Genomic DNA, 72,089 nt, shown 5'->3' with positions numbered 1-72,089 from the left:
ATATCTATAAAATAATTACCCTGAGCCTTTCGTTGGTGGCACATGCCTTCAATACCAGCACTCGGGAGGTAGAAGCAGGTGAATCTCTGTGAGTTCGAGACCAGCCTGGTCTAAAAGAGCTAGTTCCAGGATAGCCTCCAAAGCCACAGAGAAACCTTGTCTCAAAAACAACAACAACAAAAAGAACCAAAAAAAATTACCCTGAATGCTATGTGATGAATAAGAAAAACATAAAACAAAACCAAAACTAACATGTTAGCTTGTTATTGAGGTCTACCCTGTGGTCTTCTAACAAGGATATTCTGCTCTGCCCCAAGCTCATTATCAGAGTTTGTCTTCACAGTATGTCCCAGAAGTATCACTGTGTTTGCTTATCACTGTTGCATTCATCAACCTGGACCTTACTGACCAGACAGATCTCATATTTACAGCGGTCTGCTGCTTCTGCCTCTTGAGTAATGGTCTGGACTACTTACTGCATCTAACAAAACCTTCTTTTAGGTGGCTTTTTTTATTTTATTGTTTCAATGATGGTATCATTTTATTGACACATTTCTGATATTAAAATGCTTCCCTTTCATATTTTTCTATGACCAATGCATTCACATGCATCCATAGATGCATACACAATATATGCATATATATATATATATATATATATATATATATATATAATATATAAAGAACTCCTGACTATCATTATTTATCTTAATTATCAAGAATTTTATTTTCTAAATGATGTTAGACAGAAGTTGCAGAAAAGCTCATGAAGTATGCTCCTTGGCTCCCACATATATCCTACTTTTAACTACTGAAAAGTAAAACTCTAGCCTACATCAGAATTTGTTCTTGAATTTGTATCTGACATATAAAATTTGTCATCTCCTCAAATGCCTTCTATATAAAATTATATAGTAAGGGTTATTAAACATGTTTTTGAAATGACGAATGAAACAAAAATTAATAGCCTGCCTTATGTAGTGCCTTATGTCTTTCACAATGCTAATGAGCACGTGACTGTGTAGAAAGGCTTTGTGAAAAGACTATTTACAGTCTAGTGCCTCATGAACACTTCTTGTAAACATCGATCACAACTTATTCAATCATCCAACAGTGGCCAGAACATCTGCTGACACTCCATACTGAAGTCTGTCATTGGTTTCACATCTGAACTTAGCTCTTCTGTCTTCCTCATTCAATTATATTTTTGACATAATATTGGTTGTGAATGAGAAGATGATGATACTTGTGAGACATCACAGATTCGATCAAGGAATAATTTAAAGACACTTTCTAAAAATTTCCAGCCTTCAGTGCAAAACCTTGATCCATAATTCTTGATAGTTTATAAATATTAACTCTTCAGTCTGTGGTTCATTCAGTTAAATCTTGCCTCTCCTAAAACATATACATCTCTTAAGAACATTCTCATAATTGATTAATGTTCTCTACAGTATTCAGTGAATGCAATATGCTCACTATGAAGTGTGCGTAGTGGGACTGAGAAGTAGGGCTGAGGGAATATTTAGGAATCTATAATGTAGACTATGAAACTAAAACATTTACAATTTGACTAGAACATTTCGAAGATTCTAGTCTAGCTAGTCAGCATAAAAATTTATAATAGAATAGTGAGTTCAAAATGTGTAGTGGATCACATGAATGTCTTTTTAATACTGTGACTTGTGCAGCCTTCTCTAGCATTATATCATGAAGTGTTTTCTGTTCCTAGACATTTTATACTTATAAATCAAAAATTGGCAAGTAGGATTTTATCTATAGCAGCTTCAAATATTTTGAAATAGTAGGGCCTTCTTAATTAACAAAGCCTACCAGAACTGAATTTTTCTGAAAACTGTATTTGTTTCCATATGTAGATCATTAGTATTTTGAACATGTTACAGAGAATTAGGAACTCTCTTTGCTTACAGAAAAGATGAGATATTGTGACTGGTAATACATGGGGAATGAAATGTGAATATTTAGATTCACAAAGGAAGTTTTAAAATTGAGAATTTATATAAAAAAGAAAAAGGATAACACATATTTGACCAGGATATTTCTCTTGAAAATGGAAACTAGAAGTTATTACAGCTTAGGTGTGTTATCCCTATAATAGCTCAGCAGATAGCAACAGTGAATGTGTGATAAGAGCCTCAAAGAAAGGTGAAATAAAAGTCACTAAGCATAACTGGTAAGCAAGGATCTCTATATGAAGGAGAGGTATAAAACAGTGTGCACTTCTGCTCATCCAATTCAGGGGCCAACTCTGTAAAGAACCCGATAACCTTCAAAAGGTTTCTTTTGAATATACACAAAAGATACATTTGATACGTGAACTAGAATGGCTTCTGGAATAAGCTCTCATACAAACTTTAAACAAAGCTCTGGGAAGGGGTGAGATTTAACAGTTTCCATCTTCTACCATTACTCATCCCTCCATGTGTCTATACACATCCACGGGAGGTGGGATGTGTGTGGAGACCAGATGCATCTATTACAGGATCCAGTTTACTCTTGCTGATCCATCACACTTCTGTCCACTTGCAGTCTGTCATGACCTGGGCTGAATTACACGTAGAAGTCCCTTTTACAAAGCTGTGTATGCAGCAAGACCAATAAAAGTGTCTGAGAAGATCACATGCCCTTAATATCTCACTGACACTTTAACTCTCATTCCTGTCTGAGAGGAGAAGCCAGGATGTATCCATATGAAAATTCAGAAGGTAGGAAGTGGTGGAGTTTTTTATTTCCACATAGCTGAAGTTATGTTTTTCTTGAGCTAGACCCCAACCTGCAGAGAGTGAGGCCACATTGGTATCTTCACAGTAGATAACACGGAATTCCAGCCTGAGCCTCAGAGCCCTCCTTGAGATGAAATCAGGAGAAAAACACAGAAGTGAGCATGGATGTCACTTAGCTGTGGTTTCATTATTGCCATTCACAAAATCATTCAACTTTCTATTTACTTGTTTGAAGAATATTTGTAAGGAATTCTTGTAAATTATGGTCATAACTCAAGCTGTTCATTTGAAAACTTAGATGAATTTAAGTACTTTTACACTATGGGTTTATACCTAAAATGTAGTTTTATGGAACTTCAAGGCAGTCTGTGAAATTCTACTACATATAATTATTTATTTCTGTACAAAAACATATGCAGAAAGAAAGAAGAGGTGAGAGAGGGAGTGAGAGAAACAGGCATGAATTTGGAGAGGTTTGAGAAAAATACATGGAGAGAGAAAGGAATTGTCAATGTAAGTGGGTTAAAGTAAAAAAAAAAGTTCACATCCTCCTCTCTCCTTCACCAACTTCTTGGTGTTCAGCTTTCAGCTGTCTGGCTTCCTTCTTGCCCTGATCTATGAATGTGCTTCCTAGATCCCTATTTGAAATATTTGAACCAGGTTAGAAGGGTTGAATAAAGTACAGTGAAAAAGTGCACATTGTGTCAGTTGTGAAAAGGCCTTTCTCAAATGTCTTTTTAAGAAAATACAAACACAACAATGTCAAGGATACCTTTAGACATATTAGAGGTAATTAGTAATAATATACAACAATACCCTTGAGGGTCCATCTTCTCTTCTTGTGTAATCAGAGATAATTTATATTTGTGTGCAGAAACTTCAAATGCATACCAAATATATTCAATATCTGTCAATCCCTGCAGCAGCATGGGGGCTATTATCTTTATGTTGATTTTACCTCCCTACCATCCCCAGCTATGGAATGTCTTGAGCATCATTTCATCCACCTGCTTCACCCCCGAGGGTTGAATTTCTGTTTCCAGGCTTACAGAATGGCTGGACCCTCAGGCTGGACCAATGTTGACTATAGTACTCACCGACTTTTTCTTTTCTTTTCTGTTCCTTTATCTAATTTTACTTTTTCGAGACAAGGTTTCTCTGAATAGTCCTGGCTGTCCTGGAACTTACTCTGTAGACCAGGCTGGCCTTGAACTAGATCTGCCTGCCTCTGCCTCCAGAGTTCTGGGATTAAAGGTGTGTGCTGCCTGGAAACAGGTTCTGACTTTAAGAAGCACCTGGACTCTGCCACTCTCACAGACAGAAGCACACATCTCCACAATTCTTGCTCTTACCCATCCTCCATCTTTCCCATGGCTGTGTTTCTTTCTCTGGAGATTGGTTATACTGCTGCTTTTAGATAAAGACTATGGTCCAATCTTTGGTCCCCTCAGGGCTCACCACCAATTTCTTAATGTGAATCATAAGACACCTACAATCTGACTGCTTTGTAGCTTTCCAGGATCATCTGTTAATGATGAAGTACTTGGGATACTAATTTTATTTTGCTGTTTTCTTATGGTAGAAAATTTATTCATTCTATTTAATATGTTCCTTGGTCTGCCCAAATCTATTATCTTAGTATTTGATTCTTACCCTTTAAGTCGTTTGCAGAAATATCTACTTTTAGGACACATAGAGATTTAAGCTTCAAGTGAACAATTTCACAGGCCAGTGAGATGAGTCAGAGGGTGAAGGCAAGCCTGGAATTAAATCCCTGGAATATATGAAATGCTGGCAAGGCTCTATAAAGTTGTCTTCTATATGTATGTTGTGGCATACCTAACGTGCATGCACAGGCACACTTATATACACAGACTCACAGAGAGAGAGAGAGAGAGAGAGAGAGAGAGAGAGAGAGAGAGAGAAGAATTTAAGAAAGGATTTCATACACTTTAATGCTAAACTTCACAGCTCTGTGCTACATAAAGTTGAAAGGTTAATCTCTCTCAGACATATCATCCATAAAACTGTAAGAATAGTCACTACATTATAGACTTATGAGATCAAAGGTTAAAGGGGAAACAGACAAAATAAAAGCACATTTCCTGGACCTGTTATCTTTATGGTAGCATGCTATCACTATCTTCTCAATACAGTCAGTCCTATTGCCATTGAGCAATAAACCTTGTCTCCTAGCACAGTCTCCACCTAGTCACAGCTCCTAGGTGTCAATATGACTAGCCAGTGTGGCCTAAACAAGAGAGGAAAACTCAGCAGGCAGCACTTAAACTTCTCAGCTTAAGTTCTCACCTTGATATTAGACCAGTTTTTCAAAGTAATCTAACCCTAACCAGACAATGAGTCACAGAGTTCATGCTGCCAGGAAGGCACTTACTAAAGCCTCCCTGCCAACTTCCTGATGTTTCATTTGTATAAAATTGTGCTTTATATGTCCTGGACTCACTGTGACCCTTGCTGCTTAACAAAGTTCCAGCATTTCAACATTGCAGACTATATTTTTTCAAAATATTTTACTTTCATTTTTAATGATTCTCAATATTTTTTGAACCAACAAGAAATTTGAATTAGAAACAGGATTGATTTACATGACAGTCTCAGTTCTCTTCTCCCACCCGTCCTCCCCTACTCCCCCCACCACTAACTAAAAACCTTATCTGTCACATATCCTTTCTGGATGGTGACACCTTCCATAGGGGGCCATCAGAGTGTATTGTATCCTTTGGGATAGGGCCTAGGTCCACCTCTGTGTGTCTTGGCTCAGGGAGTATTCCTCTATATGGAATGGTCTCCCAAAGTCCACACCTATGCTAGGGATAAATACTGTACTTCTACAGAAGGTCCCATAGATTTCCGTGGTTTCCTCACAAAAACTTATGTTCCTGGGGTCTGGATCAGTCCCATGATGGTATTCCAGCTATCAGTCTGGGGAGCAAGAGTTCCCCAATGTTCATGTCAGCTGTTTCTGTGGGTTTCACCAGCCTGATCTGAACCCCTGTGCTCTTCACTCTTCATCTCTAGTTTCTTCATGTGAGCACTTAGAGCTATGAACTTTCCTCTTAGGACTGCTTTCAAAGTGTCCCATAAGTATGGGTATGTTGCGTCTACATTTTCATTGAATGCTAGGAAGTCTTTAATTTCTTTCTTTATTTCTTCCTTGACCCAGGAATGTTGCAATTGTGTGTTGTTCAATTTCCATGAGTTGGTAGGTTTTTTGCACTTTGTTTTGTTTTTGATTTCTAACTTTAAAGCATGGTGGTCTGATAAGACACAGGGGATTATTCCAATTCTTTTGTGCCTGTTGAGGTTTGCTATGTTGCCGAGTATGTGGTCGATTTTTGAGAAGGTTCCATGTGATGCTGAAAAGAAGGTATATTCTTTTGTGTTTGGATAGAAAGTTCTATAGATGTCTGTTAATCCTAATTGGGTCATAACTTGTGTTAGTTCCTTTGTCTCTTTGTTAAGTTTCTGTCTGGTGGTCCTGTCCAGTGGTGAGAGTGGGTTGTTGAAGTCTCCCACTATACCTGTGTGAGGCCTTATTTGTGATTTGTGTTTTAATACTGTTTCTTTTACTAATGTCCTTCTCAGAAAGTTTGTAAGTTGATTTTAAATTTGTTTTTAATTTTTTTAAATTTTTAATTTTATTTATTCTTTCAGAGTGTTATGCATACACATATACATTGTGCATTTTCTCCATATGCGTCTAATCTCTATATAACTGTAGCTGGAGGTTTCAGTCCTGCCTAGTTCCAAAGCTGCTTTGCTGAAAATAAACACACGGACTCTATATTAATTATAAAATTATTCGTCGATGGCTAGGGCTTCTTATTGGTTATCTCAGTCTTAATTATTAGCCCATAACTACTAATCTTTGTATTTATACGTGGCCTTATTTTATCAGAGAGCATCTCGTGTGTCCTATCTTCCTAGTGTCCACATGGCATCTCTTTGCAGCCTCTCTCTCCTTTCTCCCCAGCTTTCTCCTCATTTCCGAGTCCCATCTATCTTCATGCCTCTGTTGACCTATCAGTGTTTTATTCATCAACAAATAGGAGAAACATATATACAGAAGGACATCCCCCATCATATGTCTTTTGAGAAGTTTTAAGTGTAATAATGAATGGGCAAGTTAGTCATATATACAAAGGTTACTTTAAAAAAAAAGGTTACTGTTGAGACTCCAGGGCCAGATCCTCAGATGAGGCATGCTAAGCCTGTGTTGTATCACTAAGCTTTGCCACACCCAGTACTGGTGAGTAGAGGGGTCTTCCTGGTGTAGCCTCAATGTGACCTTAGATATGAATTAGTTGCTTGGGCAATATATCTATTACCATTGAGTTTTAGGTAATGTGGACCTAGTTCATGTATGTTTCCCTGACAAAGAAATTAATAAACTTCATGCCTCATCAAGAAATAGTGGTCACAAAAATGGAAAATAATTACTACAAATGAAATAGATAATTTGCTTTTTAATAACCTAAAATTGGAGAGAAAAATAATTTTATTTGAAAAAGATAAATGAAATACAAGGTAGTATTTTGACATGTGAATAGTTGGTACACACTCAAGTACAGACAAAGGTTTCCTATATCTCTTAATATGATTGGTTTCTTGTTCCTGGTTGGAGAGATGGACTGGATGGCCATTCTATTCCCTGCAATTCCAGAGTGTTTAGTAAGAACAGTCAACTAGTCTTGTTCATAGCACTCTAGAATATGAGAGACAGGCTGGCTTTGTTATACTTTCTGCCTAAATATTTGACAACTTTTAAAAGATGTTTGATCCCTATTATTCTGTGATGACACATTACTTATGATTCATTAAAGACACTGGAGATCAAATTAGCAGTCATACTAGTTAGCCATAGAAGGCAGGCACACACATTTAATCCCAAGACTCAGGATTAAGAGGTAGATGCATTTCTGTTGGTTCAAGGCCAAACTGACTACACAAAATTGATCCAGTCCAAAAGAAACAGCTCACACAAAGGTAATCTTAGCACCTGGAATCACAATCTTTAATCCCAGCAATAGGAAGGAATAGACAGGAGTGATATGGCTAGACAGAGAAATGAATATAAGGAAGAGGAGACAGGGTCTGACATCCTTTTGCCTCTGAGGATTCATGGAGACAGGATTGACATTTCATCCAGGTAGAGGTAAGATCTACTAGTTTGGCTGCTTTGCTTTTATGAACTCCAGACTGAAGCTTGAACACGAGTATATGTCTCTGGTCCTTTTATTTATCACACTACACTATGCCTCCATTACAGCCTCTCTACTTTCCATGGTGTCAGGGATAGTTTTGAAATGGAAACAGTAACAAAATCAAAGCATGACAAATACATGTTGTCCATTAAATAGCTGAACTTAAACTGTAGTAAAACAGTTTCCCTCTACAGCAGCTGATGTTGTTCTCCTAACCCTGCCTCTTTCATCTCCTGACTCTGTTATCTAGCCACCCACACACCCACTCTGAGCCCAACATTTTCAGGGATTCTTGCTTTCTGGAGCATTCTCCCATTCATGGTTTTCATTTGAAGGGAAATTTATCCTTTTAAGATTTAGTGTCTGAAAACATTCTTAAATAATATATCCTAGAGCACTTGTGGACAAGCTGGTCCTAATATAGTGATACATCTATCTATGCATGAATATAGATATAGATGCATATATTTGTCAGGTACAAATAATACTATGCATATATATTCATGTGCATACATTTTTAAGTATTAATGTTCAAAAAGTCTTCTTGTCTGACTTATTATAGTCTATAAAAGTTTGATTCATTTTTTCAACTTATTAATATTTAATTTCATCATTAATGCTCTTAGTATCACATTTAAAATATTTCCTCATACTCTCAAAATGTTTTATGATATATAATAGACATTTTGTCACTCTAGAGATAGATTAAAACTCTTGTTCTATTTATAAAATAAGTTGCAAATGCTAAGTTTAGGATAATATTTCTTGCAAGTCTTGAAAGAGCTAGTAAATATATCAGACTTTCAGTAAAACTACAAACAAATATCCAAAATATGCATATTTAATGAATGATTGCTGCTTTCTCTAAAGCAATAGAATGTCAGACAGGTCTTGGTACTGGAAGGAGAAGAAGACACACAAATTGTTTAATTTCTTTAATGAAATGTAACAGTTGAGTGTCATGGAGTTATCTTATCTAGTGTTATGGAGGAAGAGGGAAGATGGGCATGAGTTTGAGGCCATCTTCTATATGGTCTACATGGTCAGATGTCTGAAGAGCTTAAAACAAGCAAGAATAATTACAACAGTTTATTAGCATTTGCTAAGTTCAGTTAACAGGGAAAGTTGTGTTTATTTTTATGTTTTTATGTCAAGTAAGATAATTTTTATGTATTTATATTAAATAAAAGAGACTGATATATTTAGGATAATTTCCTTCTTTGTTTTAAATTCCTTTGCCATGTTCTTGTATTAGGAACAATAAACACAGTTCTATTAGTTAGTACTAGACTGATTATCATAGCATTTGTAATGAAGACAATTCATAATATATACTATTTAAGGTGTAACATGTGAATCAAGAATGTGTAAGCCTCATTTCAACTGATCCTGCATTGTTAGGCAAACATTATATACAGCGAATATTCCATGAGATAAAAGAACGAAATAGCTCATTCTCTGTGAATCGAAAAATTACACTGAAAAACAGTTGTCTTAAACTTTGATTGTGATGAGCATAAATTCTAAAAATGCTCTGAAAATATGCTTCACCCTGATTGAAAGAATCCATGAACGCAGTAAAACACTACTCCAAGGATTATTTTTGATGACCTTACTCTCCTTACATGGGAAAGAATGTTATATAGTTTTGATCTAAGGACAGAAGTCTCTAAAACAAACAAAACCAGTTTCTCTTGCAGGCATCAAAAAGGAAAGTAAATCTGTCAGTCAAGTAAGGAAAAATCAGCAACTGTTACTGGCTCAGAATTGGAGGAGCAACATAAGGAAGACCAAAGACGATGATCTCCAGGAGCAGAAAATCACACCAAGTCTGGCCATGGGGTCCTCATCTGCAGTCCCAGTCTGTCCCTGGTGGGCAAGAATAGAAGCCCCTGGTTGTTGGACAGTTATAGGTAAAGCCACATCCTCCTAACATTCATTTCAAATGTCTTTCAACCTGGGTTTCTAATGAGGTCAGGAGACAAAGAACGTGAATAGAATTAATATGGGTTCTAATTCCATTTGACTGTGTCTGCTCAAGAACTATAAATTTATTTACTGGGCAAGAAAACAATGTGGAGTGAGAAGCTAGTTATCCAATTAAGGCAGATGATGTCAGAAAGACAAAAGCAAAAGTACCCTCATCCCCAACCAGAGAATAACAGACCTATCAGCACTTCATTATGGTTTTCAAAGTTCTAAAATTGTGAGGTAATAATTTTTAGGTCAGTTTCTTCATTGCATTTTCAAACAGAAACCCTAGCAAAACAATATTTAGTTACTGCTCCAGGGTGAAGCCATATTTTAATAGTGGAAACATAAAATTGGCAAAGTTGAAACCATTTCCTAATAGGTAAGCATTAGAATTTGTGTTCAGAATTGATATTTATGTCTCCAACTAAGTAATATTGTCCCTCTTTAGAAGTCTCTGTTCATCATTTTTCTATCATTGTGGGAGACACCATGACAAAGGCAATTCTTAAAAATGAAAACATTTGAGTCAGGGGAAGAATAGAGGAGAGCAAGAAAAGAGATACCATAATAGAGGGAGCCATTATAGGTTTAAAGAGAAATCTGGCACTAGGAAAATGTCCAGAGATCTACAATGATGACCCCTAAGTAAGAATCTAAGCAATACTAGAGAGGCTATCCTAAATGCCTTCTCCTATGATTAGATTGATGACTACCTTACATGCCATCCTAGAGCCTTCAACCAGTAGCTGATGGAAGCAGAAACAGACACCCACAAATAAGCATTGAGCAGAACTCCTGGAATCCAATTGCAGAGAGAGAGGAGTGATGAGCAAAGGGGTCAAGACCAGGCTGGGGAAACCACAGAAACAGCTGACATGAACAAGGGGTTGCTCATGAACCCCAGTCTGATAGCTGGAAACCAGCATAGGACCTACACACAGCCCCCTGAATGTGAGTGCCAGTTACAAGGCCTGGGCAGTTTATGGGGCCTCTGGTAGTGGATCAGTATTTATCCCTAGTGCATGAATGGACTTTGGGAGTCCATTCCACATAGAGGGACACACTCAGCCTAGACACACTGGGGAGTGTCTAGGCCCTGCTCCAAATGATATGACTGACTTTGATGATCCCCCATGGAAGCCCTCTCTGGGAAGCAGAAAGGGGATGAGATAGGGGGTCGATGGGGGACATGGGAGGATGGGAGGGAGAGGGAACTGGAATTGTTTTGTAAAACAAGATTGTTTCTAACTTAATTTTTAAAAAATGAACAAAAATAACAACATTTAACTGGGACATTTGCCGGACTAGTCTGAAGCTAAGGAGTCAAAGCACGCCTAAAACCCCATATTTTCTTATCCTGAGAGGGGTAGGAGTTTAGCTGTTCCCATGCCTTGCTAGGGCACCAACAGACCCCAGCACATAGATTTCCGGGTCAGATGTCTGCCCCCTCACTCCCGCCTCCCACCGTGCTCAGTTCACGTAGCAACTGATGAGCTCATACACTTCAAAGGCAAAGATGAGTGGTTGCTTTATTTTATGTGACCGCTGAAACATCCCAGGCTGGACTTCCTTTCTTTTCTATATGACTTTATAAGGTTCCTTCCCTGGCCCCTGCTGTTCCTGAGTATGCCAATGAAGCACCCTTGCTATTCTTGCCCCAACCAATAACATTACAAGCCATTCTTCCTAGGATATAACTTGCCCCCACCCCTTGCTAATAAGTCAGCTTTTCTCCTACACAGTCCTGGGTGTTCTTTTGCATTATACTCACCTCTGCTCAGGACCCTCCTTTGGTAGTTGTATTTGCCAACCCCACATCCCCAGTTGAGCTAGTGTGTAGTAGTCCCATCATACCAGGATTAAGCGGTACTCCAGTTTGGCAGGCTGTGTTCAGTTTCAGCATTAGTCCATTGTCATAGTTTTATATATCAAGAGAAACACTCTCCCTTTCACCAATAATCTTATCAGTCTTTTGTAGATTCGGCTCCTTTCACTTGGAATTTATATTCAATGTATATGATTACAACTATCTTTACAGATTTTTATTAACTATAAGAAACCAGAAATCAGAGGTGAATCAACAGAGAACCACATTCAAGAAAGAATGGATGTTTGGCACCTATAGCTAAGTGGAAAATGATCTCAGAGTTTACTAACAAATCAGGTGAAATAAAAAGGAAATGTAGAGCTGATTTCAGGAGAAAGCTACAACATTTAGCCCTTGATTATGCAATCAAATGGCTCATTAAAGAAAAAATGCTTTTCTTTTGAAGGAACAGAGAGAAATTAAGAAGTCAGTTTTTAAATTCCAGTTAAGGTCAAGATGAGCCCATTACTAGCTAATAACCATAATATATCTATGCTTGAAAAGTAACACTATAATCCCCCCTTGCAAAAAATATAGAGGGGATAATGTTTGAAACAACCTTCAAAGTGCATTCCTGAGTTTAGCAGGAATAAAAAAGGGAGCACTGCAAGGTATTGTCTTCAACTGCAGACTGTTCTAGCATTCTATTATTGGATGAAATTGCCCATTCTCTTTCTCTTTACCTCTTTCTCTATGCCATCTCCATCTCCATAGAATCAGTGTATTAAAGAGAATCATAAGACCCTTATGAACCTCCTCTTGTCAAGGCTTCACCACATCAAGCCTATTGAAATGAAATGAAATTTCAGAGACTGTGAATTTGTAAAATAAAAAGAAATTTTGAATGGATAAATCAGAGTGTATTTGGAAATGCTCAGCTTCACCTTATTAGGAAAATAAAAGGTTTATTGTAGAAAGACTATAAAGATATGATGGAGGATAAGAGGGTACCTAACCTGTCATCTTAGAGATTGGTATAGGTGATTAAAATGCCATTCAGATGAAATGTAAGACATAAATCATGGAGAATCATTAAAGTAGGTCTGCCAAAGGGAAACTGAAATGCAGAAGGGAACATTTTTTTCTCCTTTTAGGTAAGTACTAGATATCTAGGTTCACCGTCCTGGATGGCATGGGGCCCTGAGGCCATCATTTTTCAGCACGGTCAATAATCAAGAAATCAAGCTATGAGCAGAACAAAAACAGAGTAAGGATAACAGGAACTGCCAGGATCTTCTCTCCATCATCACTATATGTACCTCAAACTCCATTCAATGACTAAAAACATTACTGTAGCTCTTTATAACTCAATGGAAGTCAATTAACAAAATGTAATTCACAGGCTCACTCAGACCCGCTGCACAGTCCTGAAAGTAAAGGAAGAAACTCTGGCAATCATGTAAAGCACACAAATTTGCTGATGTGTGTATATTAAACTAAAAACCTTTAGGTAGTATAGAATATAAATATAGGCACACAAATACTTCTGTGTGTATACTCATGTAAAATTGTATAGATACACATGTATAGACAAATGCCATCTTTGAGATGTCTTCTAGCACACTTTTCTCATTTTATCAAAGATTTTTATAACCTTTTATACAGTTATAAGATTTTTCGTTTATCTAATTCTTTATAATTGGTGACTGAAACAGTTACCCATATTTCTCATTTAACTTGTACCTGTTTTATGTACATGCAAGAAGAAAATGTCCAGGGTTTAAAAGAAAGTACACCTACTACATTGTCATCAAAATAAATTAAACAATCTGACTTATAGGATTTTTATGCTTGCATACAAACATACATTCTCAAATTTATTATGAGTTACATTTGGGTATTAAAAACAATGAGGGTGTTAAAATTTTATAGTTGCCAAATGGTTTAAGTGTTTTAAAACCTCATAGTGATCATAATCTAATGATATCATCCCTTACTACTGGCATTTAATAGGTAAGAACACTGAAAGCACAAAGTTTTTGAACACTGGTTCAAGATCAGACAGATCATGTGAATTATTTTGAACTTGGAGTCAACTCCCAGGGTTATTCGTTCAGCCAATCAACTGTATTTCACTCCTTTGATTGAGGCAGTTATAATACAGAATATGAAAAATCCAAAACTATTGTTCTAAATGTGTGCATAGAATCCTTCCTACTTCACAGAGGCTGAATCTGGGTTAAGAAATGTAGAATAAGATATATTCACTCCATTGGCAATGTCATTTTTGGTCATGAGAACAGTGTGTGGCAGAAGTGTAGCTTCAAATTTTCCTTCAAAGAAATTCCATAAGGATGCCTAACCCAAACTGAAAACTAAAGCAACATTATCTTTGCTTTTAGATATCCAAATTTAGACTATGAGTTGCACATATCATTTGCCACTTATACAAATATAGGAAAATGGACAGTGCTGAAAAGTTTTGAACTCTGGAGCCAGACATCCACAACTTGCTGTGTGATTCTGAGATATATAGGGGTTATTAGACACACAAGAACAGTTAATCTTTAAAACCAAACAGTTAGTTTTATAGTTTTTCACAAAATTATTATAGCTATGTGACCTTGTACTAATATTTGATCTTGCTAGGTCTCTAGTTTCTTCTATGTAAAATGAAGACTGTAAATCATTATTTTTAATAAAATATATAAATATCATATCAAAATACATTGAAGAAGTGGCAACAAGTTTTTCAGTTTTAAAGTTCTAGGCATGAGAGGAACAGTACATACAATGAAATCAAGTCAAGTGAAGTTAAGTCCATAAAGACAGAGAACTGTTGAGTGGATGCCAGAATCTGGAGGGAGGCAATAGTGGGAAGTTATAGCTGCTAATGACCATGAGGATACTTAAGATAGAGTGTGAAAATGTTGAGGAGTTAGTGATGATGATTGCTCAGCCTTGTGCAAATGCTAATAACTTTTATTTGGGCAGTTAGAAGTATGTTCTGACATTCAATTGTGTATCAATTAAAAAACAAAACAATAAAATTGTGAAAGGCAATATCTGTACTTTGGCATATCCTAGGCTCAAACAGATTTGCAAATCTATGTATTAATTCATACTTACTCTATTTAAAATGGCCCAGAATTTAGAGCACCTTCCAGGCTCTGTCATTCACACTGGAGCCCTCTCTATGGCCAATCATTCTATTTTCTATATTTCTCTCAGGGAGGCCTAGAAAAATAAGAGTTCTGAAATCATGGATATTGCAAGCCAATAGGCTTCTTTGTTTTTGAAATTTCATAATACTACAGGGTACATTATTTTGCATAGCACGTAAGTGGCAACAAAAATAAGTAGCAACTGGATATTATTTCATAGATTAGCATAATTATGCAAACAGATACAATTTTCTCACCACATTATGCAGGAGTAGAGATGAGAACCCCAAATATGTGGAAAATTGAGTAAGGGCAGCTTTGTTGAATAGCAGCTGTTCAGATTCACAGCCTGATATGATAGCCTTTGATAAGTCATTCCAGTCAGTCCAATGATGTATGTCCTTATAAACACACTTCCACCCTGCTGACAGTACAGTGGTTGAATTAAAAGTAAAATCACCTTTAAAGCTTCATCTATTAAGATCCATATTCCAGATAGAACACAAAACAAATGAATAAAGAAAAACTGAAAGCTATAATAAAAAAACACAGGGCACTTATGAAGCAAGTTATTAAAAAAAAATACCTCCAACAAGATACACTGGCTTGCTTGCTTGTTTGTTCGTTCGTTTGTTTGTTTGTTTTGGGTACATTGTACATCATGACTTTGTGCAATTTAATTGCATGTATGTTAAAATCGTGGCTTATAAGTATTCTCTAAATCAAACCCATTACAGTTCATATTTAGTACTTGATATAGTATAAAGAATAGACTTTTATTTGAACTGACATTTTAGTAGTCAGAGAGATGTGATGTGGTGAAAAAGTCTGCAAAATATTGCTGCACCAGCATGGTCAGAGAAAGTACTGCCTTATAACTCAGTTTCATTATATATTCAATGTGTATTGGATTGAGTTTCTTAAAGTGTTAACCGATATCAAATTGATGTCATTTTCAAGGCACTTTCTAGCCCTTCCCATAGGGTTTGTGTTCTATATGTGTATATAAGCTTTTAAAAATAACCTCTAAATTCATAGTCTTCTTTTCCATAATAGGCTGGCCAGCAAGAATTAAAACTTCAAGTATTATTTTATGTAAGATGATAACATAAAATATTAAACATCCAAATTAACCATTATAAAGGATATAATGAATTGTTGCCCATCTAGAAACTAGCACAGTCTACTTTGGAGAACAGCAATGGTTGAGTAATAATACATAACCTGAGATAGTGACAGTGTACTTCATTATTATTGTCTATTGTATTCAAGTAATAACTTTTTAAAAGGCCAAGATTTGACTTCATTAGAGGAAACCTCCCTCCACTTCTGTAAAATAGGAGTGCAGCTTGAATGAGAAGTGTCCCCATGAAGCCATGTGTTTGAATGTTTGTTTCATTGACAGTGGTGCCACTTTGAAAGATTGTGGAGTCTTTGGAAGTTGGAACCCAATTGGTATAAGTGAATCACTGGAATAAAACCTAAGATTTTATTTATATCCAGGTCCTACTTCTCATCTATTTTCTACTTCGTGATTGTTGTTTCAATATAAGCAGCAACCTCATGATTCCATTTCAACACTGTTCCCTGTCATGATGGATGCTAGCTTCTCAATCTGTAAGCCACAATAGGCCTCCCTCTCTTTAGTGGCTTCTTATCAGATATTCATATATTTTTTCATAGCAACAAAAGGTCACTAATACACAGTGAAGTACTAATATGTAGAATCATATACATTGCACATAAAGCTATTGTCCACACAGTTAGAATGGGCAGCATATTAACAAAGATGGGGCACTGAATACTAAGAAGCAAGGTTTGCATCATTCTTGTCACTATTATGTTCCTGGACCCTAGAGAAACTTTGGACAAATAGTAAATTCCCAACAAATATTTGCAAAAAGAAAAGAGATAAAGTGTTTCACTTCATGCAAAATAAGAAATAGAGCATTATTTGGTAGATTATGTATAACATGTATGTAATATGAAAGCATAAAAGTAATTCTTTGCAAGAAGGAAACAGACCAGCAGAAATATAGACAAGAAATTGGAATGGGGAATGAATATGAACAAAGTACAGTGACAGACATGTGAGAAAATGTCATAATGAAACCCATTATTTTATGTACTACCTAAGATTAATTTAAAATAACAGTTTCCATAGTATATGGAACGATTTCTAAATTTATATTTAGGAGTCCACTAGGTTTTGGTGATGTTTTGGGATCTGGTTCTTGCCTATTTTTACACATGCACCTATCAATTGACTTAAGGAAAATTTGTTTTCCTTCTGATCATTAAAACCTAAACACCTCCACTTTTTAAATTCTTTGTATTCTGTGGTGGCTTGAATAAGAATGTCTCAAAATGTTCATATGTTGGAATGCTTATTCACCCAGGATGGACACTATTTGAAAGTATTAGAAGAGTTAGGAGGTGTGGCCTCTTTAGAATAGGTATGGCTTTGTTAGGTGAAATGGGGGGTGTGCTTTGAAATTTTTATAGCCTAAGCCAGGCTGTAGCTGGAGTTTTCTGTCCTACCTGGTCCCACAGACACTTTAACCAAATAAACACAGAAAGACTTATATTAATTTGTAAACTCTTGGTCAATGGCTAGGGCTTCTTACTGGATACCTCTCTATTAATTATTAACTGATAACCCACATTTCTACATGTCTTAATCTTACCAGAGACTGCCTGGCACATCCTATCTTCCCTGTCTCTACATGACGTGTCTCTCGTGGCTTCCCTCCTCCTCTTCTTCCTCTCATAAACCTGTCTGTTTTTCCTGCCTGGCTACTGTCTAATCAGTGTTTTATTCATCAACCAATAAGAGAAACATATACGGAAGTACATCCCCCAACCCCAGTGCCATATTCTTTTTCTCCTGGCCAGGACCAGGATATAGCTCTCTGCTACTGCTCCAGTGCCATGTGTGCCACCATTGTCCCTGCCATGGTGGCAAAGGACTAAGCCCTTGAAACTGTAAACAATCCCCCAATTAAATGCTTTCTTTCATATGAATTGCCTTGGTCATGGTGTCTCTTCACAGCAACAGAACAGAGAATAAGGCAGACTCTTTTCCATTCACTTGGAAGACTCTTTTCTGATCTCTTCAAATACATGGTCCCTTCCTCTTTGTTCTGGATCCCAAGGTCATCTCAAAGACACCATCACTACTTTCATATACTGTCCTGTCTTACTCACCAATCCCAGCACACTTAATCTAAGTCATACCCATTTTCTTATTTCTTCAGTTTTGAAATTTCGCCCTGCCCGTCCCTCCCTCCTTCTTCACACCCTTTAACAGTGTTTACTGTGATTTTATTATATGCGTACTTCTTTGTCAGTCTCTAATTCATAATCCAGCTTCTTTTATAGCATAGCAATTATTATCTCACTTGTCATGGGTACTTTGGCAATAGTTTGATGCAGAAACAGTATTATGTACGCTTAATAATATAATGTTAGGGTTTGGAGGCATGCTTAACAATTAAAAACACTGCTCTTTTCAAGGAACAAAGTTTGGTCCACAACTTACCCTTACTTTGGTACCCTCCTTACACAATTCACATCTCTTCAGCTCCAGATCCAGAACATCTGAAATTCCTCTTCTGGCCACCAGGGCCATTGTAGTCACAGGCACATAACCAAATACAGACACCACCCCCCACCCACACCCCCCACAATTTAAAAACAAAGCCAAATATTTGAAAAGTAATATAATGTATAATATTAATACCCATATTGATGTTCATATTCAGAATCAGTTAAGTATTTAAAATTTGAATTATATTAAAAGAATTCTAACTTTTTATTTTTGAAGTTGCATGAGAAAAGCTCAACACAGTGAAGTATTATTACCAGTAACTGCACTTACATATATAATATAAATATGTCAGGAAAATGTCAAATTATTTATTCAAGATAGAAAAAAAAACAGAACCATAAAATACTTCTAGCTTGATCTTTTTTATTTTATTTTTCCTTTTGTGAGAAGTGTCAGAGGACACAAAAATGCATTGGAATTGATAGAGAACTTACTTGAGGGAGGAGTCTAGGTGTTAAAATCTCCCTAAATCTGCCATTCTTGCATTTTTAGAAAAGTCGCAGTTTCCTCCATGGTAGGTCCATCAGAGCATAGCCACATTTTCCTAAAACCTCTTTTCAGTTAGACGATGTTGCTCTTTTGTTTATAGTTTGTCTCTACTGAGAATGTAGTAACAGAAATCTTCCCAGAAAATGACCTAGGTTTGGATCACAGGTTCTCAAGTTTATCATTTTCATTATTTTTATTTTTTGCTACAAATAAAGGTAGGCATTCTCCTTTTTATTCTCAGAACCTCACATTCTAGCAGGTACCAATAAATCTAGGAAGAATATTACAGAAATTGATTCTAAGCCTGGCAATTGCTGCCTTCCTCATTAATACACTAAGAATATATCATTGTATTCAATTTAAAGACAAGGACCTGGGCACATGAAAAATTATCCATAAGCAGTGAACATTATTTGGAATACTGTTAAAAAAATCATATATGCTTTGAATTTGCTCCAAAATTGTTATCAGAGGAAGTTATAAATAAATCAACATTTTTGTTAATTCAATTATCATGTTGAGCTCTTCTTCCCAGAATCTTGATTCCTAGTCTGCCCTATACTGAAGGGGTGGTGTCCTCCAGACCTCTATGGTTACCTAGTGGCAAGCTCCATTTTCTGATCCTCAGACAGGCTTCATTTGTACAAGCAAGAAATTATATTATACTTGTCCAGCTTTTTAATTACAAACTTTCATTTGTATTTTCTGTATCCCATTTTTCTTTATTGCTCACAGAACATTTCACCTTCTACAGATGGACCTACGAAAATCCTTTTCCTTTTCTTGTATCATACTGATCAATCCTACCGAGAAAATAAATCATAATCTTGAAGAAAATAAGTTAGCTGATTAAAAAGAAATGATTGCTGACTCTAGATTTTTTGTGGGGGATTCATCTGTGTCTATGTAGTTGGGTGGGCATGTACAACCTTGAACATATGGCAGTCAGAGGACAATTTACAGTAATAAACTGCAACTGTCAACTGTTTCTGGGGATTGAAGTAAGGTCTTCAGTCTTTGCAGCAGGTATCTTTCTCCACCAATCCACTTCTCCTGCAGTCATGAGATATAATACATAGTTCAGTGTGATTAGCTTCATCCATACCACAGAGGAAATGACCCCACATACTTTGGCTACATGTGAATTGTTTTGGCATATCAACAGTAATTTTAATTAGCCCAGCTGTTGCTAGATTCTTTTTTCCCTTGAGCAAATATTAATACTTAAGCTATGAAGAATAGTTAGGATACTCTTGAGAAAATTAAATTCCTTTTAATAAGCAGGATACTGAAACACAAAATCTAAAAACGTAAATCTTTGAGAATAAATCAAATGAAATAATTATTAGCTTTGTATGTGATTAAAAGTACTAAAATATGTCAAGAAGCTAAAATAACTTGAAATTTTCTGGTAAAATAAATATACAATGTTTGGATAAAAACCACACTGATATAAATTGTTTATATAAAGTTGATTTATTCAAATTAAAACATACATGGATAAGAAGGTTATTAATTCACTCATTTATTCAGCAAACATCGATTGAGTACCTACATTATTCTGAATACCAAGGAATAAAGACAAATATAAGAAAATGTTCATAACCCAAAGTGATGACAGATATGTAAATATGAGAGATATTCTACTGCATGACAAGTGTAACAAGCAAGTTCTAAGTGGAATGCAGGAGACAGCAGAATACAAAGAGAGTCTGTCATTCTCTGGTGGAATTGGCAACAGGATGTAAGAACTTAGTAGAAAGGATTTTAGCAAATACAATAGATAATTAAACAAAGGATGAGCACTAAAACATAAATAAAATATTTTAGTACTTATGAAAATTGTGTTTGTAGATTTGAAATATATGGAATGGGTTACTATAATCATAATCTCTTTGAGAACATGAGATTTTCAAATTTAGGGAAAGAAGTGCAGACAGAAAATGAAACATGGAAAATTAAGCCACATCTCTATAAAGTACATTTACTCTTCAATCTACTTAGCCCTTTATTAGTGAGCTAAGTAAGCGTGAACATAACACCACAGCATATGTATTTACTGACATCACAGCCAGCTGAGAAGTAACAGCTGAAAGCAGAGCAAGTCAGGATGGAGAAGTAGGATGGAGAAGTGGAAGAAAACTTTGTGCTTTAGGTCAGGAACAACAATTTAGAGTGAAAAACTAAGATAAATGTCAAATTTTAACAACTTATAAAATTGAAATGCTATTATATATAGTTTAGAGAGTACCTCTCAATACATCACATACATATGATACCTTGGAAAAATATATCAATGTAGACATGGTATTATGAGTATTGAAAATTAAAGGTAATCCATGGAATTAAATGCCTATGATATATTTGACAAGAAATTTGCTTACTTTCCTAAAGAATGTGTAGTCTTGAAGAAATGCACTCTTTAACATCTTCAGAGTTAATACAATGAGTTATGGACAGACATCAGTGGGAAACTCTTCAAACAGGTTGTTTTACAGGAAACAGTGCCAAGTTTCCAGTTTCGCATTTACTCTAAACTCTAAATAGCTTCAAGAATATGCTCCAAAAACTACCCTGTGTGAACATACTGTTTTTTTGACAATTTTTAAATGGATTTAACTGGAAATGATTTTGAAATATTAAAATGGAAGAGAACATGAGATGGCAGGAAAGGAAACAAAAAGAAAACAGCTAAGCCGAGTCTTCACTACACATGGCAGGCAATGATCTGTACATATTTTGCAAAATAATATTCTTGTTTTTAGCCACAATAAAGACAAAGTGTTCATTTGTGTGTTGCATTTTGTGTCACATAATGCCCTAGAATCTTAGGAGAATTCACATTCAGAACTCCTAGAAATTTATAATTTCAGATAAGAAGCATGCATCATGGTGTCTTAAGCTTGACATTTGAGCAAATGCCTTCACACACCAGAAACCCATTCTGTAGCCAATAATACATGACCTTCGCTCAGATGTGTTTGAGGTGTAGACTCCTTTTCACAAAGCACAATGACAATATGTCAATAAGGTAGACTCAAATAAAATTGATACCAGCTCAAAATTGAATTCTTGACTTGGAACAGTCTCTAGAACTCTTGTACAAAATTCATCAGTCCTAAATTTTAGGTCCAGATACCAAATAAGCTCAGTAACTGGTCCCAAGCCTGTTTTTCTTGCCTGACTACTTCCTTACATAGTAATCAAAATTAAGGCATCCTGGGGTCACCTTCCACAAATGCAAATGGATCCTTTATTAGGACTGTGGGAGCTTGTTGTTTTTGTTTTTGTTGTTTGTTTGTTTCATGGCCATCATCTGACATGAGCAGACCAACCAAAGTCTTAGGATTTATGCAATAGAGACTGGATAGGGTACTTTAAAATCTTACAACATGTTTAAAATGCTGAATTCAGAAGCAACTAGACTGCAAAAGTACCACTGCTGCCTTTGTGTGCTGCCCAGAACATGATTTTCATTCAGTCTGCAACTATTTTAGAAAGTATTTTAAGAAAGAGAAGAAAATACCTCTGTCAGTATATGACTCTTAAAGGGAAAAGTTCTGACCCAGGAAGTAGGTGATGCACGGAGTATCAGCAAGACCAAAGAAGGGGAGGTCTCAGTGACATGGAGAGTGGTATAAAAGCAGAATGAAGACCTTCTATGTGCCAAGTGAGGAACTAAATACTCCTGAAATATAAAGTTTTAGGAGGAAATGATACTTGAATCTCTGATCTGATAGGAATTTTTTTTTTGAGTTCTCCAAAGACTAGAATTGATGTGATCAATATATACTTAAAATGGATTTATTAGCTTGGCTTATATGATAAGATGGGAAAACCCAAAAATGGCTGTCTGTGGTGGTTTAAAGAAAATGTCCCCAAAATGGAGTGGCACTATTAGGAGATGTGGTCTTGTTAGAGGAAGTATGTAACTCTGGGGTTTCTTTCCCTTAATCTTCCCTCAGTGTAACAGGCAGTCCATTTCCTGTTGCTCTCAGCTCCAGCACGATGTCTGCCTGTATGATGCCATGCTCCCCATCATGATGGCAATGGACTAAATCTCTGAAACTGTAAGAGACCTGGACTGATTAAATGTTTTCTCTAAGAGTTGCCATGATCATTGTGTCTCTTCAGAGAAATGAAAACCCTAATATACTGTCTTACACTATAGAGGCATAATAAACATTGAGTTTTTCAGAACATAGTGCTGGCTATGTTGGTACTCAATTTGTGTTTAAGGTCTGGAGGATTCCTGGAAAGGCACTGATCTTAGTGGTAGAAGGTAGAAGCAGCTGCTTCTCATATAAAGGAAAGAAACAGCATCAGGAAGATAATAGATGAACTTGCCAACAAATAGCAAAGCTGAGCATGCAAAAAAAGAGAAAAAAACAAAATTTCTTCCTTTTTTGACAATGTTTTTTCTGAATAGCTACTAGAAGGTGATGCGCACATTTATCATTGGGTTTCCCACATCACTTAATTGATTCAAGACACACCCAATGGACCAATCTGACATAATCCCTGAGATTTTCTTAAATGGTTCTATGTGTGTCAAGTTGAAAACTAGCTTACTCCCCTCCACTCATGAGATGGATTAATATGGAAGGACATAGAGCAGGGGGCAGTTGTGATAAGGGAGCTCGAATTCCTCCAAGGTTGAGACAAGACGTTCTAGTGACCTGTCACTCTGCTTCTGTAAAGTGTAGATCCACTCCAGGTTTGGTCAAGGACTGAACTATATGAAAGAAAATTGTTTAATTAGTAGTTTAAATGAAATACTTTACAAGGAATCCACCTTATAAGCTCAGCTTCTGCCAATGATAGCAATATCAAACTATCAAAACCATTGCAAAGGATATTTTGTTCACAAATTCAAAATTTATTTTTCAGCTTAAGTAAACAGTTCATTGGCAAACTACATGGGCATAAGATAAGGCTCTAGATTCAATCCCCAGTACTGCAAAAATAAAACAAAATAAATTAAGTAAGGTAAAGTTTGAGTGTGGTAAGATGGCGACCACAGGTACAGGTGCAAGTTTAAGAAATTTGGCAACTTGAATGAATTCAATCCCAGATTCGCAGTGAAGGTAGAATAAGAGAAATCCACAAAACTCTCTTCAGATTGGCACATATTCTGTGGCATGCAGTCTCTGTCTGTCTCATGATTGATTTCTTTCTCTCTCTTAAACACACACACACACACACACACACACACTTTTACATAAAAAGCACACAGCATTTCTCTTCCCAGCCATAGCTATGGTTATTTGTTTACTCTCCCTGTTGACTGTTTCATTTCCTCATGTAGTTTTCCACTTCATGTTCCATATATAAAGACTTTAGGATATTGCAAAGATTTATAACTAAATTCAAAGATGATCCCCACCAAACACATCAACCTCACTGTGTATGACTTTGCTCTCTTATACATCCTTTGATGACACAGGACAATAAGAAACCTAGTTTTAACCCTATATTACTATCACTGTTTTTTGCATGCCTGTAGACTCCCTACATCTAGGTAGATGGCACATCTAGAGCCATGACTAAATTGCTATGTAGAATAAAAAGGTAACTTTTTACTTTATATTTGAATCTTGTCACTGTATTTTTTTAAAGTATCCTAACTCTTAGCCTCAGAGGTGTTGTAACCAAATATAGATGTTACAAACCATGAAGAGCTGAGTTGACTCTGAAATTCAATTTTTCCTTACAACATTGTTTAATATTTTTACTCAGAATTCTCTTCTTTAAAATATGGCTAATAAAATATAGCCTCGAGGAATTTCCTCTCAAGAAAGTAGAGTGGAGTTAAGACAAATTTGGTCAAGCTGATTGCACTATGGGAAATCTGCTGGACTTGGTAGTGGTGGTCAAGCTGACATGATGGAAAAATCTACTGGAGTCAGTAGTGGTGGTTATACAGAAGACTAAGTAGAGTTGTCATATGGTCCATGAAAAGCCTCAAACTAGGCTGCTCAGAGTCATCTGACACAAGCGACCTGCGTGCCAGACCAAGTTCAGTGCCGGGATCTGAACACCAAACACCCAGAGGCAGGGTTGCCTCCATCTGCCAGCCCAGGTAGGCCAGGAGCTGTTTCTGGTTCCAGTTCATCGTTGCTGCTCAGAGTCATCTGACACAAGCGAACTACATGCCAGACCGAGTTTGGCACTGGGATACGACACACCGAGGCCTGGTGACAGCTCTGCCTCCAACTGCTGGCCCGGTGGTACCTGGCACACCCGAACACTGGTGATGCCTGGGTAACAGTGACACCTCCATCCACGAGAAGAGGACCGACATCAGAGTATTGGATCTGTTTGCATCTATCGGAAGAGAACCTTGGTCCCACACCCACCAGGAGAACAAGAAACTCTTGCTACACACAACTGAAGAAAGCATGAGAAGAGGACAAGGTAAAAGCACATCCAACAACAGAAAACCCAATATGACACCACTGGATACTAGGAGCCATACACACCAGTAAGACCTGAACATCACGATGGAGATGAACCAGAGGAGAATGACCTTAAAAGTATCTTCATGAAAATGATAGAGGACCTCAAAGAGGACAGGAGAAAATCCCTTAAAGAAATGGAAGAAAAAACAAACCAAAAAATACAAGATATCAATAAGTCTCTCAAGGAAACAGTTCAACACCTAAAAACTGAAATAGAGACAATAAAGAAAGCACAATCTGAGGGAATGCTGGAAATAGAAAAGCTGGGTAAACAATCAAGAACTACAGATGTAAGCATAACCAACAGAACACAAGAGATGGAAGAGAGAATCTCAGGAGTTGAAGACACACAGTGGAAATAGATTCATCAACCAAAGAAAATCTTAAGTCCAACAAATCCCTATCACAAAATATCCAGGAAATATGGGATACCATGAAAAGACCAAACCTAAGAATAATAGGTATAGAGGAAGGTGAAGAAATCCAACTCAAGGGTTCTGGTTCAGTCCCAGTTCGTCGTCACCGCTCAGAGTTACCACTGGATACTAGGAGCCATACACCAGTAAGAACTGAACATCACAATGCAGATGAACCAGAAGAGAATGACCTTAAAAAGATCTTGAGGAAAATGATAGAGGACCTCAAAGAAGAACTCAAAGAGAACATGAGAAAATCCCTTAAAGAAATGGAAGAAAAAACTAAGCAAAAAATACAAGATATCAACAAATCTCTCAAGGAAACAGTTCAAGATCTCAAACCTGAAATAACGCAGAAAACATATTCTACAAAATCATAGAAGAAAACTTTCCCAACCTAAAGAAAGATATACCAATGAAAATACAAGAAGCCTAAAGAACACCAAATAGATTGAACCAAAAAAAAGGTCACCTCACCACATAATAATCAAAACACAAAACATACACAACAAAGAGAAAATATTAAGAGCAGCAAAGGAAAAAGTCAAGTAACCTATAAAGGCAAACCTATCAGAATCACACCTGACTTTTCCTTGGAAACTCTGAAAGCCAAAAGGTCCTGAATACATATTCTACCTATACTAAGAGACCATGGATGCGAGCCCAGACTACTATACCCAGCAAAGATTTCAATCATTATAGATGGAGATATTCCATGACAAAACCAGATTCAAACAATACATATCCACCAATCCAGCCCAACAGAAAGTACTGGAAGGAAAACTGCAACCCAGGGAAGTTAACTACAACCAGAAAAACATAGGTAATAGATAATTCCAATTTACCAACAGCCAGAAGAAAAAAGGGAAAGAATCCCGCACAGATTCTCACCAACATCACCAAATCAAAAACAAGCAAGAATGAACAATAATCAATGGTCATTAATATCCATCAACATTAATGGTCTTAACTCCCCCATAAAAAGACACAGATTAGCAGAATGGATAAGAAGACAGAATTCTTCCTTCTGCTGCATACAAGAAACTCACCTCAACTTCAAAGACAGACGGTACCTAAGAATTAAAGGTTGGGGAAAGATCTTCCAATCAAATGGACCCAAGAAACAAGTGGAAGTAGCAAATCTAATATCCAATAAATTGGACTTTAAACTAAAATCAGTGAAAAGAGATGAAGAAGGTCATTTCCTACTCATTACAGGAGAAATCCATCAGGATGAAGTGTCAATTCTGAACATTTATGCACCAAATACAAAGGCATCCACATTTGTAAAAGAAACATTACTAAAACACAAATCACACATAAAACCGCACACACTTATAGTGGAAGATTTCAACACCCCACTCTCACCACTGGACAGGAACACCAGACAGAAACTTAACAAAGAAACAAAAGATCTAATAGAAGTTATGGCACAATTGGACTTAACAGATATCTATAGAACTTTCCACCCAAATACAAAACAATTTACTTTCCTCTCATCATCACCTGGGACATTCTCTAAAATCAACCACATACTTGGAAACATAGCAAACCTCAACAAGTACAAAAAATTTGAAATAACCCCCTGTGTCTTATCAGACCATCATGCTTTAAAATTAGAATTCAACAACAACGCGAACTACATAAAACCGACAACTCATGGAAATTAAGTATCACCCAATTGTACAATCAATGGGTCCAGTAAAAAATAAAAAAGAAATTAAAAATTTCCTATAATTCAATGAGAATGCAGACACAACATATCCAAACCTATGGGATATTTTGAAAGCAGTGCTAAGAGGAAATTTCATAGTGCTAAGTGCTCACATGAAGAAACAGGAGAACAATCACACTAGAGAATTAACAGCACAACTGAAAGCTTTAGAAAACAAAGAAGCCAATACACCCCAGAGGATGAGATGCCAGGAAATAATCAAATTGAGGGCTGAAATCAATAAAATGGAAACTAGGAGAACAATACAAAGAATCAATATAACAAAAAGTTGGTTCTTCAAGAAAATCAACAAGATAGACAAACCTTTATCTGAACTTACCAAACAACAAAAAGTGAACATGAAAATTAATAAAATCAGGAATAAAAAGGAAGACATGAAAACAGACACAGAGGAAATCCAGAGAATCATCAATTCATAATTTGAAAACTTATATTCCTCAAAATTTGAAAATCTAAAGGAAATGGACAATTTTCTTGACAGATTTCACTTACCAAAATTAAATCAAGAACAGATAAGCAACTTAAATAGACCTATAAACTCTAATGAAATTGAAGCAGTCATTAGAAGTCTCCCAACCAAAAAAAGCCCAGGGCCAGATGGCTTCAGTGCAGAATTCTACCAGAAATTCAAAGTACAGCTAATACCAATTCTCCTCAAAGTATTCCACACAATAGAAGCAGAAGGGTCATTGCCAAACTCTTTTTATGAGGCTTCAATAACCTTGAAACACAAGCCACAAAAAGACACAACTAAGAAAGAGAACTACAGACCAATATCCCTCATGAACATTGAAGCAAAAATTCTCAATAAAATATTGGCAAATAGAATCCAAGAACACACCACAGAAATCATCCATCCCAATCAAGTATACTTCATCCCAAGGATGCAAGGATGGTTCAACATATGAAAATCCATCAATGAAATCTACCATATAAACAGACTGAGGAAAAAATCACATCATTATCTCACTGGATGATGAAAAAGCCTTTGACAAAATCCAACATCCCTTCATAATAAAGGTCTTGGAGAAATCATGGATAACAGGAAAATAACTCAGCATAATAAAAGCAATATACAGCAAGCCGACAGACAACATCAAATTAAATGGAGAGAAACTCAATGCATTTCCTCTAAAATCAGGAACAAGACAAGGATGTCCACTCTCTCCATACCTCTTCAAAATTGTCCTTGAAGTTCTTGCTAGAGCAATAAGACAACAAAAGGAAATCAAGGGAATACAATTCGGAAAGGAAGAAGTCAAACTGTCACTATTTGCAGATGATATGATAGTCTACATAAGTGACCCAAAAAACTCTACCAGGGAACTCCTACAGATGATAAACTCCTTCATCAAAGTGGCAGGATACAAGATTAACTCAAAAAAATCTGTAGCCCTACTATATGTGGATGACACTTTGGTGTAGAAAAAAATCAGAGAAGCATCACCCTTTACAATTGCCACAAACAACATATAATACCTTGGAGTAACACTAACCAAAAAAGTTAAAGACCTGTGCCTTAACAATTTTGAGTCTCTAAAGAAAGAAATTAAAGAAGATACATGAAAATAGAAAGATCTCCCATGCTCTTGGATAGGCAGGATCAACATATTAAAAATGGCAATCTTGCCAAAAGCAATCTACAGTTTCAATGCAATCCCCATCAAAATCCCAACACAATTCTTCAGTGACCTTGAAAGAACAATTCTCAACTTAATATGGAGAAACAAAAGACCCAGGATAGCCAATAAAACCCTGTACATAGAGGAACTTCTGGAGGCATCACCATCCCTGATTTCAAGCTCTATTACAGAGATATAGTCCTGAAAACAGCTTGGTATTGGCACAAAAATAGACAGGTAGTCCAATGAAATAGAGTTGAAAACACTGATATTAACCCAAACACCTATGAACACCTGATATTTGATAAACAATCCAAATATATACGCTGGAACAAAAGGAACATCTTCAACAAATGGTGCTGGCATAACTGGATGCAAACATGTAGAAGACTACAGATAGACCCACGCCTTTCGCCCTGTACAAAACTGAAGTCAAAATGGATCAAAGACCTCAACATAAACCCAGCCACACTGAACCTATTAGAAGATAAAGTGGGAAATGCCCTTTGAATTGATCGGTACAGGAGACTTCTTCCTGAACATAACACCAGTAGCACAGACACTGAAATCAACCATTAATAAATGGGACCTCCTGAAACTGAAAAGCTTCTGTAAGGCAAAGAAAACAGTCAGTAAGACAAAATGACAGCCCACAGACTGGGAAAATATATTCACCAACCCCACATCTGACAGAGGGCTGATCTCCAAAATATACAAAGAACTCAAGAAGCTATTCTCCAAAACACCAAACAATCCAATTAAAATATGGGGTACAGAGTTAAATAGACAATTCTCAATAGAGGAATCTAAAATGGCTGAAAGACACATAAGAAAGTGTTCAATATACTTGGCCATCAGGGATATGCAAATCAAAACAACTCTGAGATACCATCTTACTCTTGTCACAATGGCTAAAATCAAAAACACCAACAGTTTATGCTAGAGAGGATGTGGAGAAAGAGGAACACTCCTCCACTGCTGGTGGAAGTGCCAACTAGTACAGCCACTTTGGAAATCAGTATGGTGACTCCTCAAGAAAATGGGAATGAGTCTACCACAAGATCCAGCAATCTCACTCCTAGGCATATACCCAAAAGAAGTACATTCATACAACAAAGACGTTCTTAGCAGCACTATCTGTAATAGCCAGAAACTGGAAGCAACCTATGTGCCCCTCAACCAAAGAATGTATGTAGAAAGTGTGTTACATTCACACAATGGAGTACTACTCAGCAGAAAAAAACAATGGAATCTTGAAATTTGCAGGAAAATGGATGAAACTATTCTGAGCGAGGTAACCCAATCACAAAAAGGCAAACATAATATGAACTCACTCATATGTGGTTTTAAGACATATAGTAAGGGATTACCATCCTACAATCCACATTGCCAGAGAAACTAGTAAACAAGGAATACCCTAAAAGAGACAAACTTTGTCCCCTAGAGAAGGGGAAATGGTCACCATCCTCTGAGAAAATTGAGAATATCGGAAGAGGTGGGAGGAAGCTACGAGAGTGAGAAGGGAAGAAAAGGAAGGATGCAGAGGTCATGAGGAAGCAGAAATTTTGAGTCAGGTGCATATGGCAGGTAGGATTTTAGTTGTGGGGGTGGTAGAAGAGGAAGGGGGGAAGAAGGGAACTGGGATTGTCATGTAATTCAAGCTTGTTTGTAATTCAAATATATAAAAAATAAAATAAAAAAGGAAAAGCCTCAAACTAGGAAAATAATTCACCCAATTATAAAACTTAATTAACCTCCAAAGTAGTTAGGTCCTCAAAAGATTACACAAAGAAAACAATATGGAAAGCATGAGTGTATTGCAATCTTTTCCTTTTAAATCTTATGGAGGAACAGAGGAATCACTAAGTGGATGAAGTCCTGAGTGAATGTGTTTTGTTAACATCAGCATGACCATACTAAGGATTCCAAGGTCTAGCACCCATGAAAAATTGAAAATGCTGTTTCTTTATATAGGTCAGGCTCTTTATTCCCTTTGGAGTCTGACTATGAGTGAGTGACCATTGTTTGCAAAGACTAGCAATTGCAGCTTCCTGCTACAAGATTTTTACAGCCTGGTATGCTTGCCTTCAGACCTACTGAGACTAGGAATACTCTCCCCTTATTAAGCACACTGAGAATCAAGGCTGCCAACAGCAGTGGATTCCAGTCCATCAATATGAGCAGACCCCCCCCATCCCACTTATTTTGCACACATGTTGGTTCTTTCTTCATTCTCTTGTCATCCCCAGTCAAGTTTCCAGAACCCAAACCATGCAGGGTATAGTATTGTTAGATTTTATACTTTGGAAAACATTTCAGGCTACACATGTTTTTCAGACATAATTTCTTGCTAGATAGAAATTAACTATTGATTTTAATTCTTAGTATAATTGATCTTTTCTAAGAAGACTATCAGCAATATATTGACTGAGATATTGGTCAGAAAGTTCAATGTTTTGCTCTACAGAAAGAAGAAAAGGCATGGAAGTTCACCTGAAGAAGAGGAGACAATAATCTTGTGAGCAGTTGAGTGGTTTAGTCAAAGGAGGAACAGAAACAAGCAAACAGAATAGAATCCAGCAAGAATTGTGAAAGGAAGTCTTTCCAAGCCATCTGCCATGGTGGATGGATGGAAGGCCCGAGCTAACATGGGGTTAGCTCCTTAAACAACTATAAAAAAGCCTTGTGAAGTTTGCATCAAGCTTTCGACTCTGCCTGGTGATTGGGGTGACCGAGGTCCTGGGCTGAGATCCTGGATGCCTGAGCTTCCAGGGGTCTTACATTTGGGGGCTCTGCCTTGATTTGCGACCACCCCTCACCTGAGTGGAGTCGATCTTGGAGGTAAGCAGGTACCCTGTATTGTCTGTGTCTTTGTGTTTTTGTCCTGACTGAAATCTGGTTCTGTACTTTGCAGTCGCTCGTGTCTCAGGAAGAGATGAGAGAGAGCTCTAGTCTCAGGAGGAGACAGAGTGTTATCAGCAGACGTGTTAGGGGATCACCAACTGCCACCCTGGAAGATGTCCCAGGAAGTCTGGGGGAACCTCAGGGACATTTGGGAGATTCCCATCTGGGAGTGGGTGAGGGTACAGTAGTTCTCCTGGATTGGGGAAGTTATATGCCCTCCCAGCTGTCTGTATTTCTGGAGTGGTTTTGTCTGTCTAGGTGGAGACAGACATCTGGTAGTTTTTGTCTGTGTGTCTTGGGTTACTGCTTTGCCTTAATTGTGACTTTGATGATGGGACCGACCATAACTACCACCACTACCAAGCCTTCCCCCCGCCCACTGTCTGACTTTTGACCACTGCACAGACTTTAAGGACCATAGTTAGTCAAAGTTACGACACCCCCTTTCGTTGAGTCACGTGGCACCACACTAGGTAACTTACTTTTGTCTTTGTTTCTGTATGGTTTCTGTAAAGCCTGGAGGGTTGGAATGGGCTGGGTGACTGGGTAGTTGAGCAGTTTGTTATCTATGTTATCTGATGTGTTGCAGTCCACACCCTCCCCGCCTGCTTTTCGGTGGTGTGTCTGTTTTGTGTTTTCAGGTCTGCTGCTTCTGTTAATTTTGTTCTGTCCAGGTTTCACATTTGTTGTCACAACCACCCTTGACCAGCAAGAATGACTCAACACCAAGGAATCTTCTCACAGTTTTACTAGGGAAACTTGATTTACAGGGAGTGGCCGCAGGTCCAGGAAGACAGGGCCTGATATAGCCTATAACTATCAATCACCTAACCCCACGTGGCACGCCAGGATAGGTTGTCTCCAAGCAGAATTAAGAGGATACTTGGCCTTTACCAAATTAGGAGTTGTTTACCACAGAGAGCACTCGCCGTTGGGCTGATGGAAGGAGGAAACCGGCACCATCTTGTAGACGCAGTACTCTGCAGCTCCCAACAGTTCCCCCTTTTTGTTTTAATATTACAGGAGTAGCAGTATCTATCTGTTGTCAGATTTCAGTCATCTCCGTCTTAGGTCCAACCCCAGTGTCCCTATATTACCCATCAAAGAGTCACTGTGTCGCCCTCACAGTCTCATGTCTTAGGTCGAAGGGAACACATGTATGCTTATTCGCTCAGCAAAAGGGTAGGTGCCCGTCATTGAGCATGACTGATTCAGAGCATCACTCACTCAGCAAGGGTGAGGCAGACACCTATTTGTCTGTCAGCATGGATAACCATGCTTGAGGGGATTGTCCTGCTTCCACAGCAGCGAAGGCCTGTACCAACATGGCAATTTGGGATCCTGCATAGACACCACAGACAAACAAAAATGGCTAACAACATCATGGAAAGCATAACACCCACCCCAGCCCATTCCTTAATATAACTGAAGGCTTGCTTAAGAGTAGTTAAGAGGGTATTAACAATGGGCAGGTACAGGTGTGTAGCATTCATGGCAACAATCTGTTGTGTTAAGATGTCTGTCAGGTTCTCAAACTGTTGACTCCAATTTCCCTGAAGGTAGGCACTCAGCTCCAACTCAGGTTGCTGTTCTCTGTGAAATTGTTGGCTATCCTGGAGGTGATACATAAAGAAGAAAAGGAATGAATGCATCCTATGGAGGTTAGGGTTACTAAATCATCTACTTTCTCCTGAAACAGGTCCACTCTTTGGTTCACAGTAAGAATGCCAGCTTTTATGTGGCCATCAATAGATTTTAAGGTAGTTAATGTTGTGACTGTTTTGTCAACAATGTCATTGACTGGCTCAGCTGTTTGGACCTGTGCAGCCATGGCAATGGCAGCAGTCATAGCCGCTGCTGCAGAAAGGGTTATGGCAGTAACCAATGCTGCAGTTATGCCAATATCCCGTTTGTTTCTGATGATTTCCATAATGAGAAATGTTCCTGTATCCACTTTAACCAGAATAGGAACATACGTAGGGACCTTCATCACTACTTCTGTATTAGCAGAACCATTCCAACATTGACTAGCAATACAGAAGACGTTAGTTAAGTTACACGAGATCACTGCTTTGGAAGCATTAGTAGCATTAGAGAGCAGAAAGAAAAAGGGAACTTTTAAACATCCCTTCTCATCCCTAGTACCAGAAACATTAAGAAGTCTTATGGTGAGATTCTAGAGAACCGCAAAAGGTTCAAGGGAAGTAAATGCTCCACGCTTGTTGGATAGTACCCATTGAAACCATGGCCAGGTATTTTTACTGCCTGTTCTTTGGGAACCTCCCTGAGTTAGGTTATACTGATACCTGTCAAGAGGGGGAGTAAATTCAAAACCAGGAGCTATCTGTTTAAGTTTGTGGTCAGGGCTCTGGCAAGGCATCCAATGAGGAGGATACCCCGGATTGGGCGCACAATATAGCAACACCGGACGAGCAGTGGAATTGAATTGATCATAACGTGAATTACAATGTTGAAGCCATTCCATGAGCATTAGAAGTGTAGTAATATTGACATCCATGGTCCCATTTGTATCAGTGCCGGAGCGAGAACCAGCGCCTGTAATAACCCGTGTCAGGACTTCGGTGAGCATAGCGCTCGATATCTGGTTATGAGTAAGGGGGTCAAGCCAATTGCCAACAGAACCATTTTTCATCCAAATGCATGGGTTAGAACTGTTAATGAGGGAGAAGCATAATGCTCCCTGAAGCGACACATTAGTAGCCGAATACAGGGCAGTATCAGGGTCTAAATTTACACAAGGCAAGCCCAAATCACAACTAGTAGAAAAGAAAACAGGCAAAACTTTAGATGTGCTTTGAACAGGCAAGGGAATTGGCCATGCTTTCACTATGGCCCACAGGATTTGTTCCCTGGCCTGGATTAGCCACGGAGTTGTCAAGGTCAGCAGCAGGATCAATATCGGAGGCTTCATCTTGTTTGTTGCACGGCCTCGTTAGTCTCTCTTTAATCCACACCGGGTCTTGCTGATCCTGGGGAAAAACACAAACAGAACCTCTCGCCCATGCTAACACTGGGTCTGGTCCATGCCATAGACCCGTAAGGATATCTTTCCATCTTACATAGCCCTTCTGAGCAGATGCCTGAATCTGGTGCCTATCGGCAGCAGAGAGGCCTTGAGAATCCAAATTCAAAAAATTCAGAGTAAAGAGAGCCAAGGATAGTTGTTCCTTTGGTGTTCTACCATGGCCTATTCACCCTTTTTGTTTTAATAAATATTCTTTCAATGTGCAATGAGCTCTTTCGACTATTCCTTGTCCTTGGGGATTATAAGGTAGTCCATGGTTTAATTGGACCTCCATCTGCTTACAGAAGGAGGTAAAAGATTGAGCTGTATAAGCAGGGCCATAATCAGTTTTTAATTGCTGAGGTTTTCCCCAGGCAGCCCACGCCTCAGAAAAATGTCCGAAGACATTGAGAGCATTTTCCCCACTGATAGGTGTGGCATGGATGATGCCTGAACAGGTATCCACAGACATATGGATTTATTTATGAGTTCCAAATCCTGAAAAATGGGTTACGTACATTTGCCAAATTTTCAAGGCAATAGCCCTCTGGGATTGACCCCCATGCTAGGGGGGTGCAAAAAGGGTATACACTGTTGACAATTCAATACTATCTGTCTAGCCTCTGCTCGGGATAGCTGAAACTTTTGCTGCAAAGTTTTTGCAGATAAATGGAATTGTTTGTGAAATTGCTGCGCTCGCTCCACAGGGGAAGCAAAAAATACATATTCCGCTCTAGTACAGTGATCTATGATCTCATTGCCTTTTGATAGAGGTCCAGGCAAGTTGATATGATCCCTAATATGTTGTATAAAAAATTTCTGATCGTGATGCTAGATCAACTTTTGCAACTCCTGTAAGAGTATGCAAACTGTACTATTAGGTTTGATAGGTCCTGCAACCTCCAGGGCCCTGACAACATTCACAACATGTGCCGAATCAGAAATTAGATTAAAGGGGAACGGGCAATTTCTAAACACTTCAAGAACAATTTTACATTAAATAATCTGGGGGGAGCCAGGCTGATATTGAAAGCACACTGGGTCCTGATGCTTTATCATATAGGCTCCACAGCCCGTCTTGGATCCATCAGTGAAAATGTTTGGGATTCCAGCAATAGGAGCAGCTGCAGTCATTTTAGGAAAAATGACCGGATGTTCTTTAAAAAATGACATTAGAGGGTGTTTTGGATAATGATTATCTATTTCTCCTGAAAACCAGCATCGTAGGAGGGCCCAATAATCCACAGTTCCACAAAGGATCTTAACTTATTGAGCAGTATATAGGATTATGATCTTATTTGGTAGTCTCCCAAAATATTGAAGGCATTGCTGTATCCCATTTTGAGCCAAGTCAGCAATCGCTGCAGGATAGTATTCAATATCTTTCCTGGGGAGGATTTAGAATAAATCCATAGTAACGGACCATCTTGCCACAGCAAAGCTGTAGGCTGGGAGAATGTTGGGAGCACACACAAAAGAATATCCATGTTTTCTATTAGGCTTTTAAGGCTGGCAGTTTTTAATTCTGTCTCCACTTTCTTTAAAGCTTCTCTGGCTTTAGCTGTTATCTGCCTAGGTGAATCTAACCCTGAATCACCATTGAGAATATTATACAATGGTTTCAACTCATAATTAGGTAATTTTAAATAACACCTTATCCAATTTATATCTCCCAACAACTTCTGAAAATCATTAAGACTTTTTAAATTATCTTTTTCTAATCTCTATCTTCTGTGGAATAACTGTATGAGGGAGAACCTTAGCCCCTAGACAGTTAATAACAGTGTCCTTTTGTACCTTTTCTGAGGCTATGACTAAATTACACATCTCAAGCAATTTTACCAATTTTATTACGCCTTATTGTGCGTTTTATCATCCTTGGCAGGCAATAAAATATCATCCACGTAATGAACACATCTAATCTTTGGATGGTCACTCTCAAAGGAGCAATAGCTTCTGCAACAAACAACTGACACATAGTAGGACTATTGACCATCCCCTGTGGTAGCACTATCCATTCATACCCTAATGGCTATTTGGTTAATCTGATCATACACTTGATTTGGGTATCCTGTTTGTTGCTGTGCAAAACATCCCTGACCAAGAAGCATGTCTACATCCCAGGCTGGATTACCAGCCTCGAGGTTAGCCGCACCTTGATCATTGGCAAATTCAATTTGGAAAGCCCTCCAATCTAAATATTGTCCTGGCGGTAAACAAGCTCTTACCAAATTCATCCAGTCACCAGGTGTCATACAAAAGTGATTGAGTGCTTCTACCTGGGCAATTGTGAAAGCTGTCACCCCATAGGTGCGCACCGATTCTGCCAGAGCCTTGACTATTTTATAGTCCAGCGGCTCATGATATCTCTGTTAGTTACCATCCATGAAAACTGGATAAGCCAGTGGTAGAGCAATCTAAAACTCAGTTCGAACAGTACGCCAGACTTGCGGACAGAAGGTAGAACAACCAGGAACTCTTACTTCCTCTTGTGAGCAGTAGGGGGGAGGAGCAGTAGGGTGGTGCCCTTGCTTTACAGTCGCCATTTTAGGGCACTGTTTCTCTGGTACTTTTAAGGAATGTTTTTCCATGAGCTCAATAATCTTCCCCTCCTCATCCTCTGAGAGGTTCTCATCCTCATATATATCCTGCTCTGATTCTGAATCCTCTCCTGGTTCTTTTAACTCCTTCCTCAACTCTCCCAGAGAAGGATAGACTCGCTTCTTATTCCCTTTCCGTTTTTCCTTTCCAGCCTCACTTTCTGACTGTTCTGATCTTTCTTCTTGAAGCATTTCAAGGGCAGCTTGTCCATTTGCTATAGCTTTCTTATTTCCCTCCTGATCCTCTAGACAGCTGCGTACTAGTCTCCATACTGGCCGAACACACGGCTTCAACATTCCTTGTTCCCAGAAAAAATCCAGATCTTTCCCTAACTTATCCCAACTAGCCACCAAGAGATTGCCCAAAACCGAGAACCAGGGTGCAATGGCATCACATTCATTCAGGAACCTCTGCAATGTGGCTTTAGTTAACTTTAATTTTCTAGAATGAAGCAGCTCTTGAAGAGCCAGAAAAATTGGATGTGACCGTGACGATCACATTGTGCTTTTGTTTTAGTTTGTGTGCTCCTGAGGCGTACAAGTTGGATAACACCACAAAAAACGAAAGCCCACACTGCAATGTTAAAAAGCAGCCAAATCACCACTATAGCAGCGGGGTCCATGTACTAAATCTTCACCCTGCTAGTTAAAGCAGGAGTGAGGCTTTTACTTTCAGTTCGCTTTGGCTGTGAAGTCTTGTTCCTATCCGGAGACCTTATTGCCTCTTTACTGAGGTCCTTATTGCTCCTTACCAGAGACCTTATTGCCACCTTCACCTCGGACCTACTTGTCCCACTTTCCTTGGGAACTTACCGGCGCCTCCCCGACTATGAGAAGTTCTGAATCCCCGTATGGGCCACCACTTGTTGTCACCACCCTTGACCAGCAAGAACAATGCAACACCGAGGAATCTTCTTCTCACAGTTTTACTCGGGAAACTTGATTTACAGGGAGTGGCCCTGGGTACAGGAAGACGGGGCCTGATATAGCCTACAACTACCAATCACCTAACCCCATGTGGCATGCCAGGATAGGTTGTCTCCAAGCAGAATTAAGAGGATTCATAGCCTTTACCAAATTAGGAGTTGTTTACCACAGAGAGCACTCACTGTCGGGCTGGCGGAAGGCAGAAACCGGTGCCATCTTGTAGGCACGGTACTCTGTAGCTCCCAACAATTTGTGCTGTGTGTTAAGCATCTCTTTCTGTCCCTACTGCACATGCATGTGGGATGCATGTGTTAGGGGTCTTGCTTCCCTGAGCACGTGGCATGGGACAGGAGTTCCTCTGCCATCGCCATGGGTTATAATAATGTGCTTCGGCAGAGTTCCCTGAGGCTGCTACTCTGAACTCCAACCATTGCTGAAGCCCTCATAGCTGAGACTGGCAGATGTAGGTGAGTCTGATTTTCTATCCTCACCTGCTGGTCTGTGAGGCATGCAAAGTGGGGCTCTCTTTGCCCCAACTGCCATCCTGCTGTGGGTCCTGACTTGCGGTGGGAATTTCCCTGCCCTGAGCACATGTCTGCAAGGCAACCATCTGCCTGGCTGCCTGGCTTTCTCTGTGCTCCACACACACGGTATGCAGGGCAACCCAGGGGGTCTGTTTCCCCACCCCTGCATTGGCCAAGGGTCTGGGATTACCAGCAGCACCCCCACCCCCAGGTCTCTGCCCTGAGCACATGGAGCTGGGGTGGGTGAACTATCTGGTCTGATCCTGAGGTTCTAAAGAAACGCCCTTAAAGTTATAAAATAAAATAAAATAAAATAAAAACTTTAAGAAGGACTTTGATAAGAGTTTTAGTGTTGACTAAGAAAATATAGGAGACTAAAGTAATAGAGAAAGAAAAAAAGAAATTTGTCTAAGAATATCTAAAAAAAATCAGAGTAATGAACTGAAGGTTTATAGAACGTTATAGAGTGTTAAAGCAAGTCATAGAAGGTCAGAGGAAAAGTTGTTAAAAGTCGGAGAAAAATGTAAACTGTTTGCTATGGTTTCTCATGTCTACAAATTTTAAAAATTGGTAATATAAGTTAAAATTTTGACCACATTAGGTTAATTCTGATTTAAAAGTTCTGTTTATTTCTCAAGTAAATTATGTATAATTGTTTTAAAATGTTCTATCTATTTCCTGGCATAATCTAAGTCCTGTTACAAGCATACATCTAAAACAAATGGTGCAGGTCACTGCCATTTTGTAGCCAGCCACATCGCACAAAATGAGTGGTAGCCATTTTGCTGAAGTTAAAAAAGGATACTTGAACCGCCATCTTGACTAAAGATGACTGCATGGAAATTAGAGATACCATCTTAGAAACAAGTTTTTCAGTTAAGATTTAAATTGTTAATGCTTCTATATATTACAGAAAGACATTAAAGGAATTTAAATTTCTTTTTAAACACAGTTTTTAAATGTTTATGTTTTTTTAAAGGTCTTTTATTAATGTTTGTATTTAAAGAGCTTCAATTTAGAATCATTTTTAAGCAAAGCCTGACAGTGTAAAGTTCTTGTTTTATCAAAGCTGCTAATCTATTATAAGATGTCACAGTTTATGTTTTCAGAAGTTAAGTTTAGGGCATTGGTGGCACAGGCCTTTAATCCCAGCACTCAGGAGGCAGAGGCAGGTGGATCTTTATGAGTTCAAGACCAGCATGTTTGGTAGAGTGAATTCCAGGACCGGCTCCAAAGCCAGAGAAACCCTGTCTCATGGTTAAGTTTAAGCAAGTAACTAAAATGTGTACATGTAGCTGCTGTTTAAGGAATATAAGGTAACTCTATGCAGTTTTAAATTCAGCTGTGCTAAGTTTCAAATATTTTACTTAAAACCAGTTACAGTTGCACTGAAAATTAATTACAGAAATAAGACCTTACCTAGCCACCTGTATGCTTAATGTGTGCATAAGGCAAGTAACTAAAACAGACAGACAAACCTCTAATGCTTCAGAGACCTTCAAAATATGGCATTTAAATTGTTATCTTTAAAGTTTATAATATCAGATCCTGACAGTGACCCAAAGTCTCCAAAGAAGATTATGAGGCACCCCAGTTCCTGCACCTGACCAGTGAGCGAGATGCTCAGATGTGATACATGTTGCCTGCCAGGACCTGGCCAAGACTGTGGACGAAGCTGCTGGACACTGGAAAATTGATTGCACCCTCTTTGCCTAGACACAACAAGGTCAGTCTTTTCCATGTCACTCTTCCACAGAGAGAAAAAACTCTCACCTTATAGGCCTGGAGAAGATTGCTGTTCTTTGAGACATCTGCCTCCAGCGATAATGGAGAGACTTGGGTATGGCTACCTGTATTTGGACAGGCTTTGAAATGGCTTCTGTCACTTTTTACTAGATTCAGATAAAATATACCCTTCTCAGATCTCTGAAATATTAATGGTTGTCAGCTTGACAGCATCAGACAGTCAGATCCACAAGACTACGGTCAGCATGTTAGCTGATATAAAGTAATGACTACCTACTGTTCAGCCACAAGCTCAAGGTTTTTAGGTTTATTCTGGTTGTCATTTGGGTATAAATTTAAAGGGCTTCTCATCAGGCCAAAGGCACCTCTGTCCAATCCATACCTGGCTCTCTGGACACAAGAAAAATGTACATGCTTATATCTGTAGTTATTGTTAGGACTCAAAATTATAAATATGTTCTTGCAGTTTAAACAGATATCCAGATATCTGCTTTTTCTGCACAATGGGCTTCAGTAAATAAGGTTTAAACGTCTGTTCCTAGTTTAAACATGTCTTAAACATGTTTCTGCTTCTGGCAGAAACATCTGTGTATACCAGTTGCTGACTACAGACTGTTCCTAATTAGACTGTGAGCCCTGGACTTGCTGTGTATGTGAACCAGTCCAGCTTAAGTGGACACCCCCGTCTCTGCAATAAAGTCTGCCAACAGCTCCTGATGGATTCCCCATTGCCTAAATTCCCATTTTTGCTTTTGACTAGCATTCCAGCCTTCTTGGGTCCCTAACTTTGTCCCAAAGTCAGCAGGAAGTAGCATGGGAATGAATACATTGACCATTTTCCCTGGTAAAAATGCTAAGTCAAAAGGAACTCTCTTACATGGGGGACAACAATATCTTTCAGTCCCTGATGAGGACGCTAGAGAGACAACAATTCCATGATTGGAATTTTTAAAAAAATGGGGGAATGAAGGGACCAGCTCCCCATTTCAGCAGCCATAACAGCCAAACACATATTTGTCTGACTTTGTCTTAGTCACTAGGAAGTCAGATGCCTGCCTTGTGCCAAGGAACAAATCAGAAGTGGTGCTAGACTTTATGTCTCTGGGTGTGCTTTATGGACAAGCACACAGCAATGACGTGCAGAGCATAGCAACCACCCTGGGAGGGCCTATGTGCCATAACAACCAGTAGACCAATTAACACAGGGCAAACCCTCCAAGCCTGGAGGCACACAAATCCTGAGCCTGTGCATACCCCTAGACACTCCCCTTACACTGCCCTATAAGATCTCTATGCAAAGGCTTCGAGCTGTCTTTCCTAGCCATCTGCCATGGTGGATGGATGGAAGGCCCGAGCTAATATGGGGTTAGCTCGTTAAAATACTATAATAAAGCCTCGTGCAGTTTGCATAAAAAAAAAAGAATTGTGAAAGGATTTGCATTTCACAAATTAAGCACATTACAATATCCATTTAATGTTCTTTAACCAACCTGGAGGTTTGCCCTAACTGGTAACAGACAATGGAATGATTATAAAGAAAGTGTCAAGAAAAAAACAAAACAAAACAAAACATGTGACAGAAACTGTAGTGTATTTTAATGAGGTGAATTGTAGTAAGTGGTGTAGTCAAATGCTTGCCTAAGCTGGCATAAACTTTGGGGTTTATTTGGGGAGTATTTAATAAAAATCAAGTTTGAAAATGTCTTTATGTAATTAGGATGAATGACATTTAGGTACACATTTTCTCATAATATACTCAAGTAAAAGCAGATATTAAACCCCATGCTCAATCTTCCATACTGTCTCATCACTTCTCAGCTGGCAGACCTCTAGAATAAATGGTAAACTCATAAAAATGGATGAAGCTGCTCCAAGAGCAACAAGCACAGAAAATCAATTGCTTAGATTTTCTGACCTCTAAGTTTACCCTGCCCAAGCCTATCCAGGAATAAACTAGATGAGGACTTCAGCAGAAGAAACCAAAAATTCTTATGTTTTGTTGTTGTTGTGAAGGTCAGTTGAGATTTTTCCAGAGAAACAGAATCAATCAGAAATCAGAAAATATTTAGTTATTCCCACAGCATTCATGCCACTATTATAAGAATGGACACATCTTTCCAGGCTGAGAGTTTTACAGCAGGATAAGACTGTTGGTTGCTTCTCTTCCCTACAAGTAACATTAAAAGAAACTGTCAACTAACTCTATGAAACTTCTCCAGTAGGGATGAAACTTCCAGATCAATAATGGCAGGTTTTCTCTAAGTTATTTGATCCATATATGTGATGATGTGATGATTCATTAATAAGTTTCTTTCTTTCTTTCTTTCTTTCTTTCTTCCTTCCTTCCTTCCTTCCTTCCTTCCTTCCTTCCTTCCTTTCTTCCTTCCTTCCTTTCTTTCTTTCTGTCTTTTTGTTGTTGTTTTTTCGAGTCATGGTTTCTCTGTGTAGCTTTGGAGCCTATCCTGGCACTCTCTCTGTAGACCACACTGGCCTCAAACTCACAGAGATCTGCCTGTCTCTGCCTCCTGAGTGCTGGGATTAAAGGCAAGGGAAGTCACCCCCTCGTTCATCAATAGTTTCTTATCTTCAAGTTCTGAATGATAACAAATGAATGGTAATAGCCTGCAGTGTTTGGGTAGGGACAACTATATAGGAATCCACTGACAATCAACTTGAGAAGTAATCCATATCTGGCATTAGGGTTATTTTAAATTATTATTTGATAGTTCATGGTTTCTAGGAAAGGCATTGTCCCCTATTATAAAGTAAGGTCATGTAAACTCATTTTGTAAATGTATATATAGATATATACATATTTATATGTATGTATCATAAGAAGTTTCTACAGAAGCAGGTTTCTACATGGGATTTTCAGTGTCTTCAGTATTAGATATCTCTCTATATTTGCCCTTTAACCCTGCTCTTCCATTACTCCCCCTATGTTTTGATGTTTTACTGCCTTTAGTGATCACAATAACCACTGTAGATTGCAAGTTCTCTCTAAATCTCAATACGATGTATAAATTTGTGGTAAATTACAAAGTTTTGTGAATATATTTCTATTAAAATATCATTCTTGTGTTGACACTTTGCCTGCCCACCCTTTTTATATACTGCTATACCTCTGAGCCGTGAACACACGACCTTTTTCCCTGTAGTACTTGATACTCTATACAACTTTCCTCATCATCCTCTTCTTTTCTTTGCTATGGATAATGTCTTTCCTCTGTACTCTTTCTCATTCTTCATGTTCTCAAAGGCAACAGAATTCATTTGAGCAAATAATCCTTGGAAGTCGGCGTTTCCCTTAGATATGAAGCATTGTCCTCCATCCAGAATTTCTAAGATGGAGGTCTGTTAAATGCATTTTCTTGAGAACTATGCCATTGCTTGCTTCTCTGCTCTTTCTTGTTCTGTGCATCTTTGCAGTGAACAGTAGTCAGAGCCTTGTATTCTGCCCTGTAATTTCTGGAAGAAAAAGTTCCCTGTCAAAGCTAGCCAGACAGGATATCCCAATGAGGAAATAAAACAGCATTTTCATTTTGGCTTCTTATTGTTTAATTTTATAACAAGCACTTTGCTTTCCTATTTTTAGAAAAAGGAATGATATAACTATACACAGAAGAAAGGCGTGTGTTTAAATCTCAATGGTGAAAATATAAGTCCTCTTTAATTAAGCCTTTCATGCCATACACATGTACAATGCACTATGGTAAACTAGACTGGACACTGTCATGGATTTAATTACTTATTATTTCCATAGTATGTTACAGGCATCTCATTTCTTGCTGTATAGACATACATTGTGATAATGAATAGTTCTATACACATACTGTCACTTACTACTCACTAGTTTATCAGTCTGTTGTGTTGCACCTAACAAGATGTGTGCTTTATTTCAGGTATTTGAAATTATATCCAGATATTTGCAATATCCAAATGAGATACTAAGCAAAGATAGTAAGAGCCACCCTCTTTGGTGACAATTCAAATGAGATCCATTCTACCTCCCCAGCCCCAGGAAGCATGGCATGGAGAAAGACAATAAATGGAATGATCTCCTCCTCTGGGCTTATGATCCCTATGGAGGGATACTATTGCAGCCCAGATACAGTAGGAGGGGCTAGGCCCTCTCCCAAATGATATGATGGACTTGAAGGTCCCCCATGGAGGGCTTCACTATCCCTGGGGAGGAGTTAGGGGATGGGTTGCAGGGGTTGTGGGGAACAGGGGAGGATGGGAGTGTGAGGGAATGGGGGATGGATATGTAAATATGAGTAGTAATTAAAGAAATTAAAGAAAAAAATGTAAAGACAAAATTAAATTGGTTTTGTAATACTTTCTCAGACTCCTTTCTTCATTTGCAAGTGTAGGCTGATTGATTTTTCTCCTAATTATTAACGTATGCCCAATTTTTTGGTATCAGTTTATTCCAAACAATTTAAATATATTGTGAGAAAAGACTTTAAGAAAATGAGGAAACAGAAACTATTGAAAACAACTGTAAACTCTAGCACGGATAAAGTAGGTTCTTACCACATTTTACAGATTTTTTTTTCTATCTAAATCAGTTTATGATGAAAACTTTCAGTGATCTCTTCCATTTTAAACAATATTATTATTTCTATGATTTATAAACATAACACTTGGAAAATTTTCCAATCTTAGAGAATTTTTGTAGTGAATGAATTTGTAAGTGTTGTATTTGATGGACAGATAGTTGTGGATGTTGGACATTTCTAAGCAATTATATGTATTTTATATAACTAAATATGATTCTCTATAATTATTAGGAAAGAACAAAAAAAGACATGTTAAGACATGTCTACTGATGCAATAGGGGCATGAATGTCATGATAGAAACCAATCACTTTCTGATTGTGTTTAAGTCCTGTTCTACAAGATGCAACCCATAACAAACTTCATTTTTGGGCTAAGAACCTGTGACTACACAAGTCATAGGGTCTTGGGATTAAATATATTAACTATTACAGTACTAAATGAACATAATGTTAAACTGACACCCAATGACTTGTTGTTATATTCATAGATTAATGTATCCCTCAATCATTATTGAGAAGCTTCAATTTGCAGTGGATACTAATTAACATGGGGACCCACAGCTTTCTAAGATACAGAGTATGAGAACATGTAGGGATCATTGTGAAATATGTGTTAGAAGAAAGACTGTGAGAGTCAGAATACAAGGATAATGAGTATCCTTAGAACACAATAGGTCAGCTGCACACATGAACTTTTAGTGGTTATGATTGCATTTGCAAGTCCCATTCAAGCTCAAGCCAAACAGAATATCACCATGGAGAAATGAATTAGATATGGAGTCCACCCCTAGAAGAGGTTCTATAGCTACTGGGAGAGGGAGGGTCAGTTTTCTTTAAAGAAACTGTCCCTGGCATGTCTACCATGTTCCAGTGGAAGATCACAATTCTATGAGCACATAGGCAGCATAAATTGGACTTGAGTGAGAAAATAAAAAGAGGATACAAAGTTGAGAGGGTAGGAAATAAAAGTGCATTGGAGAGGAGTTGAATGGGAGTAAATATGGTCAAAATTCAAAATAAAATCTCAAGAAATAAAAATGAATGAACAAAACCCAGTTGTTAGTTCCTCATTTGTTATGAAATTCATATAATTTGCAATTTTTTTCTTTGAATTGTTGTTATACTATGATAAGAGACATGTATGATAAAATAATCTGTTCCAGTAAATTTTCTCCTTGAGGTCTATTTCAAATAAGCTAGCTTAATTTGTTATATAAAAATTTATCTTTTGTATAACAACATGTGTATTCGGAGAGCAATTCTGGATGGATTCAAGAGGAACTAGTAAAATAGGTCAAACATTATCTGTAAGGTTGGAAACTCAATCATCTGACCTGATTTTTTTTAAAAAATGCAATGTAGTTGTTGTCTCCAAGCAAGTCACATATGTCCCACAATCCTTAGAGCAATTGAGATGTATGAAAAGTTCCCATATATGAAAGGTCTAAATTGTGTATGAAAAGTGACCTAAACAATAAATATGTATGACTTTATTTTTCTTTTCCTTGCCCGTGGATGCATCTTTATTTATTTTCTGGTTTAATGTTGTCTGATTATATCTCATATTATGTCACCTTTCCCTAAACTTGGAATATTAAATAAACAAGGTGAGGCATGATCTCTTCTGTTCTATTTAGCTTACACATTCAGGTTACATAAGCAATGCAAAAATAAATGAGAGAGGAACTTAAAAAGGCTGAGGTGGCAGTACTAAGTGCTGTTTAATTTATTTTGAAGATTTTCTCTTTACACTTTAGACTGTATTCTATTATGGGTCTAGGTTAAGAAAAAAGTGCCAACTGACTGAACTTTGGCAAATTATAAAACATTCTTCAAAGTATCTTGTTTCATTCTCCAGATGGTCTTATTTGAATCTTCCCCCTCTGTTTAACTTTCATTTTAGCAAGATATTGAGATGTAGATAAACTAAAATTGAGGTAAACTATTCACTTTTTTCAGATAATCAGATGAAAGTGACTTATTTTGCAATTATAATATTGTATGTCAAGAGAAGAGAAAGGAAGAATGTTATAGTTATTTAACAAAATATGTCAATTCTATTAGATATTTCTGAACACGTTAAGATAAATAAAATATTAAAGGAGGTATAAAAATTAAACTTTTGAGAAGGAACCTCTCCCCTTTATAACCAATATGATTAAAGTTAATTTTCACATGTTAATATGAGTGAACTTCTTTTTAACATTCCTCAAATCAAAGCATAATTTCCTTCAGATGCAAAATTCACAATATCATTGGAAAATCTAGGACAAGTGCTAACAATGTCATATAGTGGTGAAAGGCTTGTTTAAGATGAGCAAGGCATAGACACATTGCCCTTTTGCAAAATGTAGATCAGTTACAGCAATCAGAATCATAACTGACAAGGAAACGCTTTACCCCAGGGCTCCTTTTTTTTGTTTCCCCACAGCAGCTATCTAGAAGCAGCTGTGGTTTTGACAAGGTCACTGTTTGTTTGTTTGTTTGTTTGTTTGTTTGTTTGTTTGTTTTTTGAGACAGGGTTTCTCTGTGGCTTTGGAGGCAGTCCTGGAACAAGATCTTGTAGATTAGGCTGGTCTCAAACTCACGGAGACCTCCGGAGTGCTGGGATTAAAGGAATGCACCAACACCATCTGGCCAGGGTCACTATTTTTAATAAGAATTGTTATAGGCTAATGTCTTGAATGCTATGAGCCTGTCATTATATAAACCATAACAGACACTGAAGACAGTAAAAACACGTAAGACAGATGACGCCCGCTGTATGCTACTCAGCTCGCCAACAGGGATTGCTTCTTGGCAGACTAACAGTGATTTGTGGGGGAAGTCTACCCGCATGTGCACATGCACTCTCTGCCCATGGTCCAGGAACTTTCCCATAGGCGGAAGAAGAAACAAGTCCCTCTTACATAGCCTAGGAAACAGGATTTCAGAGCAGAAACAGTTGACCTGAACTAGTGAGAGCATGGAGACCCTAGTCTAAAGCTGAGAAACCAGCATTGGATAGAACCAAGTCCTCTTAATGTGGGTACCAGTTAGGAGGCCTGGGAAGGCTATGGGACCTCTAACAATGGAGCCAGTGTTTATCACTAGGGCACAAATGGAATTTGGGAGCTCACTCCCTATGGAAGGATACTATTGCAGCCCAGATACAAGAAAGAGGACATAGGCCCTCCCGGAAATGATTTTACAACTTTGATTATCCTCTGTGGAGGGCCTCACTATTATGGGGAGTGGCTGGGGAGGGGGTGTTGGTGGGGAGCATGGGAGGATGGGAGGGCAAGGGAAGGGGGTATTGATATGTAAATAAGTGCTTCTAAAATAAAAATAATTAAAATTAAAAAAAACATAAGACAGGTTAAATATTAGTGCAATAGTCAATGAAATAATAGCTATTATCCCATAAAGTTGTATTTCCATTTGAATATGCGCAGTTTCAATACAAAATATATTTCTTAACGTTAATCATATTGGAAACACTTGAGAAACAGAAACTTGATATGTGATTCCATTCAATTTGATGATAAATATCATGAGAAATATTATTTAAATGTTAGGCCCATAAAATGGGGTTCAGATATAATGACCCATCTGAACTTTTCTACCTTGTTATATTACTCATGCTAGAAAATTAGTCAAAGTCATCTTTTTGAAGATAATAAATGTAAAATTAGTAAAATATTTTCTGCAGAGATGATAGTATTTCCTGATGTTTTCCTAAGCAGTGACTCAGAAACCTGTTGAGAAATTCTAAATGGGAGACTAAGGCTGGTAATGTGCTCTTAAAAGAACCTTTGTTATGGAAATTTTAAAACAGTGTCCCTCAGAAGAAATTTCTAGCACCCCTAGATCTCTCCATTTCATGATACCCTCAATTGTCATGGGAAAAATCCAGTCAAAAAAAAAAAAAAAAAGAAAGAAACCACAGGTTCAGCTATGTTTACTCTTTATGACTTTTATTTTTTATTTTTTGAAATAAGAGTAAAATTGTCTGGATGTGTGACCTTTTTTATTCAAATAATAATGTAACACTCTAAAAATTATCTTTTTAAGATTACATATTAAAATTTCAGAAAAGTTGAAGAAAACACTTTACATCCATTTTTGCTTCTAGTAAGAATATTTCACTTTGATTATACCTTAAGTTATCTTTAATAAAATATGAATACTCTGCATGTATGTATGTATGTATGTATGTGTTTGTGTGCACCTGTGTATGTCTTTGTGCATATGTATATATGATGATGTGTATGCATGAGTGTGTGGTGTCTGTATGTGGTATTTGTGTGTGTCCTGTGTGTGTATGTGTTTGTATGTGGTGTGCATGTGTACTTAATTGTGTGCATGTTAAGGGATGTGTGTGAGAGTGTGTGTGTGTATGTGTGATTTTTCCCAGAATGAAGTGGCAAAGGAGCTAATTGAGACCCTATAATTTTATTTGCTAGATTCATCACAAACATTTTAAATAAATGGAAAAAATAGAGAATAGTCACATTTATGTCTGCTCAGTCACATATTTGAACAGATGTGGGCCATCCTAATTAGATAAGGTTGATCTTTTACTTCAAATGATGGTATGAAATAAGACTCAGAAATGATGGACAGTGTTCATCAGAAAACCTCCAGCACAGACAGCTGATTTCATTACATGAGAACTAGATATATTATATGTAAAATTTTCAATGGATTCATAGCATGACTGGCTATTTCGTTAGTACTGTAATTGAAAGGACAAGCATTTGGCCAATGGAAGATGGAAAACACTAAGTAGCAGCATTCCTTACAAGAGACTTCCCCATGGGTGGGTGAGGATAAGGACTTTCTTACATGTGCTTTTCCTAAACTCATACATCTATGGAAGACTTGGTCCTTGAAGATGTGACTCAGGGGAATTGGATGAGAAGGATGGATGGGCACACAGGTCATCATTTCACACTGCAGTGTTTTCCTATTGTGATATTTTAGAGGAGAGTTGGCCTTTTGGGATAGCTATATGTCATCCTTTGAAATTTTGTAGTGTACTTAAACTCAAGTCATGTACAGAGAAAAAGTAAAAGTGTCAACTCTGAGTAGCTGCATGGGAGAGGAACTTTATCTGTTCACAGATCTGGAATTTTTCCAAAGGCAAAGAATATTAACAGGAGTACCAGCTAGGAGCAGAGGAAAAGACTCCATTAGGTAGTATTGAAACAATATTTGGGAATGTTGATAGTCTCATACTTATATACTTATTCAATAAACTGAATAGATGCATGGGTAATATGAATGCAAGTGCACTTACATGTAATAATGTTAAGGAAAACAGATTTAGGGGCTGTAGCAATTTCCCTAGCAGCAAAGAGTAAAAGCACAAACTTTCAGTTCCAGATGTAGAACCTAGTCAGGAAGTTCTCAACTGCCTGTAACTCCAGCTAAGAGTGGTCTGATGCCCTGTTCTGAACTATGTGGGCACCTGAAGCTAAGAGTGGTCTGGCGTCCTATTCTGGACTATGTAGTTACCTGTAGCCAAGTACACAGACTTGCAAAAGATGCATTAATGCACACATACACTTAAAAATTAAAACAAATGTTTATTTAGAAAAATGATCTTGGAGTCAAACATGGCTAGTTTACAGCCCTAATATTTTTTTTCATTTATTATCTTGGTAATATCCCTAATAATGATTAAGTAACATTGTTGGTACTTTTTAGTTTTCAGTTTTAGGGTCTTTACTATTTTAAGTTTATAGCTAGGAATGTTAGGTGATTTTTTAACATTGTTGAAGCTAATGTGAAAAAGACTATTTACCTGACTTATTTTTCAGGGCCTTTGTTTTGTATACAAAATCTATAGATTCTTTTGTTAGTTTGTTTTTCGAGATAGGGTTTCTCTGTATTGCTTTGGAGAATGTCCTGGAACTTGCTCTGGAGACCAGGCTGGCCTTGAACTCACAGAGATCCACCTGCCTCTGCCTCATCACTTCCTGGAAGAAACAAGAGCCAGAAGATCATGGAGTAGAATTTCTAAACTATAAGCAAATAAACTTTCTCTCCCCTCAGATTATTTCCCTTAGGAATCAGACTATCAACAGTAGACTGAATAAGATCATAATGAAAGCACCTTCTTTTTTGTTGTTTGGTGAAAAAAGTCAGTGAACTCTTTATTGCTTCTGGGGTGTAGGGCTCAGGAGCTCTTGGTGTGACAGGTGCACTTCCTCTTCACCATCTCTGTCTTCTGTGGTGTCCCTGTGGATGGCTGCCATGCGCAGATTGGGGCTGTATTTGTTCTTTCGGATCATGTGCCTGATGCTGCTGAGGGTGGTCTGTGCATTCTTGTTGATGGTGGTCCTTAATTAAGACATGGCTTAAGTCCAATGGAGTATTTGCTTTTTACAGCAGTCTCTTACTCACTGATATGTTAACAAAATGACTATCTGTGCCACAAGCCACCCCACTTCCTTTAATTATAATCTATGTGGAATGCCTGTTTTTCTATTTTGATGAAATAACTTCAAATGATTGCTTTAACTACTTTCAGATGTAAAGTTATATGCTTTAGAAGATTCACAACGATATATAATTATTACCACTATATACTTGTTGACCTGAATCCTCATTCAGAAATCAAAATACTCACTAAGTGCTCACACCCTATTCCTTTGTCTCTACAGTTCCCCAAGTGCACTCTCAGTGTCGTGCCACTATAGGCTTCATCATTCAGGATGTTTGGAATATAAGTAGATTCATAAACCATGTAGTATTCAAGTTTGGCTTTTTCCCCACTTAGTCTTATGTTGTCATTCTTTAACCATATCTTTATGGTCAAACAATATTGCTTTGTATGTACACAAATCATTTTACTTAGCCATTAATTATTTGATAGATGATTGCATTGTTTCCACATAGCCTATTTTGTATAATATCATTAATATTAACAAATTATTGCTTGGAGTAAGACAGAGAAAGCTCTACTTTCAATGAAATGTTAAGAATGGTACACTGGGAGACTGTCTTTATCTCTTCCATACCACCTCTAATTTGTTCTCATCACACAAGCTATTTTGCCCTCATTTGTTTTTGCCTGTACTTTTCCCCTGCCATGAATATCCTCATCAGCTCCTCTTCCTGCCAAGGAACAACACACACATTGATGTCAGCTGGAATGAAATCCTTCCTAGGTCTCCTTCTGCATTTATACATACCTCTTTTTGTTTATGTTTTATTTAAATTCTTTAATTACTACCCATATTTACATATCCATCCCCCATTCCCTCACCCTCCCATCCTCCCATGTTCCCCACTCATCCCCCCAACCCATCCCCCAACTCCTCCCCAGGCATAGGGAAGCCTTCCACTAGGGAAAATATAACAAAACAAAATGCCTCCCTGGGGCATGAAGAATTTACCCAGATGACCACTCGGTACCTCTGGTGCTGGGCAGTCTGGCACCACTGAAGTGAGTGAGTACAGGGTAGTGAAATAGGGGTGAGAGAGAGAGAGAGAGAGAGAGAGAGAGAGAGAGAGAGAGAGAGAGAGAGAGAGAATAATTCATGTGCTGATCCCAGAGGCTGAGCCATTCCCTGTGACTTTGTTGATGTGCAAGAGATGTGCCCTCACAAAGGCCATGCCAATCTAGAATTCCTAGACCACCACCTTAGACCATAGTGACATCTGACAAAGATTGCTTCCTGGAGCCATGTCTGGGTCCATGTTCCTTCTATGGCTAGGCTCTGAGTTGACCTCTGTGGTTTCTGTTGTCACTGAGGTCCAAGCAGAGACCAGTAGTCTAGGCTGACATCTGAAGTCATGTTGACTTTAGAAGGTGAAGCTGCTACTGGGGCCATATAGACCTGAATGACCCATGTTGCCATCTGGGGCCAATGGTCTCATCAAGTCCCTAACTGTGGCCATGGCCATGTCTGGGTCCATGATCCTGCTTATCCAGAGTCTGTGTTGATACCTGAGGCTCCTGTTGCCATCTAGGTCTATGCATATGCCTGGGACATGGGCCCATACTGGGGCCCTGTGTGGGTTCAAGGACAATGCTGCCATTGGGTCCATGATAATGAGTGACTTGTACTGCCAACCAGGGCCATGGTGACATCAATGCCTAGGCTGCTGCCAAGGACCATGTCTGTGTCCATGGTCCAAGTATATCTGGGATCTGTATTGAAGTCCACGGCCACTACATGTGGGTGTCAGAGGCCTGGGACACCACCTAGGGCCAAGTTATTATTCAAGGGTTGAGCCTTTACTGGGCCCATACATACCTGAGTGACATGTGGTGCCACCCAATGATGTTATGGTGTCATCCATGCCTGTTGCCAGGGACCATGTCTGGATCTATGGCCATTCCATAGCCTTGGTCTCTGTTGATGTCCATAAATCCTGTTACCAACAAAAGCAGTGAGGATAGGTCTACAGAGAATTGGCCTCACCTCTCACTGGCTACAGTACTAGGGAAATTGTCCTTGCTCCTCACCAATTGCAGCACTCACCTGCACTCTGGAGAGCAGCCCCTGTACCTCCGCTGCCCCTGTGGGCACTGAAGACATGAGAGTAGGAGAGCTAGCTCCATTTTTGGTCATACAGTGACCTGTGTGAGGGAGAGATAGCCCACTTGCCTCCCCGACAAATGCAGGTAGGAAAATCTGGTTATTGTATGAGAATCAAGATTCACTAGATTCAGTGTAGGTTAAGCGAAGTTTATTTGGGGAGAAGGGACCTACACAAGAAGCAGACGACAGCATCAAGTTCCTGCTCCAAGGATCCACTCAGGCTGCTCTCTGTGACCAGACCGGAAGCAAAAGAGCACAGCCTGTGCATGGATCCAGACCTAAAACCACTATCAGTCATGACTGCATTACAGGTGTGGGCAGGATGGATGTCTCACTACAGTTGGTCCCTGTGTCATAAGAGTGGAAAAGCTGATTCTGCCCCTCATTGGCTGCATTACTTGGGAGAGTGGACCCTGGAACTGACCCAGGCAGCACAGTAGAGTTGACCCCTTTGATGGGTACAGGTGATCTGGCACTGTCAATGAGTATGGGAGAGCTGGCCACACTCTTCATCTGTCATATGGTGGAGTGGCAGAGGAAGAGATGATCCCCCATCCCCACGTCCTCCCCACCAGTCGTGGGTGGGAGAGCAGGCCTTGAGTCATGAGAATGGAAGAACTGTCACTGCCCCCGCCTTGAAGCATTGCTCAGGATTGCAGTCCTCGCACTTCATCTGCATGGGCAGCACTACACAGGGGACCCTGCTGGCACGGCACAAATGAGCTGGCTTTGGTGGCACCAGACTGGGGGACTGACCCTGCCTCCCCCACCTGCCATGTTGTGCCATGGGTGAGGAAAAAAATGCTCTCCCCCGCCCGTTGCCTCTTTGGCAGGTAAGAAAAGCACATGGGAGAGTGGGCATGGCATCTTGCCTGGGCAGAAAACTAGAACTGATCCTGTGGGAGGGAGCTCAGTTGAGTCTACACTGAGGGTAAGAGAGCTGGCCCCACTTCTTGGTGTCTGCTACATTTGGTAAGTTAGCTGGTGAATGTGGTAGTTTGAATGTAATTGGTCCCCACGAGCTCAGATATGCTGGAGCCATGCCCATTGAGACAGACCATTTCCTGTTGCCTTCAAGATGGTTAAGTTTCAACTACCTCTTCAGCAAAATGCTTGCCTGCAAGCTGCCATGCCCTCCATAATAATAGTGGGCTCAATCTCTTAATTGTAAGCAAGCCACCACAAATAAATGTTTTCCTTTATAAGTGTTGCTATGATTATGGTGTCCTTTGAAGACGCTGGGGCAGTACTAGGAGAGGAAGCTCACCCCAATATCTACCTCATCTATGAATTGCTGGGGTGTGTCAAGTGGCCAGACCCGCAAATCCAAAGCTACAGGATCTCCAGGAAACAAGACAACACTAGGACATTGAAGAGGACTCCCAATGAGGGCCCATATCCATAGTGTAGCAAAAGCCAGAGGCCTCAAACCAGACCAATGCAATGAGCACTGACAAGTAAAGACTTATGGACAGAAGTGTCTATTGTATGACTCATGGGCTACGCTACAACTTCCATATCAAGAGGTTTTTTTTTTTTTTTCTTGTTGTTGTTCTTTTTATTAGTTTTGTTTTTATTTTTTGTGAGGTGCTTTGTTTTATTTTGTTTTGTTTTACTTTGTGTTTTGGGGGAGGTTGCAACGGCAGAGGGCAGAAGCAAGAGGACAGGGAGATGAGTGGGATCAGGATGTGAAATCTACAAAAAAATATTAAAAAAAAACGACATAGTAAAGCTCAAATACCTTGGAAGTGATCCTAAAAAATTTGTCTAATTTAAAATATCCTTGTCCCTGCCATAGGGATGTCTCTTGTCTCCTGCTGTAACATTTGCCACTTGCCTCTGTGCATGGATTATATCAGTATGTTTTCTAGGAAGTCATAGGCCTTATGATAGTTGAACCCATGTCTTACCTCCAATAGTTATTACAGTGTCATGTACAAAGAAGCTGTTCAATGATTTCTGTCAAATAAATGCCATGGGTATTTATTCATATTTGAAATAACATCAATAAACTGAGTAAAAGGGAAATTATCAGATTGTAATGAAAATTCAAAACATATTTTGCCATTAAAATCTGGGGAGAAACAGAGTTTTAATCAGCATTGGATCCGTATCGATGGCAGATGCAAATCTGGTCTGTGAGGACATGATTATAATATATATGCAGAGAAAATATGAGTATTCTCTGGCTTTCAGAAAGGATGACATTAAAAATAAATAGCCTCTCAGAGTTCAATCAGAAATTTAAGTCAAGACCTTACTGTTGTATATTTCTGTCATAATTTATAATTTAAAAAATTCCTATAGCACCAAAGAATGAGATAAGAAACAAAATATTTTTTGCTTTATTAAAAATAGATTTTTTCTGCATAATGTATCCTGATTACAGTTTCCCTTCCCTCTAGTCTTCCAAGCTCTTCCCCACCTCCTTTCCTATCCTGATCCAGCCCTATCTATCTCATTAGAAAATGAACAAGATTCTAAGGAGTGATGTAATGTAATATAATATATGAAGAACTAACATTATAATTGCACAACAAAAACAGCAGAAAAAGAGTCCAAGAGAAAGTACATGAAACAGAGATGAACTCATTCATACACTCAGAAATTCCATAAAGAAGGCAAAAGTCTTGCAGGGTAAAAAGGGAGAAGAAAAAACTATAAATAAAATGAAAATAATAGGAAAAATTTTAAAAAGTAGCAACAACAAAAGCAGCCTTATACAACATTATAAGAAAAGAAAACTCCAAAAATGGCATTGAGTCCATTTTCTAATTTCTGGGCATGCAGCCTACCATTAAGAATAGTAAGATTCTAAAAAAACTAGATTTTCATTTGCAAGCAGTTATCAATTGGAGATAGCTTTTGGGTTAGGGATCAGGGCATGTGTCCCCTTCCTGTTTCCACTTTAGGATCTCAACTGGCACAGACCCATTCAGGCTGTGTGTATGCTGCTAAGGTCTTTGAAGTTCATATATATTTTAGGAAGCTTCTACTCTATTAAGCTTCCATTCTACCCCCTAAACGCCACTTAATTTTAGCTATCTTTCCCCATAGTCACTTCCTCTTCTGCCTATTCCCACCTCATCTACACTTGATGCTCCCGTTCCAGGCTCAACAAACCACAATTGTCTATTCTATTTTCCTTTTTAATGAGATACTTCATCCCATCCTAGTAACTTATTCTATACCTAACTTCTCTGGTTGTAAGGATTGTAGTTCAGATATGATCGACTTCACAATTAATATCTACATGTAAGTGAATACCTATTATATTTATCTTTCTGAGTCTGGGATATCTCACTCAGGATGGAATTTTTTTCTTTATCTATCCATTTATCTGTGAATTTCATGATTGCACATGATTGCTGAGTAATGCTCCATTTTATAAATGTACTACATTTTCTTTATTTTTCCAATTTCTAACTATCTTGTATATATCTTTATTCACAGTATCATGAATGCAATGTAAACAGTTGAGCAAGAGTCACTGCGGTAGGATGAAGTGACCTTTGGATATATGCCCAAGATCAGTATAGATGGTCTTGAGGTAGACTGATTTCCATTTACTTGAATAACTGCCATACTGATTTCTATAGTGGCTGTACAAGTTTGTACTCACAGCAGCAATGGATGAGTGTTGCCCTTACCCCATATGCTTTGACAGCATGAGCTGTCATTTGCTTTATTGATCTTAGCCAGTCTGAGAGCTGTAACATAAAATTTCAAAGTAACTTTGATTTGCATTTCCCTGATGACTACAAGTGTTGAATGTTCTTAAAGGGCTTCTTAGGCATTTGAGATTCTTCTTTTGATAATTCTACATTTAGATCTTTACCCCAATTTTAATTGGGTTGTGTTTTTCTTGTCCTGTTTTTGTTGTTGTTCTATATTTTAAATATTAGCCCTCTATCTGGTATGCAGTCGGTAAAAATCTTTGACCATTTCATAGGCTTCCACGTTTTTCAAAAGACAGTGTCCTTTGTCATGCAGAGGCTTTCCAATTTCACGGTGTCCCATGTATTAATTGTTGATCTCAATATCTGTGATAATGGTGTTGTATGCAGAAAGTTGTCTCCTCTGCCTACAAGTTCAAGGATATACACCAATTTCTTTTCTTTTTTTTTTCAAGATCAGTGTTTTATGTTGAGGTTTTCAGTACATTTGGAGTTGACTTTTTTTTCCAGCATGTTATTTATGGATCTATTTGCATTCTTCTACATGCAGCTGTCTGGTTTTATGAGCACCATTTGTTGAAGATTCTGTCTTGTTTTTTCCAGTATGTATTTCTGGTTTCTTTACCAAAAAGCAGATGTTGTTAGGTATGTTTTTCTTATTTGGTCTTTATTTCTTTTCTACTGATTCATGTGCCAATACCCTGATGGATTTATTCTTTTTCTCTGTAGTGCAATTTAAGATCAGGTAATTGATATCTCCAGCATTTCTTTTCATTTGGCTGATTGTTGTTTGTTGTTTTTGATTTGAGTTTGTTTTTGTCCTTTTTTTGAGACAGGGTTTTACTGCATAACAGCTCTAGCTGTGCCAGAACTCACTCTCTATATGAGGTTGGCCTCAAATTCATGGAGATCAACCTGTCTCTGCCTCCCAAATACTAGTATTAAAGTCATGTGCCTCCATTCCCTGGCTAACAGGTCTGTTATTATTCCCAACTTTTTTAGCTATCATGTTTTGTTGTTGTGTGTGTCCATATGAACCTGAAAATTGTCCTTTCAGTTTCTGTGGAGATGTATGTTAGAATTTTGATGAGATTGAACTTAATCTGTAGGTTGCTTTTGTTAGGATGGATATTTTTACTATATTAATCCTACTGATCCATATTCATGTAAGCTCTTTCCATATTTCTGATTCTTAGGAGAGTGTGGTACCTGTGTATTGTCTGGTGGGAGGTTCTTCAGGGACACTGGTAACTGTGGCCACTGGAGGCTTTCATGTAATATGTGTTCTTAGGTATTGGGATCTGATACTTAAATGTAGGGATAGGCTAGAAAGGAATATTGGCAGAGTTCAAAGGAGTGTGGAAAGTATGGTCTACTGAGAGAATCTGCTTAGTCCTGGGAATGAGGCAGAGAGCAGAGCGTCAGGAGAGACCACAACATGTAGTCTGATATAGAGCTGGGGATAAGACTTGGGGATTGGTATGAAGGAGAGGAGGGAGAATGAAAATCTGAACTTTGTCTACTTACTTTGCTGGCCTACTTTCTCCTTTTCCAGCTTGGCTGGCAGGTTCCCAGGGAAAATCTGATGAAGTTGGGCTCTGAAATAATACAACTAGTGGAATGGATTGTAGGAAGAGAACACTTTCATGATCTCACACAGATGGGGTAAGAGTGAGGAAAGTGGCCACATCAGGTAGTCTGCTACAGAGATGTGGGTGAGATTGGGGGACTACATTTGGAGGAAAAGACAGAGTAGTGAGGCTATCTGCTTCCTCTGATAGAGTGCATCTCCCAGGGATTTTCTGCTGGAGTTGGGACTGGGGGAAAGCAATGAATGGAAAACAAAACAAAACAAAACAAAACAAAACATGAGGTTTGGAAGAGAGAAGATCTGTGTGACACACTATAGATGGGCATTGAGGGGTGAAGGAGAGGCGACTTCAGGTAGCTTGCTGAAGAATTGGGGATAATATTAGTGGCTTGCATAAACTGTTTGACCCATTGCTGAGGATTATTACTAACAAACTCTTAAAACTTAAATTAACCCACAATTCTTACCTATGTTTAGCCATATGGCTTGGTACCTTTTCTTAGTAACGTCTTCTCATCTTGCTTCCTTTGCTGGTGACTGTTTCTATGCCTTTCCTGTTCCAAGCATTCTCCTATACTTTCTGCCTGGGTACTGGCCAATCAGTGAAGAGTGACAAATCTTTGCATGAACAAGAGCACTATTCCATATCAGCGGCATCCATCTTCAGCCTACAGTTAGAACACCTGACAGACATTTCTGTGAAGCAAGGATTTTGAAGGACTGTCCAACCTTGAATTGGCAAAGTTGGATAGTCACACTCTTCTGTGTTCTGTTTGTTCAGTTTGAATATCATACTGTCAGCAGTCAAAGCAAGAATAGTTTCTTACCTAAATGACTAGCTCTGCTGTCTTGTAAGAAAACTCCATATAGTGATGCCCATCATCTTTTTTTTTTTTTTTTGTAAATTGGTGCTGCTAAGAGCAGATATGTATCACTGACATGAAAAGTCTTACATTATTAAAACATTTTAAATGCCATATTTTATAGGACTTAAAGTGTTTGAAGACCACCTATTTATTTAAAATATATCTCTCTTTGACCTTGAAAACATATCTTACATGTCTATAAGTTTGATTCTTGTAGATGAATAGCTACTTACCTGTATTTCTTAATTATCCTACATAGATTTCAAGGACTAGAACATTACATTTTAAATGAGCTGCATACCTGCAATGCCTTAAACAAGAATAGAAATATATATACAGTATAGGATAAATATCCTTGAATTTAATTCTATATACAAAAATATCTAAACAATAGGAGAAGCATATATAGAGTAACATCTAACAAAAAACCCTACCCCTTAACTTTGTAACTATATACAAAACTCCATACCAATGTAAAATATTTGGACTTTTGAGTTTGAAAGTAGATTCAGTAACTACCCTTTTATCCAAACATATCTATATGCCCCCTTTTTCTTTCCAGAACAATATCCCTAATCAAATTTTCTTTGTTCAGCCTTTTTTCCTGAGTATGACCAATAACATCTTGTAACAAACCTTCCTAAATGACAAAAACCATCCAGAACCCACACAACAGCAACAACAACAAAAACCTATCCTACCTTTTTGAATTTGTGTGTTGTGTTCTTAAAATTAGTTCCTGGCGTCTGGGGGTGATAGCATCTTTAGGGAACCTTGAGAAAATTGAGATAGCGGTCAAGCCCTGAAAAAAACAGCTGTAACAAATGTTGTATGGTCTCTGTGTAGTGGAAAACTGCAGGGCTTTTCTCAAGTCCCATCTAGTGTAGTCTGTAAAGTTGGACCATCTCAGCTAGCCCTTTGAAGTTGTTTTGGTTCAGAATTTTGAAGAAACAACTATATAGGTATTCTGAGACGCTGGATCACCTGGGATACTGGTTTTCATTGGTGTCTGGTCTGTAGGGAGCCGTCCCTGCATTCTCCATTACAATGATGGTGCCTGCAGGCACCGAATGTAAATTATTTTGCAGGCGCTGGGTAATTTCCATTTCTTTGATCTCTGCCTATCCCATGGCTCATATGGCCTGAGGAGCTGAAGCCATTCATAGGGTGACATGTCCCAGGCGGCTACTGCCAGCCTTTATTAGGGGACGGGATTCTTGGCTCGGAGTCTCCGCTCTGGTAAGCTTATGCTCTCCCCTCAAGATGCATTAAAGCTTTCCTGCAGAAGGATCCGAGTGTCCTGTGTGATTCTTGCCGGCGAGAACATAGCGCGGGACATCTGGTGCTGAAACCCGGGAATTTGTTAACATCACCGGCACTGCGGAGACCCCTCTAACGGGGCGGATTCAGAACTGCAGGGTGGTAAATTCGGAGAGGTATGTCTTTTCTGGACTTTGGCTTGGAAATGTTACTATTTTGGGAGGTTAGTGTAGAGGCTTCTGTGCTTTTACTAGGAGCTATTTTGACCTTTCTCACTGTTGTAGCAATCTTAAAGAAGTCCAGAATTACATGTCAGAAACCAAATGTAGTGAGAGATGGGGCGCGCCCAACAATAAAATATAAGGAAAAAGGACCTCCCGGGATGTCTAATGACAAGGGAGTATATATAAAAAGAGAAACAGCAACAAATAAGGAAAAAGGACCTCCTGGGATGTCTAATGACAAGGGAGTGAATAATTTGTTAGATGATTCTGTAAATAAGTTTAAAGCTTTAAATCTTGATAGCTCTGATGACTCTAAAAGCTCAAGAGATAAAGTTTTAGAGGAAACAGCTCAGCTAGGTGAAAAAGAAACAAAAAAGGAGGGAGAGAAAATAGGGGATAACCGGTCACAACCCGGTAAATTTAAGAGACCTGTTAATCCAGCGGGTGTACTTCCATCAACACCCCCATTATTTGGTACCGACTCCTTCTTACCATTAGAGGAGCGGAGGAAATTACAGATGGCTTTCCCAGTCTTTGATAGGGGAAAAGGCCATGCATGTTATTCAACACTTCTTGGAGGCCTGGAATGCCTGTGGCTTTAAAGCCTCATAAACATTGACGCTCAGGGCCATACTGCAGCCAAGCGCCAAACCTCAAAACCTAAAAGGCCAAAGGAAATGATAAAATAAAAAGATATCTTAACTGGTCTTTGGAGAGGCCCGGATCCTATTCTCATAAGATCCAGGGGAGCTATTTGTGTTTTTCCACAGGATGAAGAGAATCCCCTGTGGATCCCAGAAAGACTCACACAAAGAGCCCCTTCGGACCTTCAAAAGTTGAAACTCCACCCTCTCCCCAGGAGTTGAGAGCCGCTATTGTTATCCAGATTAACTCCTGTCCTTGACGGAGAGATTGTCATCGCTTAATGGGTGGGGATGGGATTGTTTGGTGCAGCCGTTTGCTGCGGATTGGTGTTACTTCTCTGGCTGGTCTGTAAGCTCAAGGCTCAAACTAAAAGAGACAAGATGGTTATCGCCCAAGCGCTTGTAGTTTTAAAACAAGGGGCTTCCACTGATATTTGGTTAACAATGCTTAAGCAATAGGCCGCCGGCCAGACAGCTCTTGCACACCTGGAGTCTAGGCTCATTGCACAGGGTAGAGTGTCTGGTTTGAGCAGCCCATGAGGGATGTTGAGCAAGGCATCGCACAGAGAAGTTGCCCAGTATGCAGGCTTCTCTGGGAGGCATGTTGTCCTGCATAAGGGTTGCCTGCCCTAGTCTCCCTTTCCCAGAAAAACGGCAGAGGACAGGTCGAGAGTGCTTCGGGTCAAGCTAACAGCCTGATGGCGACTCTTGTACACAGTCTTAATGTTTGATTGGGAAGGTACAACCTCTGCCTCTATCCCTCAACATATGGGTGACCTATTTGCTTGTAAAAATATAAAGCCTTATCATTAATTAATAAAAAAAGGGGGATCTGTAGGGAGCCGTCCCTGCATTCTCCATTACAATGATGGTGCCTGCAGGCACCGAATGTAAATTATTTCGCAGGCGCTGGGTAATTTCCATTTTTTGATCTCTGCCTATCCAGTGGCTCATATGGCCTGAGGAGCTGAAGCCATTCATAGGGTGACATGTCCCAGGCGGCTACTGCCAGCCTTTATTAGGGGACGGGATTCTTGGCTCAGAGTCTCCGCTCTGGTAAGCTTATGCTCTCCCCTCAAGATGCATTAAAGCTTTCCTGCAGAAGGATCCGAGTGTCCTGTGTGTTTCTTGCCGGCGAGAATACATAGCGCGCGGGACACTGGTCCTTTTATTCTGAAAACACACAAATTTCTAAAGGTAATGTGTGTGTTTGTGTTTGTGTGTGTGTGTGTGTGTGTGTGTGTGTGTGTGTGTGTGTGTGTGTGTGTTAAAAAAAAGGATGGGGTGTGAAGTGTGTAGAAGTCACCTAAAGATGAATTTTTTGTTTCAGATTTGAGCAGTTAAAAGTCATTTGTCAACTTGTAAGTCCTTTTGGACTGTGTAACCAAACCTCTATCTATATATATAAAAGAATGGCATGTAATAAGTCATGGGAACTCTGTAGCCAACATGATTTATCACGTTGCATCCACTCTCAGAGCTGTTCCCATAGTAGAGGCATCAGCATATATGACACCCACACTGTAGTCTTCTTTGGTTTCCTTTTCCATGTCTGTAGTCAAGATTTTCAGGAGTGCTCCATCAACTAAATTTTATCTTCATTAATTTTGAAAAAGAACCTTAAATTTTGTTTGGTTAGAAACAAAGGCATAACCTCTTTCCCAACATAACATATTTTCTGACTTTGATTTTGAAGTTAAGACACCTATTTTAATTATAAAGCCTGGATTAATTTAGCAGTTTCCACAATACAACATCTCTTAGAACCTATTGATTTAAAATTTTAAAGTCAGCAAAGTATCATACAGATTCCTGACACTAAGTATTTTGCAACTTTACATGGCTTATATTTTACAATATTTATACTCCCTTTAAAGACTTAGTTGTATTAATTTTGAACTATGGTTTTCTATGACTGTCTATATCCATTTTCTTCAGTTAAAATTTAAACATATTTAGAAACATAATATGGCTTTTTAGAGGTGTTTTATGTCTCAACCTCAATTTACTAAGCACCTGCCATGTTCTCTGACCATGTGAGACAAATATTAAACTGCCATATCAGCCACTGTGTGACTTACCTTATTATATCATTGTGGCAAATGGTGCTGGTGACTGGCTCTTGCCTTGCAGGCAGTGGCTCGGAACCATACCTCTGTATGCTGAGCACTGGTCTACTTGAGAGACTCCAGAACAAGGAATCCATGTTTGGGTCATTGTCCAGAAATTCATTAGGTTTCTCAGTTCCTATGATTGGATGTTTGAGCCTCCAAGTTGGATGCCATATATAAATAGTCTATTCTCTATCCTGCCAGCCAGTTCCCAATCAATGACACAAAGACCTTTTAATTATGAAAATATTGCCTTTAGCTTATACTTGACCCTCACACTCTTACAAAATAAATTAACCTGCTTTTATTAATCTACATATTAACATATGTGTTAGTATTTAGGCATCTGTACTGGCCTGCTCTTGGAGTTCTGACAGGATATTTCCTCAGTTGTAGGCACTATTCACCACCTGTACATGTTCACTTTGTTCCCTTTTAAAAGAACCCCACTCAACTGCTCTGTCTCTGTCTCTGTCTCTGTCTCTTTCTCTGCTTCTTGTCCTGTCTTTCTCTTTCTCCTTCTTTTCTCCACTCCACCTCTCTCTTCTGCCTTTCCTGTCTCCAGAGGCTGGTCTCTCCTGTCTCCTCTTTTCCCATTTACTTCCCCCAATAAAACCCCCTCCACCCAAGATCTGTTGCATACCCCTTTTCAAAATTACACCAATCATGGCTTTCTAGCTTTTTTTTTCTATGTCTGACTCCTTCCATGTCTCATTGGAGTCTCCTGCATGCCTAGATTCCTCTTTCTTTCTTTCTTTCTTTCTTTCTTTCTTTCTTTCTTTCTTTCTTTCTTTCTTTCACTAGAAATCCTTCCTATACCTAATTATAGGCCATACAGCTTTTTATTACACCAATCACAGCAAAATACCTTCACACTGTGTACAACTATCACACAACAGATGATGTTCCTGCACAGAGCACTGTTCTCAGGTCATTAGACTGGTAACTTGTTATAGTGTATATGTTTTTTTCCCCTTTGGTTTTGCTTCTTTCCCTCAATTACATTCATTTGGTTTTTATACATACATACATACATACATACATACATACATACATATGTATATACACTATAGTTACATAATTTCTCCGCTCACTTTCATTTATCTAACCTCTCCTATCACTCCCAACTCCCTTTCTAATTCATGACTCCTTTAAAAAATTATTATATGTTATGTATAAATACAAGCTACTGAGTTTGTGTTTCTTCTATGTACATGTATTTAGAGCTTACCACTTGTTATTGAATAGCTAATTAGGTTCATTCCTGGGGAGACTGATTCTCCCTCTCACAGAAGTCAATGATTGCCTGTAGCTCTTCAACTAGGGGTTGAGCCCTATGAGATTTTACCCATCAATTTATCGTCAGTGTTCAGGCCTTTTAAGGCACTACTTTTTGGTTTTGTTTTTTGTTTTGTTTTGTTTTTGTTGTTGGTTGTTTTGTTTTGTTTATTTGTTTTTGAGAATCCATGGATATACCTTCCCTGTCATATCTAGAAGACACCATTTCAAAGCAGACTTTACATCTCTTACAGTCTTTCCAGCTCTACTTCTTCAATATTCCCTGGTCCTTGGGGCAAAGGTTGCATTGTAGATGTAGACTTCTATTGATAGTAGGACAATAATGAACACTTATCTTGAAAATTTCAGTTCTAAAGTTGAATCCTCGTATGTACAACACAACTAATTTTCATTAATTATACATACTATAACTGTCTATTTACTCATTGAATAATATATGTACACCATGATTCCCTTTAACAGTGTATTACAAAATATTTGTATTCAGAACACGCAGAATGGTCGTTTCTTTAAGGAATTCAGTATTGCATAAGGAGGAGAAAACAATGCTTAGAAGTACAGCAGATGTTTTCCAATCTTTCTAATTCAACTAGGGTGAAAAATGTTTTAGAGAGAAGCTTACTTTGATATAAACTCTTCATTGGTAAAATAATCATGGCCACTCTATGGAGTAAGCTGGTTTGTTTTATAGTTAAATAAAACAATGGGTAGAAAATGCCCAGTAATTTGAAAAACATACAATACCAGTGAATAACTCTTATACAGGAATTTTGCTATGTGTTTCATATATATTAATGATAATATTTTGAAATGATTATTTAAACTACAATCATATCAACTTAAATAGTTTGCTAGTCATGATAACATATTAAATAAACTTTCCAACATGCTGATTACACCTAAAGCTTTGCTCTTAGAAAATTGTTTCTATGTTTGGTCTGAATATAAAATTTAGTTACCAATCATATTTTCAATTTTAAAACTTGGTGAAAAATTGAACTGAATGTCTGACGCTTAGTCTCGGAAATGTTTGATTGTTTGTTTGTCCTTGGAGTGACAACTTCAAAAAACAATAAAATAGGATTTCTCTGTGTCTGTCTGTCTGTCTGTCTGTCTGTCTGTGTGTCTGTCTGTCTGTGTGTCTGTGTCTGTGTCTGTCAGTCTGTCTCTCTCTTTCTCTTTCTCTCTCTCTCTCTCTCTCTCTCTCTCTCTCTCTCTCTCTCTCTCTCTGTGTGTGTGTGTGTGTGTGTGTGTGTGTATGTGTGTGTCTGTGTCTGTGTCTGTGTGTGCAACATGTACATGCATATGTATGGGGGTGTTTATGCTTGTGTGTATGCCTAAGAGGGAAGAGAAAGACATACAGACAGAGATAGGATATGGTAAAGTATGGGAGAATGTATTTAAACAAAAACAGAAAACTGTCTCAAGATAACATGAAAGGCTAAGGGCTCAATTAAGACAACTGCTCATGAGACCAGCAGAAAAGAGACAGAATATCACTATTATTTACAGGACACCCTGTCTGATGTCCAAATTTCCTGAATCCTGTTCTACTAAGAGAAACTACTCTGTTAACAGTGATATAAATTACTATCTTGAAATTAAAGAAAAGGAGTAATATCCATTTAAACCACCCAAATTTTGTCACTTCCAGTCCATAAAACTGCACCACATATTTTAATCGGGTTAAATAAAATGTGCATACCTGTATCTTTTAATTTTAGCAATTTTTTGAAAACAAAGTAAGTGTGGAAACACTGGGGGGTACATGGTGAAGGGATTGTTATACACATTACCTATTCCATAAGATTATGGTACATGTTTACCTCATTGAGATGTATGGTTGATTTTGATTCTTAAATTAACATTAAGATAAAGGTACTCTTCTGTAGAAATGCTTAGTGTTGTTGTGGTAGAAATACATCTATAATGTGAATAGAGATGGCTTATCTAAATAAATAGATATTTAGCCTAGGAATTATCTTAAATGTGACTTTATGAACATCTGGTTATTGTCCACTGTGGTGCCCCCTTCAGTACACTCTCTACAAACTATTCCATTCTTTTTTTGGGAGTTGGTTGTTTTGTGGTTGTTGACATTTTGTGTTTTTGTTTTTGTTTGAGACCTGTCTTTCCTGGATTCCATATTTGTTCTATGCCTCTCTTGACTCACCAACTTCCATCTGTGTCTGCTGCCTGTGTGTTGGGATTAAAGATGTGCCACCATGCCTGGCTCAGTAAAGTGCTCTTAAAAACTAAAAAAATGAAATCAAAAGAAATTTGGAATGAAGCCTAATCAAACCTGCAATCCTTTCTTCCTTACATTTCTTCTGTCTTAATTTTATTTATTTCAGTGTGTATGTGTATATATATGAGTGTATGTGTTCGAGTATGTGTGTAGGCATGTATATGTACATGGTTTTGAGTGTGTGTGGTTGTGTGTGTGTGTGTGTATGTGTGTGTGTGTGTGTGTAAGTTTGAGTGTGTACAGGTACATTCCATAGTGTACACATGCAAGTCAAAAGACAACATTCTGGAGTCAGTTCTCTCCTTCTATGTGGGTCTGCAGGATCAAACTCAGTTGTGAGACTTGGCCCAAAAGTTCTTTTTCTTGAAGCTGAATCATCCACAGTCCTGTCCTATCACCTGATTGTTACTTTTTAGGGTTTCTTAGGTTCAAAGAATAGCTGCTATTGAATGTTTATTGAAAGTGGATTTAGAGGAGGAACATTGGTGCCTGGAAGAACCCACATAGCAGGGAAGCCTCTGACGGCACAGCCTGACCAACTCAGTTGTTATCTGGGACCACATTCCGTGCTTCAAATCAGTCAACCCCAACAACTACTCCACTTATGATCTGCGGAATATTGAGAAGTTATCAGTGTTGCTGAATCAGATCTGGGAGCATATCTTTGCCACTGAAGATGAAAACCTGAAGCATGCTGTGATCAAGAAAGGGTCAAAATTGGTCTGATATTTTGGTGCTTCAGAGACCAGAGACCTTGAGCCAAACCAATGACTTGTAGAAATGAGAATTTACATACATATAGTGCTGTGTTGGAAAACATATATTGTGTAACACACTGTGCTTTACAGTGCCACTACAACAAATGAATAAGCAAGCCATGGAGAGGTTGAAAAGATGGAGTTACAGAGAAGCGCACACACTGTGGGAAGAGCCTTGACCATCATGTCTATATTCTTCTGTGGCTAGAGCTGCTACTAGAAACCGTATTTAGATACATGGAATATACTGCTATCTGAGGCCATGTTGATATCTATGGGCTCTGCTGACAGAAGGGCCACTCTTGGGTCTGTGCTCCTGCTACAGCATATGTGGCCTGTGTTGCCAACATTACTATCAAAAGCCATGTGGATGTCTGTGAGCTGCTCTGCTACATGAAGCCATATTGATACCCATGGACCATGATGCCACCAGGGCCTTGCAGGTGGGAGTAACCTGTGCTGTAACCTGATGCCATGTTGATGTCTGTTGTCCATGCTTCTGCTCAGGGCCATGTCTGGGTCCTTGGTCCTCTTGCTGCCTGAAATCATGTTGGTATCCATGGCTAGTGTTGCCTCAGAGGCAATGATGATGTCTGTGACCTTTGCTGCCTCAGGCATCCATGTCCAGATCCATGGTCCTGTTGTAACCAGTGACCATGTTGATGTCAGTGGGCCAGGCTGCCACCAGGAACCATGCTGAGGTCTATGACAAGTGCTGAAACTTGAGGCCAGTTAGATGCTATTGTTCTGTGCTATTGCCAGATACCATATTTTAGTCCAGAATCTGTGCTCCTGCTGACTCTAAAAGGCAAGGAAACTTCCTAAGCAGTGGTATGGACGACTGCAGACTTGAGAAAGAGACATAGAAACTTCTGTGACCATTTTCCCTGTCTCCAAAAAGTGAAAGCCTAGACAGGAAGCTATCCAAGTGAACTCTTAAAATTTGTGTTAAGGATGCTGAGTATAGCTCTCCACAATAGAGAGCTACTGGTAGAGGTAGTGATTGGGAAGCATTCCTTTTTCTTTAAGGGGTTGACTTCTGGGAGTTTGACCATGCTGCACTGACTATATGCACAGCACAAATTTAAAAATATTAAAAAAAATATTTCTCTGTGGAATATGTCACAAGTTTGTGGAGAGTACTTGGGAGGAATGGGAAAGGTGATGGAGTGAATTATGTGAAATTCACAAGTAATCAGTACAAATATTATGTTAAATAAAAAGAGGAGCTTTAATTAAAATACCAGATAGAAGTGGTATTAAATAAATGAGTGTGGGGTAAACATGTAAATCACCATCAATTATAAATGATTACTATAGCAATGGCATAACACAGTACTCTTGGAAAGAAAGACAACTACATTTTTATATTAAGATTTTAAAAATATGCCCTAGGTTAGGATAAAACTGAGACAAGATATCTCCATGTTATTGACAGTGTAAACATAGTGCTCACAGAATCTAAACTCAAGTGCAAAACTCAAGTAGAGAATGAATGTTGAAAGCCTTCTAAATCATTAAGGACATATAAGATTTATCAAGAATGAATAAAGCCACATAAACCTTTAAAGTGGCAATCTTTGCAGATATTTAAATTTTAATTAAGCTTAGAATTATGTGTAAATCAAATTGTGCAATAAGCATAGCTAGCCTTGCCTAGTTCAGCCATTGCTTCTTGCATGCAGTATATTTTCCTTTAGTATTTTATATGCCTTAAGAATATTTTCATTACAATTAATTCCCGGTTAAAATCTTTAGGAACTGTCTTCTCATTGAATATGCCAAAAATACAGGTCACAAAGTTTTATTTTTATATATTATTTTAGATATTAAGACAGAAAATTTCTTGAGGGGAAATTTAATTTTTAGAGTGATATTAACCCCCCTTCTTAAGACACAAGCACCATTAACTGTTAGATGAACTCCAGTTACAGGAAATGTGAATCCATCCTGCTCTGTAATGTTTCTCTTGATTTTGTTAACTAACGAAAGTCTGAAGAAACTAAAAGAAGAATTTTTAAAAAGGAAAATGAACAAGTCAGTCAAAATCCCTGCATGGATGAGGAAAGAGCTCACAGAGCCAATCCTGCCTGAGAACTTTTCAAAGTTGATGGCTACTGATAGGCAGTGAGGTTTCTTTGGGAAACCTCTGAGAGCCTCTGTGTTATTGTAATGTGTATTACATACCTATTAATATAACACAAAAAGATATTTATGTTTTTTCTAAAAACCTTCAGTTACAACACTAATGTAATATTGATGTACTTCAAATACTCAATAGATTTTTACAGAATCACCCTGGTTGGTGCTTTGCACTGTTATGGACACAGTGCTGTCACCATTCTTACAGACATTGATACTGTTAGTACTTTGGGTGATTTTCTTCCAAACTGATGCTTAATGAATACTCTATGAGATAACTAGAGATCAGATTCAGCACTATGGAAGCTCACTTAGAATACTAAAGGAAAAACTTCTTGAGCCCCTGAATAGTAGGTGTAGAGCTTTAAATCTCACACCTAAAAATTATATGCAAATTAGACAGAGTATTTACAATTTCTCTTAGATATAATTGCTGAATTCTCATTAGCACTGGAGTAATACTCTTGAAAATGTCTAGGACAATGCTTAGCCCATTAAGTATTATTTTTCTTAGCACCCATCCTTAACCTTGTCTCTCAAATACCATCTCACTAACCAATTTTGAGTAGATAATTTCACTCATAATTCACTGTCATCTCTCATGTCCTCCAAAACAAGAATCTTAGAGATATTTGGTCTCTTATCCATTCATAACCAAGTGTTGAAATTCTTTTCCTAACTTTGTCTAGGGCTCCTCTGACTGTTCTCTTAATCTACAAAATCCCCCTAAATCTTTCTTGACTTTCGTGTGTGTGTGTGTGTGTGTGTGTGTGTGTGTGTGTGTGTGTGTGTGTGTGTATGTGTGTGTACTTTTTTCTGAGGAAAGCCTTTCATAACTTCATTCAAATAAGTCTGCTAAGGCCCAAGTTCAAATATTTGCTTTTGGAGTTACCTCAAATACTTAGTCTCTGCCCTTTCTCTTAGCTTTTTTTAAAACCTCATTTTTACTCTGCTTTTCATAGAAATCCCAATTCCTTATTAGCAAATTGTTGTCCATGTACCTGGTTAATAGCTGTTTTAGCTTTCTATTCTAAAATGCATGACTTTGATTATTACCTCCTCCAAACATTGCTCAATTAACCCTGTTCCTCTGCTGACCTCACAAGTCACCCACTAACACTTTTTCTCCATGTACCAAGTAATGAACAATTTGAATCAATACTCAAATTATCAAGTTCAAAATACAAAATATAGTCA

The 72,089-nt window shown here is 38.3% G+C and overlaps 1 non-coding gene across 1 annotated transcript; it reads right to left on the bottom strand.

Moving 5' to 3' along the window:
• Positions 1 to 47,866: 47,866 nt before the first annotated feature.
• Positions 47,867 to 48,006, bottom strand: LOC113835594. Its single transcript, XR_003485237.1, has one exon. It is a non-coding gene; the product is annotated as a small nucleolar RNA SNORA16B/SNORA16A family (small nucleolar RNA).
• Between the last annotated feature and the right edge of the window lie 24,083 nt (positions 48,007 to 72,089).

This window comes from Cricetulus griseus, chromosome 4 (assembly GCF_003668045.3).
Source record: "Cricetulus griseus strain 17A/GY chromosome 4, alternate assembly CriGri-PICRH-1.0, whole genome shotgun sequence".
Lineage (NCBI taxonomy): Eukaryota > Metazoa > Chordata > Mammalia > Rodentia > Cricetidae > Cricetulus > Cricetulus griseus.
This window is presented reverse-complemented; position numbering and strand designations above follow the sequence as displayed.